This window comes from Haematobia irritans, chromosome 2 (genome assembly GCF_050003625.1).
Source record: "Haematobia irritans isolate KBUSLIRL chromosome 2, ASM5000362v1, whole genome shotgun sequence".
Lineage (NCBI taxonomy): Eukaryota > Metazoa > Arthropoda > Insecta > Diptera > Muscidae > Haematobia > Haematobia irritans.
In genome coordinates, this window is record NC_134398.1 from 215,735,078 (window position 1) to 215,807,166 (window position 72,089).

At 27.8% G+C, this 72,089-nt stretch overlaps 1 protein-coding gene across 1 annotated transcript; it reads right to left on the bottom strand.

Moving 5' to 3' along the window:
* Positions 1-17,148: 17,148 nt before the first annotated feature.
* On the bottom strand, positions 17,149-50,890 carry TwdlE (TweedleE). Its single transcript, XM_075297397.1, has 3 exons — positions 50,721-50,890; positions 50,127-50,350; positions 17,149-17,846 (listed from the first exon to the last, which is right to left on the bottom strand). Exons 1-3 carry the CDS (start codon positions 50,736-50,738, stop codon positions 17,495-17,497), a joined length of 594 nt encoding a protein of 197 aa, XP_075153512.1. The 5' UTR covers positions 50,739-50,890; the 3' UTR covers positions 17,149-17,494.
* Between the last annotated feature and the right edge of the window lie 21,199 nt (positions 50,891-72,089).

A 72,089-nucleotide genomic window follows, 5' to 3' on the forward strand; every position in this document is an offset into this window, starting at 1 on the left:
TGAAAAACATCACGGATCAAAATGAATTGGACGAAAGCATTAAAACTGATCAAAGTGTATACTTGAATAGCGGTTCATAATGGGTACTAAGTTCGAGTTTTGCCGCTAATGTGAAAACTATATCAGTAAAAAAGGCATAAAATTATGCATATTTGCTGCAAATTTTATTAGAACTTGATGGGGAATAGCCAAAAGCAAATTTTCACAAAGTTTGTATTCCTTAAAATGAATTATTAAAGAAAAGTAATTATGAAAAATGGTAATTTTAGCATTTAGCATCTATAATACATCTTCGGAAGTTTTTTTTTTTTTTTTTAGTAGAGCGTTTAATTTTCGATTTTGTGGTGGAAGATGGTATGTTTGAATTTATGATATATTTTTGGTGCTTTTTGGCCTTGGGGAGTTGGCAACACTGGGAGTGTTACATGCTGTGGCATTGGTGTTGACTTGTGTTGGCAACAGGAAATACTACAGCTTAAACACTTTCCTATATAGAAACATCCACCCACACACATACCCATACATATTCCAATAGCATTTCAATTCGTATATAATTAATGTATGCATGAATGTCTGGGCCATGTCTGATGCTGTTGTTGTTTAAAGCATTAAAGTAAAAGCTTTTGTTATAAGGCTTTTTCCAGTTGGCCAGCATACTTAAAGCTTTTATTTTAAACATAATAATTATAACATCGATGAGATTGTTTTGCTTAGAGCTTTTATACAGTTTTTGTATTTCAAAAAAACTACAATATTGAAAACTCCTGAAAGTATGTTTCAAAAATTTATAAATTATTTTAATAAAATAATAGTTGTATGTGCAATGCTATAACATATCTTAAACAAATTTCTTTAAAAAAATAATATAATATCTATAGCGAGAATCTATTTTATTATAATGAACTTCACTAAACCTATAAATGGACAATGGAACACAGAAAAAAATATCACGAACAATTTTACAATTAAAATTTTATTTGAGATTTAAAAATATTCAATTAAAAATTTAATTTTTTAATTGGAACAAAAATCAATCACAAGATGTAGGTGTATCAATTATTTTTTAACGGACTTTGGTAATTGATACTATCATTTCTATGATTGAAGATATTTCAATTAAACTTTAATTGGACCAATTAATTTCGTGATTCAAGACAAAAAATATTTTTTTTGTGAGAATAACCAATAAAACTGAATTACAGATTTTTGTAATTTATTTTTAAATTTTATTTAAGTTATTTTTTAAGGCAGAATGAAGTTAATAACTTTGTTTTTTTTTTATTAATAAACTTATTTAAACCATATTTTTTTATTTCTATTTTCTAAATCATATTTGCATGAAATACATTCCTGTATGAATTTTTCCATAATTATTCTATGGAACAGATGCACTTTTTGTTACAATAAGTTCATTTTTATACCCTCCACCATAGGATGGGGGTATATTAACTTTGTCATTACGTTTGTAACACATCGAAATATTGCTCTAAGACCCCATAAAGTGATATATTCTGGGTCGTGGTGAAATTCTGAGTCGATCTGAGCATGTCCGTCCGTCCGCCTGTTGAAATCACGCTAACTTCCGAACGAAACAAGCTATTGACTTGAAACTTGGCACAAGTAGTTGTTATTGATGTAGATCGGATGGTATTGCAAATGGGCCATATAGGTCCACATTTACATATAGCCCCCATATAAACGGACCCCCAAATTTGGCTTGCGATTGTTCTAAGAGAAGCAAATTTCATCCGATCCGGCTGAAATTTGGTACATGGTGTTAGTATATGGTCTCTAACAACCATGCAAAAATTGGCCCATATCGGTCCACTTTTACATATAGCCCCCATATAAACGGACCCCCAAATTTGGCTTGCGATTGCTCTAAAAGAAGCAAATTTCATCCGATCAGGCTGAAATTTGGTACATGGTGTTAGTATATGGTCTCTAACAACCATGCAAAAATTGGTCCATGTCGGTCCACTTTTACGTTTATCCCCCATATAAACGGACCCCCAAATTTGGCTTGCGATTGCTCTAAGAGAAGCAAATTTCATCCGATCCGGCTGCAATTTGGTACATGGTGTTGGTATATGGTCTCTAACAACCACGCAAAAATTGGTCCACATCGGTCCATAATTATATATAGCCCCCATATAAACCGATCCCCCGATTTGGCTTGCGGAGCCTCTAAGAGAAGCAAATTTCATCCGATCCGGCTGAAATTGGTACATGGTGTTGGTATATGTTCTCTAATGACCATGCGAAAATTGATCCACATAGACCCATAATTATATATAGCCCCCATATAAGCAGATTTGACCTCCGGAGCCTCTTAGAGGAGCAAAATTCATCCGATCCGGTTGAAATTTGTACGTGGTGTTAGTATATGGTCTCTAACAACCATGCAAGAATTGGTTCATATTGGTCCATAATTATATATAGCCCCCATATAAATCGATCCCCAGATTTGTCCTCCGGAGCCTCTTGGAGGAGCAAAATTCATCCGATCCGGTTGAAATTTGGAACATGGTGTTAAAATGTGGTCTCTAACAAACACGCAAGAATTGGTCCATATCGGTCCATAATTATATATAGCCCCCATATAAACCGTTCCCCAGATTTGATCCCCGGAGCCTCTTGGAGGAGCAAAATTCATCCGATCCGGTTGAAATTTGCAACGTGGTGTTAGTATAAGGCCGCTAATAACCATGCCAAAATTGGTCCATATCGGTCTATAGTTATATAAAGCCGATCCCCAATCACACGAAAATTGGTCCATATCGGTTCATAATCATGGTTGCCACTCGAGCCAAAAATAATCTACCAAAATTTTATTTTTATAGAAAACATTGTCAAAATGTTATTTCTATAGAAAATTTTGTCAAAATGTTTTTTCTATAGAAAATTTTGTCAAAATTTTATTACTATAGAAAATTTTTTCCAAATTTTATTTCTATAGAAAATTTTGTCAAAATTTTACTTCTATAGAAAATGTTGTCAAAATTTTACTTCTATAGAAAATGTTGTCAAAATTTTATTTTGTCAAATTTTTTTTCTATAGAAACTTTAAACTTAATTATATACGTATTTAATCGGCCGTTTTTAGTTTAATATATACCACGTATGGACTATGTGGTATATATTACGGTGTTAGGAAGTTTTAAGATACCTTGCCATCGGCTTCAGTAGAAGTTTCTACGCAATCCATGGTGGAGGGTACATAAGCTTCGGCCTGGCCGAACTTACGGCCGTATATACTTGTTTTTTTTTTTTTTGGTTTTCTACGTAACCGAAATTTCTCACTTAATTAATTGCCACTGTATGCGGAATAAATATATTTTAACAAGTAGAGTGTGTCTCACGAAAAATAAACAATCTTTGAACTTTCAAATGAACTTCAAGTTGTATTGCGTGACAATTTTGTGAGACAAAAATCTTCATCGTAGATATTGTTAATCTTATACTTAATTCAGGGATACGAAGCACGGTTGCCACATGTGCCAAAAATAATCTATCAAAATTTAAAGAAAATTTTACGACAATTCTACCAAATTTAGAAAACGTATTAAACGTATTTCCTTTCAATATAGGAAATACGTTTAAAAATTTTAATTTTTATCAAAATTAATTTTTTATAGAAAATTTGGCAAAATTTTATTTCTATAGAAAATTTTGTGAAAATTTCATTTTTGTGAAAGTTTCTATAAAAACTTTTGTCAGAATTTTATTCTTACAGAAAACTTTGTCAAAATTTTATTTTTAAAGGAAAATTTGTCAAAACTTTATTTCTATAGAAAATGTTAACAGTATTTTATTTCTATAGCAAATTCTTCCAAAACTTTATTTTAATAGAAAATTTTGTCAAAAATGTATTGCTATAAATATTTTTGCCGAAAAACCCAGCCATGTGAATTCAAATCGATGATTTGACAGTGGCATAGGAAAAGAGATATGTTTGTTTCGAATTTATTTCGGCATAAGCCGGCTATCAATGTAAAACCTTTTTTCGGAGGGTTCAAGTGTAGTTTTTGTTGGGTTTAATAAACTGCCTGAATTTATTCTGATAATTGGTTGATAGTTTTGCTGCAAGTAGAGGATGCTGATGAGGAATGTGGTAATTCCGAAACGTGCGTCCATCCAACCATCTTGCAGTCTATAGGGCTTTGCCCAAATAAATTTGACAAACATTCTTTTCCTCTGTTGGTTAAGCTACAATTGTGGTTTAGTCAATGTATGGTTTTAAGCTGAAATAAAAAACAACAACAAATTTTATTTCTATAGAAAATTTTGTTAAATTTTCGTTTTGATATAAAATTTTGCCAATATTTTATTTCTATACAAAATGTTGTAAAAACATTAGAAAATTTTGTCAAAATTCTTTTCTATAGAAACTTGTGTTAAAACTTTATTTCTATAAAAAAAATTGTCAAAATTTTATTTCTATAGATAATTTATTTCTGTAGATAATTTTGTCAACATTTTATTTCTATAGAAAATTTTGTGAAAATTTCATTTGTATAGAAAATTTTGTGAATATTTCATTTCTATAGACAATTTTGTCATAATTTTATTTCTATAAAACTTTTGTCATAATTTTATTTTTATAGAAAACTTTGTAAAAATTTTATTTCTAAAGAAAAATTTGTCAAAACTTTATTTCTATAGAAAATGTTAACAATATTTTATTTCTATAGCAAATTCTTGCAAAACTTTATTTCTATAGAAAATTTTGTCAAAAATTTATAGCTATAAAAATTTTTGAAATTTTATTTCCATAGAAAATTTTGTTAAATTTTCGTTTTGATATAAAATTTTGTCAATATTTTATTTCTATACAAAATTTTGTCAAAACATTATTTCCGTAGAAATTTTTGTCAAAATTGTGTTAAAATTTTATTTCTATAAAAAAATTTGTCAAAATTTTATTTCTATAGATAATTTCGTCATAATTTTATTTCTATAGATAATTTTGTCAAGATTTTATTTCTATAGAAAATTTTCGTTTTGATATAAAATTTTGTAAATATTTTATTTCCATAGAAAATTTTGTCAAAATTTTATTTCTATAGAAAATTTTGTCAAAATTTTATTTCTATAGAAAATTTTGTCAAAATTTTATTTCCATAGAAAATGTTGTCAAATTTTATTTCTATAGAAAATTTTATCAAAATCTTATTTTTACACTTTAAGAAAATATTTAAATTTTTCTAATCACCCTCGTATCAATGTCAATAAGATGTTGATCTGATATAATCATTCATGAATTTTTCATCATGTTTCAGTCTTGTAAATATTAAGGCACAAACGATTAGTCTTTTTCTGTGACACTGCAGTTGCATGTTGCACACAATGCCATTTGTAGTGTAGTTGACTCTGTTGATGTCAACTGTCAGACAATCATCCGCGGGAATATTTACTTAAATGTGAGAATATGTGGCGCTATGCAAAATGTCATGATATGTTTATCCAAATTATGGACCCAATCGTAATAATGGTGATAAAGACAAATGAAAATGATGAAGGTGGATTGAGAACGTATTTGGCCCTATCATTGGGGTGAGGAAAAATTTTAAGATACATTTTCTGTTAAATCTACCTAGGGTAAATGTAATAATGAAAACAGAGAAATAATAATAGAGAAAATGTAATATACATTTTCAAAAGTTGAAAACAACTAAAGTAAGTATTAACATTACAATAGGGGAAATGTAATAAAAACTTTGAAGAATTGAAACTAATTAGCAACTAAAGGTCATTCATTAAATTAAATTATGAAATTTATTTTAAATACTTTGAATTTTATTGCATATCTATGAGGTCAATACAACTCATCTGTTTCATTTGTACATTTTTTTTCTCACGCATACATTTATTTTTGCGTTTACACATTTATGTTAACGTGTTTCTTATGTTAAATTGCATTTATCAGAGATTAGTCATGTTAAATGCACATTAGTGTGTTAAGTTGTCATTGCTATGTTAGTGATCATTTTCATCACCAAAAGCATATAATCTTTTGCTCTCTTTAGAATTACGTTTAAACACACACATACACATGATACAAATGATTAATATATGTCACTTACTCTCAAGTGTATTTATTTATCTCTCTTAAATAATCGCCGGATTTATAACTAATCTCTAAGCGAGATACATTGATTGGCAACAAGCATAATGGTAAGAACTATTGAAATCTGATCGAAAGACAAAAACATAACACAATAATCGCTATGAAAATTAGATATATTTCAATGAATAAATTATAATTTTATAAACATATATAGATTTACAAAACCTTTATGGTAAAACCATCTAAGTGGAAAAACCTCATTCTGACCTGAATGAGTATTTCACCCTCTCTATTTTCAAAGGTGAAATAGAGAGTAATAAATTAACTTTAGAGAGCTTAAAAATTCAACTAACAACAACAAGAACAATAAAGAAAGAAGACAAAGACAACGCCAACTATAGCACTTAATATAGCACCAACTTAATATAAAGTATAATATAGTCGATTCCGCTCCGTTTTCAATTTTTTCTCATTCATATCAACGATGACTCTGGAAGTTGCGCCAGTTAATATGTTAAAGTTTATTACCTGTTAGATGTCATGTTTAACATGAGTTCCACGAATCCAATCATCATAATATCCATTTGAGGACCAATTTTAAATAGGGCTCATAATTTTCTTGTAAATTTTTAGTGAATAAATTTTCGTGTGAAAATTACAAGTCATTGTTGTCGGTGCTTGTCAACTGCATTGTTTTGAACTAAAAATAGGCATAGAAATAAATATGATTGCACAAAAGAGGAGATTAACAATTGCAGAGTAAACTGCATTATGTTGCCATCTACATGGAGGCAGAGAACTTCAACAAAATGATGATTATAATCTCATACACGTATTAGGGTAAAGGTTCCCATAATAACCAACAGTAGAGGATGTTCTTGAATAAAGAAGCTAATTTCAAAATATCACGTTATTTCAAGCTAACTTAGAATAATCGTAATATACGTGATATTTCCCAAACTCTTAATTGTGAATCTGTTCTAGGTCTATTAGTCCATGACTGTTTCCTCGACACCTTAGGTTTCCTTATTTCTTTGGTCATGGAGTACTGTGGAATTGAGCTCAACTCAGTTCACCACCACTATAGCCTTAGTTGGTAGAATTCTACCAACACTGGAAGAGTTTTTTACTGTTTGGTAGATTGGTAGAATTCTTCATGTTTTGGTAGAATTTGCAAAATATTCCTCTCCGACTAAGAGGTACTTCACTAATTTTCCATAGAAATACAATTTTGACAAAATTTTCAATAGAAATAATGTTCTGAAAAATAAACTTGTAACTAGAAATAAAATTCTGAAAAACCTTTGATAGAAAAAAAACAAAACTTTCTATTCTGACAAAACTTTCTATTTTGACAACATTTTCTATAGGCATAAAATTTAGAAAAAATTTTCTATAGAAATAAAATTTTGTAAAAACTTTCCACAGACTAAAATTTGTACAAAATTTTTCATAAAAATAAAATTATGACAAAATTTTCAATTGAAATAAAATTTTGACAAACTTTTGCTACAGGAATAAAGTTTTGAAAAAATTATGACAATTTTTTTTAAAGAAATAAAATTTTGACAAAATTTTCTACAGAAATAAAATTTTGACATAATTTTCTATAGAAATAAAATTTTGACACAATTTTCTATAGAAAAAAAAATTGACAAAATTTTCTATAGAAATAAACTTTTGAAAAAAATTTCTATAGAAATAAAATTTTGACAAAATTTTCTATAGAAATAAAATTTTGACCAAATTTTCTATATGAATAAAATTTTAACAAAACTTTCGATTGGAATAATATTTTGACAAATTTTTCTATAGGAATTTTGAAAAAAAAATTTTATAGAAATGAACTATTGGCAAAATTTTCTATAGACTAAAATTTTGACAAAACTTTATATAGAAATAAGATAATGACAAAATTTTCAATAGAAATAAAATTTTGACAAGCTTTTTCTACAGAAATAATATTTTGACAAAATTTTTAATAGAAATAAAATTTTGACAAAATTTTCTATAGAAATAAACTATTGGCAAAATTTTCTATAGAAATCAAATTTTGACACAATTTTCTATAGAAAAAAAAATTGACAAAATTTTCTATAGAAATAAACTTTTGAAAAAATTGTCTATAGAAATAAAATTTAGACAAAATTGTCTATAGAAATAAACTATTGGCAAAATTTTCTTTCTATAGAAAACAGATTATGACAAAATTGTCAATAGAAATACAATTTTGACAACATTTTCTATAGAAACAAAATTTTGACAAAATTTTCTATAGAAGTAAAATTTTGACAAAATTTTCTATATAAATAAAATTTTGACAAAATTTTCTATAGAAATAAACTTTTGACAAAATTTTGTATAGAAATAAAATTTTGACAAAATTTTTTTATAGAAATAAAATTTTGACAAAATGTTTTACAGAAATAAAATTTTGACAAAATTTTCTATAGAAATCAAATTTTGATAAAATTTTCTATAGAAATCAAATTTTGACAAAATTTTCTATAGAAATTAAATTTTTGAAAAAATATTCTATAGAAATAAAATTTTGACAAAATTTTCTATAGAAATAAAATTCTGACAAATTTTTCTATAGAACTAAAATTTTGACAAAATTTTCTATAGAGATAACATTTTGACAAAATTTTCTATAGATATAAAATTTTGACAAAATTTTTTATAGAAATAAAATTTTGACAAAATGTTTTACAGAAATAAAATTTTGACAAAATTTTCTGTAGAAATCAAATTTTGACAAAATTTTCTATAGAAATAAAATTTTGACAAAAGTTTCTATCGAAATAAAATTTTAACAACATTTTCTATGTTGGATTAAGGTCCTATTTATAACCCACGAATCTTCGTCGTAGTATTGATATAAAATCTAACATATGAATTTTAAGCTCTTATCTAGAGGAAGTTTGGAATTTTCAACCAACTTCTCGATTTAAAATATATTTCATCTTTAAACGCATAACATATATTCTATGGGTCTTGTTCACCCAATTTAAAATGCTTTATCACCTTTTAAGGATCTCTTGACTTTACGCGTCAATGATTTAACATGGTTTTCGCTTCCACTTCCTGCTCAAAGATTCCTTCTTTGGTGATTGTATCGAGGACGTCATAGGACGTGCAACAATTCCACAGCTATTAATTGTTGAAATCCATAACTGTATGGTGTCGATGGAGAAGGTGAGTCAAACCATTAGTCGAATCATATCCTGTATGTATGTTACCCGCAGGTTACAAAGAAATAGATGCAGTAAAATCCATTTCTTAAGAAAAGTTCAAATCATCATCTTAGGTTTCTTTGCTCGTTCATTCATGCTTTTATGGTTGGTAATACAAACTCAAGCATTTTGCATTTCAAACACTTTTTCCAGATGCCAGTCAACCAGCTACTATGCCATTAAGGACAATAGAGATTTAAGTGTTCAACTACATTGACAATGTTGGTAGCTTATGCCATGGTAACAAACGTCAAAAGCATAAATGTAGTGGGATTTCCCAACTTTAAGAAGGGCCATAGTGTTGGAGAAGAAATTCCAAAGTATATTTAATGTTGTATTCACTTCGTCTAATATAAATTAATTGAATATAAGTTTATACTAAAGGCCATGACATAGTCTCAGGAAGAATAATATATCTTTTATTTATACATCCACAGTAGGATGGGGAATATATTCAGGGTTGTCGATCCAAAAAAATCTACCAAAATTTGAAGAAAATGTAACCAACAAAACAAAAAAACTACAAAAAAATTATTTTGCAGTTTTTGATAAAATTTTTGTGGTTATTGTGAAAAAATTTGCTTCTTCGAAAGAAAATTTTCATTATTTTGTTTTAAAAGTTTATTTATTTTTTTATAAACACGCCTAATAGCGACAATTATTTGGGTGTATACATATGTCGAAGTTTTAAATATTTTAAGCTTGTACCAACAAGGGAGAATTTACCCACTTCGATAGTATGACCTAAAAGGAAAATGAATATTTTTAAAGATTGACTTTGTAAAATATTTGATCACCATTTTATTTTATGCCCACATTTTATTGCTATATAAAATTTTCTTTTCTAAAAAAAATTTTCAAAATTACATTGCTAAGAAAATTTTGTGAAAATTTTATTTCTATAGAAAATTTGTCAAAATTTTATTTCTGTAGAAAAATTTTGTCCAAATTTTATTTCTACTGAAAAATTTCTCAATAGTTCTTTTCTATTGAAAATTTTGTCAACATTTTATTTTTTAGAAAATGTTGTAAAAATTTTATTTCTACAGAAAATTTTGTCAAAACTTTATTTCTATAGAAAATTTTGTCAATTTTTTTTTATAGAAAATTTTGTATTTTTTTTTTTTTTTTTTGAAAATTTTATTTCTATAGAAAATTTTATCTAATTTTTATCTTTATGGAAAATTTTGTCAAAATTTTATTTCTATTGAAACATTTCTCAATAGTTCTTTGCTATTGAAAATTTTGTCAACATTTTATTTTTTAGACAATGTTGTAAAAATTTTATTTCTACGGAAAATTTTGTCAAAACTTTATTTCTATAGAAAATATGGTAATTTTTTTTATTGAAATTTTGTAAATTTATTTTTTTTTGTGAAAATTTTATTTCTATAGAAAATTTTATCTAATTTTTATCTTTATAGAAAATTTTGTCAAAATTGTATTTCTATTGAAAATTTTTTCAATAGATAATTTTTATTGAAAATTTTCTAAAATTTTTATTTTTTAGAAAATGTTGTCAAAATTTTATTTCTATAGAAAATTTTGTCAACATTTCATTTCTATAGAAAATTGTGTCAAAATTTTATTTCTACAGTAAATTTTTTCAATATTAATTTCTATTGAAAATTTAGTCAAAATTTTATGTTTTAGAAAATATTGTAAACATTTTATGACTATAGAAAGTTATATCAAAATTTTATTTTTTAGAAAAATTTTTCAAAAGTTAATTGCTATAGAAAATTTTGTCAAAATTTTATTTTTTAGAAAATATTGTAAAAATATTATTTCTATAGAAAATTTTGTCAAAATTTTATTTCTGTAGAACATTTTGTCAAAATTTAATTTGTATAGAAAATTTTATCAAAATTTTATTTTTACAGACAATTTTGTGAAAATTTCATTTCTATAGAAAAAAAACTTTATTTCTATAGAAATTATTGTCAAAATTTTATTGCTATGGAACATTTTGTCAAAATATTATTTCTATAAAAAAATTTGTCAAATGTCATTTAAAAAAAAAAAAAGAAAAAAATGTTATTTTAAATTTTAGCAATTGTTTTCTATACAAAATATTGTCAAAATTTTACTTCTATAGAAAATTTTATTTCATTAGAACATATTGATAAAATTTTATTTCTATAGAATATGTTGCAAATTTTGTTTCTTGTCAAAATTTTATTTCTATAGAAAATTTTGTCAAATTTTTATCTTTATAGAAAATTTTGTCAAAATTTTATTTATACTGAAAAATTTTTCAATAGTTCATTTTTATTGAAAATTTTGTCAAATTTTTATTTTTTAGAAAAATGTTGTCAAAATGTTATTTCTATAGAAAATTTTGTCAACATTTTATTTGTATAGAAAATTGTGTCACAAATTTATTTCTATTGAAAATTTTGTTAAAGTTGTATGTTTTAGAAAATATTGTAAAAATTGTATGACTATATATATCTAGAAAGTTTAATAAAAATTTTATTTTTTGGAAAATTTTTTCAAATGTTAATTGCTATAGAAAATTTTGTCAAAATGTTATATTAAAATAAAAATAAAAAATTTTATTTTAAATTTTAGAAATTTTTTTTCTATACAAAATGCTGTCAAATTTTTATTTCTATAGAAAATTTTATCAAAATTTTATTTCTTTAGAACATATTGACAAAATATTATATCTATAGAATATGTTGTAAAATTTTTATCTTTATAGAAAATTTTGTAATTTTTTTTCTTGTCAAAATTTTATTTCTATATAAAATTTTGTCAAATTTTGATCTTTATAGAAAATTTTGTCAAAATTTTATTTCTGCTGAAAGTTTTTTAAATAGTTCATTTTTATTGAAAATTTTGTAAAATTTTTATTCTTTAAAAAATGTAGCCAAAATGTTATTTCTATAGAAATTTTTTTTAAAATTTTATGTTTTAGAAAATATTATAAAAATTGTATGACTATAGAAAGTTTTATCAAAATTTTTTAGAAAAATTTTTCAAAAGTTGATTGCTATAGAAAATTTTGTCCAAATTTAATTTTTAGAAAATATTTAAAAAATATTATTTCTATAGAGATTTTTGTCAAATTTTATTTCTATAGAATATTTTGTCAAAATTTAATTTGTATAGAAAATTTTATCAAAATTTTATTCCTACAGACAATTTTACCAAAATTTTATTTCTTTAGAAAAAAATTTGCCAAAACTTTATTTCTATAGAAATTTTTGTCAACATTTTTTTGCTATGGAAAATTTTTTCAAAATATTATTTCTATAGAAAAAATTGTCAAAATGTTATTTCTGTAGAAAATTTTTTATTTTTTTTTTATTTTTTTTTTTTTTGTATAGAAAATGTTGTCAAAATTTTATTTCTACAGAAAATTTTATCAAAATTTTACTTTTATAGAAAATTCTATTTCATTAGAACATATTGATAAAATTTTATTTCTATAGAATATGTTTTCAAAATTTTATTTCTATATAAAATTTTGTCAAAATTGTATTTCCATACACTCAAAAAAGTGAACTCTCTATTTCACTAAAGCCAATTTAACTTTATTTTAGTTCATGGAATTATTATGCTTGGAGAAAGTTTCCTTTACTCTAATAATTTTTTGCGTAAGTACACAGACAATACAGATTGGTTGTGACAGCCGAATTTATTGCCAACCTCCTTTTGGCAGTTGTAGCAACCATCAGTTGGCAGTTGTGTCACCCGACTGATTCGGTCGACACAACTAATGTCTAATGTGGTATTGGTTGGGTCTGCCGACGACATTGGTTGTAGCTACCTTCATCATTCGGTTGTGTTGCCCAACCTTAATAATACTCATGTCCAAACTAAAAACCAATTCCTTCCCAATTAAATGTTATAATTTATTTTATTTAATTTAAAAATATTAAATGAAAATAAATCTTAATTCATTGTAGTATGTGTAAATTATGAAAATTACAATTTATAATTTTTAGCGATTAAGTTGGTTGTAAATCAGCTCGTATATCCTTCGCCATGAATTTGCGCATCATCCTATGTGGCAAAAAATTTTTACTACAAACAAAATAAAAATTGATTAATAAATTAATTAATATATGTTCGTATCGAAAACAACTAAATACGCAGAAAGATCGAACCGATATGAACTTCTGCGCGGTAATTAGAGAGCTAGAATTGAAATATGGGGTTTGTTTTATATGGGGGCTATATAACTATAGACCGATATGGACTTTGTATGGTTGATAGCGGCTATATACTGGCACAATGTACCAAATTTCAACCGAGTCAAATTAATTATGGGGCTCCGGAGGTCAAATCTGTGGATCGGTTTCTATGGAGGCTATATATAATTATAGACCGATATGGACCAATTTTTCTTGGTTGTTAAAGACCATATACTAACACCACGTACCAAAGTTCAATCGGATCGGATGAATTTTGTTCCTCAAAGAGACTCCCGAGGTCAAATCTGGGGATCGGTTTATATGGTGAGTAAATATAATTACGGACCGATATGGACCTAACACCACGTACCAAATTTCAACCGAATCGGATGAATGTTGCTTCTCTAAGAGGATCCGCAAGCCAAATCTGGGGGTCGGTTTCTATGGGGGCAATATGCATTTGCAATACCATCCGACCTACATCAATAACAACTACTTGTGTCAAGTTTGATGTCGATAGCTTGTTTCGTTCGGAAGTTAACGTGATTTCAATAGACCGACGGACATGGCTAGATCGACTCGGAATTTCAGCACGACAAAGAATATATACTTTATGGGGTCTCAGAGCCATATCTCGATACCCTCCACCCCATCCTATGGTAGAGGGTATAACTAATACCCAACACAATGGAGGACACATAAGAAATTTTCTTGAAGACTCATCTCGTAACATATTGCATGAACATCTGCACCTGTTTAGCTGATATGTACGTAAAATGGTGAAAATCGTTACTATTGTGATTATAGCAGATTACAAATATTTTCTTTTTGCCGACGTCGCCAGCTATCGAGAGAGTTTATATTTGCTTTAGCACGGAATTAAATTGTCAACCTCTCTGGCCAGTATTTTACAAAACTAAAAGACAAAAGTTTTGATTAATTCATCAAATCACAGACTGGATGCTAGGGTTAAATACCTGTTGGAACTGTGAAGATTGGTACATTAAAGTGGTGTCTCGGAGCACTCCTTGACCATTGAGGAAGTGAATTTCTTATCCGATCTATTAGATTCCAAGTTCTTCAGGTAACAAATTATGTTTTGAAGATTAAAAATTAATAAAAATACGTCTTCCTTAGACATGAAATTAATATTTTAATAGAAATGACATTTGTGCAATAATTCAAATGGCATTCGGTTGTGAAAGCCATCCGTAAGTTGTGATAACAAAGTGACAGTTATTACAATTAATTACGGCAGGTTGTGTCATCCGAATACGGGCAAAATTTTTTAAAGTAGTGACATTTAGCTCCTACAACTGTCTGTCTTCCATCACAAACGTAAATCCATTGAAATAATCGAAACATTGTAATAGAGACCCACGTATGATTGCAAATATAGTACATAGATTGGGGCAATTGATATTTAATTATAAATGTAGAATTTTCATTACTTCAACCGATTTCCAACCAATCACTTCTCTGTGTGTATGTTAAATTAACTAAAACCGAGGAAAAAATTATACACAAATGAAGCATAAAGATTAACTAAATTCGTGTCTTCCACAAAATAGTTCAGTATTTCTTTAAATTTGCAAATTTTACTACAAATGCGTTCATCATGAACTTCGTATGTCACTAAAGACATTCTTGCAATTTTGAACTCCAAAATTTTCCTTGAAACTACAATTTTTTTTTAACAAGTGAAAAAACTTTATTATGTGTAATAAATTTTCTTGAATTTGTCGAAAAATGTTTACTTATTTTAATGACATCGGTATGATGCCATCGTTTGTACTGTTCAGTTAAAATTTTCTAAAAATATTCAAATATTCAAACTTAGAGAACAACCGTTAGAACTTCACATTGTTCTCTTGAAACATGTTTGGGTTAATCATATTTCTTCTCTGGGTGTGCAATAGCACAGATTGGGAACTTCTGCCACATATGTACCAATGAGCGATATAAAACTCTTGAAGTGTTTGAGAACATAAAATTACACATTGTTGTACAATGCCTCATAAGTTTGTTTACCCATATTTCTTTTATTGTTTCCCAGTGATGGCTTACTCTCAAAATTCACAATAAGAACTCTCTCAATGAGTAGAAAAGAGTTTCGTAAAAGAATCACTGGATGCTGAATGCACACATATTGAAGACTTTTGAAATTGCAGTAAGAGCTTAACTTTATTTGCCACGATAACACAATAAACAATGTAAGCGGTTAACGATTTGTTGAACACTTTATATAGAACATTTGTAGATTTAAAGGAATAATTTTTATTTTTATATTAGCCTGATATAACAGCAGCCTGGTTTAATGTCAAAATTTTCTATACTACAAATTATTACAATATTTATTCGAGCTTATTTGACAAGAATTTTAAGGGAATTGATACTATTAAGTTATTGAAAAGAAAATCCCAAATACCAATGTACACAACCATTACTATACACATGTTTCATCGCTGGCTAATTCGAATTTACATAGCCTTTTCTTATGAAAATTACATATGAGAATTATTCTTCCCAAATTGAACCATTTTCAGTATCAATTCTCTTAATTTTCTTTTCGAATAAACTTGAATAAATATTGTTATGGGGATGTTTAATGTTAAGAAAATATATATAAAATATATCTCTTCAAATGTTGGCAAAGATTTCTTTTGAGAATTTTTTATCTTTGTTAAGAGGTTTTTTTTTTTTTAATTAAGAAATTGTTTTTAGTTTGAATTAAATTTTTTAATGTGGATTTTAAAGTGAGATCACTTAAAAGCGACATCTCTGGATCCAAATCAATATCAAAATCCTTATGAGAAGGCAAATATTTGGTTCAAGTAATTTTTTTTTGTGAGTGTGCGTCCATTGAACTCTAATTTATTCTCTTACCTATTTCGTGTTAATGACATTCTTACTGCATTAACAGGCGATTTATTATTCATTGTCATTTACTAAATAGCGAGTAAGAACACCGAACTAGTATTGATATTACAAATGTTGACATCTCTCTCTCTCTTTCGCTCTCTGTTATGCTTTGTCCCATAAAAGGGTTATGCTGCAACATAACATGCAGAGCTCTTAATATTTATGAATGGAGAGAGTGATATGTTATATTTGTTGTTATTGTTACTTATGTTGGTTTATCCTCTGTTGCATTTGTTTGCATGAATTTTTAATATTTCTTATAAGAAAACACAATTTTAACATTTAAGTTGTTTTATATAAAAAAAATTTATTAACTTCGCTTTTACAATAGAACATTGTTATTAAATAAACAATAAACAAACAAAAAAACATGAATTTTAAATGATTTACACCACAGTACATAATGCTGGCGATGACAATGGAATTCAAATACAAAATACAAATGAACATAATACAAAACTTCTTTGTTCAAGTTTAATTTTACATATTTTGAAAATAAAATAAAAAAATTTATAAAACGAAAGATTAAAAACAATAAATGTTTATATGGAATATTTATAAATGTATTATGGAGATGCATTATTATAGAGTACTCATTACATTTAAATACATATGAAACAAACAGTCTAACTAAGCCGTAAACTTAGGCCTAGGTGTGGGGGGGGGGGGGGGCTAACAGAAAGATCTCACTTCTTCTGAGAGCAGTTTCCCATCCCTTAGGATATATCCTAAATAGGGAGAAACAACAAAAAATAATAATTCTTAGAATAAAACTTATACGATACTTTGTCACACGTTAAAATTTTAATTTGCATTTTTTTATAAAAAAATAATTATAATTATAATAAATCTCTTATGACTATATTCATAGAAGGCAAATAAAGTTTATAGCAAAGCATGGATAAAAGAATAGGACATAGATTTCAAAAATAGTCTAGTTTCAAAAGTTTAGCTATAGGTTAGAACTTATTTTACTAAACTTGAGATATCATTTCAGCTTTCCTTTATATACCAAGAATCATTTCAATTACAATTTTCGTTTTCATTTTCCTTTCTTGTTATGAGTATTTTTCCTGCTTGTTTTTGATCCTTCGAGCTTCTTTTTGCAATTTCTATACTCTTTAGTGTGATGGTGCTCCATATGATGAACTTGGGGCAGAGGGAGCTGAAGGTGGAGCACCATAATCACCAGAAGGAGCTGGAGCAATACTATTGGGGTAGGGTCCTGTTTCTTCTTTTTGTGTCTTGTAACGAATGAAATATACTTCGGGTTTGCTGGGTTGTGTTGGTGCTGGGGTGGGAATAACAATATCGGGTTGCTCTTCGGGTTTCTTGACCAACACATAGACCAAAGTTTTCTCTTCGGTTTGTGGCAAAGCTGGAATAATGGGTGCTGTTGGCGCTGGTGGTGATGGAGCCTTAATGAACACAATCTTGTAGTGTTTCTGTGGTGGTGGCACCACAATTGGTTTTCTGAAAATTAAAAAAATACAATAAAATATATATTTAATACAGATTGAATTTGTTGTAAAAATGTGGATGTCTAAATACTAATATTAAGATAATTGAATTCATACATCCATCTATAGGGTTACACTGAAAAAAAAGCATACCCGGTTCCAAAGATTTTGTCTTTACTTTAAAAAATTTGGTATTGATTCCGAGCCAAAGAAGCGGAGAATACAAATAAGGATACTTTTAAGACACAATTCTCTTTTAAATTTAGGTTTTGTGTTCTTGCTTCTAGGAAGCAAATTTTAATTTTTCGCTTTCTCAGCTTTTTTTCTTCATATTTTATCAAAGCCCTTTAAAAACGAGTTAACGGCAACTTTATTTTCCAAATTAGGACTCGACTTCCAGTAGAAATTATGCTATGTTTGAAGTAAAAAACTTCTTTAAAATAAAGTTTTGAAAAACATATCCTATATTTGAACGATTTTTTGCTTTGTAGTCAAGATGCAAAAAGACAACAAATTTAAAGACAATTTCATTAAATTTAAAGAATTTTTCTGAATTATTAAAGTCAAGTTGACCTTAGACTATACATTTTTTTCTTTCATGTTAAGATACCCATTTTTAAGTCAAATCACTTAATTATAAGGACAATATGACTTCATTGAAAAGTTTAGCGACTTTTGGATAAGGAAAATAACTTTATTTTAGAGAAATGCGCCTTCTATGCTAAGCAAAATTTGTATTCGTATTTTAAAGACATGAAATCTTTGACCTCACGACAATATTTTTTTCAGTGTATATTAAAAAAATTAGGCTGTTTAATGATCAATGATATTAAATAAATTTTAAATATTTTTTTTTAATATTCAAACATAAAACACAATTTTATTAATTCCGATTACACTGTCCACTCTATTATATATATTTCTACTTTCAAATATGAATTTTATATTTTCAATCTTTTTCTTGTTTATTTCAGGTTAAAGACATTCTTATTGCATTAATAGGTGATTCACTTCATTCTCATTGAGTGAGAACGCAGTGTTAATTTTGATGTTACTAATGGTGCTATCTCTCTTTCTGTTATGCTGTGTCTAATCAAAGATGTAACGATACATGCTTCAATCTTTCTCTTATTTTTTACATGTTAATGACATTCTTAATGCATTAACAGGTGACTCTTCATTATCATCTCATTGAGTGAGAACACTGCGTTAATTTTGATGTCATTAATTGTGATATCTCTCTCTGTTATGCTCTGACTAATCAAAGGTGTAACGACCAGTGCTGCCGCTAGTGACAAATTGAGTGAAGTAGATTTTGGAAAAAAGTGGAGTAGATTGAATAAAATTGAAGTAGCATACATTTTTGAAAACAAACAATAGAATTCATTTTATTATACCCTCCACCATAGGATGGTGGCGGAATGACAATTAAATTTGTCATTCCGTTTGTAACACATCGAAATATTGCTCTAAGACCCCATAAAGTATATATATTCTGGGTCGTGGTGAAATTCTGAGTCGATCTGTCCGTCCATCTGTTGAAAAACGCTAACTTCCGAACGAAAGAAGCTATCGACTTGAAACTTGGCACAAGTAGTTGTTATTGATGTTGGTCGGATGGTATTTCAAATGGGCCATATCGGTCCACTTTTACGTATAGCCCACATATAAACGGACCCCCAAATTTGGCTTGCGGGGACTCTAAGAGAAGCTAATTTCATCCGATCCAGCTGAAATTTGGTACATGGCTTCAGCATATGATCTCTAACAACCACGCAAAAATTGGTCCACATCGGTCCATAATTATATATAGCCCCCATATTAACTGATCCCCCGATTTGGCTTGCGGAGCCTCTAAGAGAACCAAATTTCATCCGATCTGGCTGAAATTTGGTACATGGTGTAAGTATATGGTCTCTAACAACTATGCAAAAATTGGTCCACATCGGTTAATAATTCAATGATTAAAAGCGCCTCAAACACCCATGCAAAAATTGCACCTCCGGAGCCCCTAGGAAGAGTAAAATTCTTCCCATTCGGTTGAAATTTGGTACGTGATGTTAGTATATGGTATCCAACAACCATGCAGGAATTTGTTCCTATCAGTCCATAATTATATATAGCTCCCATATAAACCGATCGCCAGATTTGACCTCCGGTGCCTTTTGGAGAAGCAAAATTCATCCGATCTCTATAAAATTTGGTACGTGGTGGTAGTATATGATATTTAACAACCATGCCAAAAGTGGTCCATATCAGCCCATAATCATTTATAGCCCCCATATAAACCGATCAAGAGATTTGGTTTTGGAGCCTGTTGGAGGAGCAAATTTCATCCGAGTGAGTTGAAATTTGTGGATGACAGTCTTTCGTAGAAGTTTCTACGCAATCCATGGTGGGGGGTACATAAGCTTCGGCCTGGCCGAACTTACGGCCTTGTTCTTGTTTATTTCATGTTAAATGCATTAATAGGTGATTCATTAACTCTTCATTCTCATTGAGTGAGAACGCAGTGTTAATTTTGGTGTTACTAATGGTGATATCTCTCTCTCCCATTCTGTTATGCTCTGTCTAATCAAAAGGGTAACGATACATGCTTCAATCTTTCTCTTATTTATTACATGCTAATGACATTCTTAATGCATTAACAAGTGACTCCTCATTATCATCTCATTGAGTGAGAACACTGTGTTAATTTTGATGTTATTAATTGTGATATCTCTCACTGTTATGCTCTGACTAATCAAAGGTGTAACGACCTTTCTCTTATCTATTTCATGTTAATAACATTCTTACTATATTAACAAACGATTTATTAACTCTTCAAGCTCATTTACTTAGTAGAGATTGAGAACACTTTGTATAGATGTTGCTAATTGTTACATGTCTCTCTATGTTATACTATGTCTATTGAAAGGGTTAATGCTGATAAACCAGTAATAAATTGGCTTTGTATGCTTCAACATAACATACAGAACTCTTCACTTGTATGCATGGAGAGTGATAGTGATTTGCTATTGTTGTTGGTGTTACTAATGTTAGTTTATCCTATGCTGTATTTCTTTGTATGTATTTTTTAATATTTGCAAAATAAAAAAGTTTTTTTTTTTTTAATTTTTTTGAAGTTGTATGGATTGATCAAAAAATTTAATGACAATTGCTAGGTTTTATTTTTAATTTGTCACTCATGTAAACACATAAAATCAGGAAGTTTTACCTCTTTATTTTCCTTAAGCCATTCATTGGAATTTTTCAGCTACCTACAAGTGTTCCAGTTAATTTTTACAAACAAAAAATATTATTTTTCCTAAGAAATTCATTTTGCTTTTATTTTCCAACATTATGCCTATAACACCCCTTTTATAACAAGCGTTTGATATTTAAGCTATATCCATGGCATTATAATACAAAAATATTTATTACAAGTATTTCGAGGCAAAAACAAAATCCCTACAGCTTGAAACTAATGTAATGTTGCTAAGCACAAACGTTAAACAAAAAAAGTATTTAATACTCCATTTCAAAAATTTTAAAGCGGAACAAAGTACAACTAAATCGAGCCAAGTTGGTGGGGGTACTGATGCATAGCAGTCATGTGCATTATCCCATTTTGTCTAGCTTTGGTAATTAAGCCAAAACAAAAAATGTAAATGGAAATAATCATGAATGCTTGCTGTCATAATACCAACATGGGCTAAGGCTTACGAAAGTAAAAGTAATGTTCCGTTAAGAAGAAATTAAGTTTTTTTCTTTTGTTTTTAAATAATTTAATGGTTTAATTAATACAAATATTTTATCAAAACTAAAAAAGGATATTTTAATTTGGTAATTACGAAACAATTGTTTTATTAAGGAGAATTAAAACAATGTTTACAAACGAATAAAAAATATAAAAAAACGAAAATTTAATAAAATTATTTAGAGGGGAGGTAAACAATTTTATATAAATTATTTTATTTTAATTTGTATTTATTATTTTAATCTAATTTAACTTATTTTAAATTATTTTGTAACAAGCTAACATCATTCATCATTTTCCTTTATACATTCCTTATCCCAGGCATTTTTACACATGTACACGCAAAGAAAAAAAACGTTTGGAAAACGTGTACCGAAAACGTTTTTCTTTTGTTAGAGTTTTTTGAATTGCATCGAAAACACTTTCATCACCAAAAATATTTGTTTGTGACAAAATTTTTATTTTTTCAATAAAAAAAGTTATTTTTGAACCACCACCACAGTCCATTGCGTTTATATCAAACACTGTTCTTTTCTGACTTTAGGTCTTTAATAAGACACATTTTACAGTTCATAGTAAAAATTTAATATAGTAGAATGTAATGTTGAACATATTTTCGGAATCTTCCGACCATATCTGGAATATATGTAAAAACAAAAAACAAAAAAAAAACTTTGGTCGCAGCAGGGATCGAACCCACGACCCTTGGCATGCAAGTTGGACGTACACTGCTCCACGGTGCCAAACTAAATGTTTGTTTCTGTTAAATAAACTTTGTTTATTCGGTTCGTGGGCGCCGCAAGCTATGCTACATAAATATAATAGTATTACAGAAAAAGGTGCTAAGAACTAAAAAACTTCGTGGAAGTGAGAAAGATGTGAGGGAAAATGCAATTAGCCAGAAAAAAAAATTTTTTGAGTTAGTCTTTATGAAATTGTTTTTACATCCTGGAAAAGAATAAACGTTTATCACAAAAAGTATATACTTTTCTTCCAAATACACTTCTTTTCAACGAAAAGCAAATGAGAAACGAACTTTGTTTGTCTAAAATTTCGTTTGGGAGGAAAGAATTATTTTTTTGCGTGTATGTTAACTTTTTCCTACATTTACATATTTATTTTAAATGGTTGCTCATATCAAACTTCCATGTTAAAAACCCATTAGAATGTTCAGTAGCCATAGCTGCGTTAGTGATCGCCTACAATAACAGAAATATTAGCTCTCTTGCTCTCATTACCAAATGGCAAGCTTTTGGAAACTCAATTATATTTGAATGGTGCCCGATGTGACCATTTTACCTACTTGACACAATTTCCTATAGAAATGAAATTTTAACATAATTCCCTATAGAAATTAAAATTTGACAAAATTTGCTAAAGAAATGAAATTTTGACAAAATTTCCTAAAGATAAAATGTTGACAAAATTTCCTATAGAAATGAAATTTTGACCAAATTTCTTATAGAAATGAAATTTTGACACAATTTCCTATAGAAATGAAATTTTGACAAAATTTCATATAGAAATGAAGTTTTGACAAAATTTTCTATAGAAATAAAATTTCGACAAAATTTTCTATAGAAATAAAATTTTGACAAAATTTTATATAGAAATAAAATTTGGACAAAATTTTCTACAGAAATAAAATTTTGACAACATTTTCTATAGAAATAAAATTGTGACAAAATTTTCAATAGAAATAAAATTTTGACAAAATTTACGTAGAAATGAAATTTTGAGACATGTTCGTACAAAAATAAAATTTTAACACAATTGTCTATAAAAATGAAATTATGACAAAATTTCCTACAGAAGTGAAGTTTTGGATAAATTTCCTATAGATATAAATTTTTGACAAAATTCCTTATAGAAATGAAATTTTGACAAAATTTCCTATAGAAATTAAATTTTGACAAAATTTCTTATAGAAATGAAATTTTGACAAAATTTCCTATATAAATGAACTTGTGACAATATTTTCTATAGAAATGAATTTCTGACAAAATTTTCTATAGAAATGAAATTTTGACAAAATTTTCTATAGAATTGAAATTGTGACACAATTTCCCATAGAAATTAAATTTTGACAAAATTTTCTATAGAAATAAAATAAAGTTAATTTATTTTAACTTAATTATGTGAAACTAAACTTAAAATTGGAATTAATTTATATTAATTTAAAGAATTTTAATTTCATAAAAATTTATCAAATTAAACTATATAATGAAACTATAGATATGAAATTTTGACAAAATTTTCTATAGAAATTAAATTTTGACAAAATTTTCTACAGAAATTAAATTTTGACAAAATTTACTGTAGAAATTTAATTTTGACAATATTTCCTATAGAAAGGAAATTTGGACAAAATTTCCTATAGAAATGAAATTTTGACAAAATTTGCTTTAAGGTGAGTATTAAGTTCGAGTTTAGCCGCTAAAATCGCTAAAGTGAAAACTAAATCACTAAGAAAAATGCATGAAATTATACATATTTGTTGTAAATTTTATTATAACTTGATGGGGAAAAGCACAAAGCAAATTTTCACAAAGTTTGTATTCCTTAAAATGATTATTAAAGTAAAGTAATCGTGAAAAAATGACGATTTTAGCGGCTAAACTCGAACTTAATACCCACCTTTAGAAATGAAATTTTGACAAAATTTTCTTATAGAAATGAAATTTTTACAAAATTTATTATAGAAATGAAATTTTGACAAAATTTCGTAAAGATCTCAACTTTTGACAAAATTTCCTACAGAAATGAAATTTTGACAAAATTTCGTAAAGATCTCAAATTTTGACAAAATTTCCTACAGAAATGAAATTTTGACAAAATTTCCTACAGAAATGAAATTTTACAAAATTTACTATAGAAATGAAATTTAGACAAAACTTCGGATAGAAATGAAATTATGACAAAATTTGCTATAGAAATGAAATTTTGACAAATTTTCCTATAGAAATGAAATTTTGAAAAAATTTCCTATAAAAATGAAATTTTGACAAAATTTTCTATAGAAATAAAATTTTGACAAAATTTCTTATAGAAATGAAATTTTGACAAAATTTCGTAAAGATCTCAAATTTTGATCAAATTTCCTACAGAAATGAAATTTTGACAAAATTTTCTATAGAAATGAAATTTAGACAAAATTTTCTATAGAAATGAAATTTCCACAAAATGTTCTATAGAAATGCAATTTTCACAAAATTGTCTATAGAAATAAAATAAAGTTAATTTTAGTTTAATTTAGTTATACGAAAGTAAAGTTAATTGAATTAGATATTGGTTTAAAAGTGGATTGATTTAATTTAAATTAATTTATATTAATTTATATTAAATTTATTTTTAAATTAATTTATATTAAATCAAATTAAACTATACTAAACATAAATAAAATTAAATATATTTAAATTAAATCAATTTTGGGAACAAGCAGATATTGTATATTTTATTACATTTTATAAAGTAAAATTAACTAACTCATAATTTCCTATTGGTATATTACCCCATATCCATTTGCAATTCCATAAAAGCAGATCTAAACCATATTGCATCCGTCAAATTTCACACAATTTCCTACTTTCAAAATTTTCATCCATGCCATGTTGTATCATTCGCAGACATTATCCAATACGGAATATTGTTATGGCCCAGAAAATGAAATTTCCTCCAATACACAAAAGCTGTAAAATGGTATTCCCTAGAAACCGATGGCCTACTAACTCCTTTCCCATTTTCGTTTTTTTTGCGCTAACAAAATGTGACACTTTGTTTTCGTTATTACCAATTGCAGTTAGGGCTTGAAGCCAACTGTCACCTAACTGATTTATGACATTTTCTAACCTTTCTCTATTGAATTCATAGGAAAGGATTCGAAATCGAAAAAAAAATTGGAAAGATCCATAACCAATTCAAAGTGATTTTGAATAGAAAACAGAAAATTTTGGATAGAAACTTTATCTATATGGCAGCCATCACTTTCTGTTGGCATTCAGTCCATCAAAATAGTAAACCATGGTCAAAATAGCCATCAGAAAAAAAAAACAACAAACGAAGCCTCTCAATATTGAAAGGCTCTAAAACGGAGCATATGAATGAATGGAAACAGTAGCTGTTGGCATCCAAGTACCAGATTACAACTACCGGACTAAGTCATGTTATTAGCAACAGCAACAACAACAACAACGCTATGATCCATGACTACTGACAGGCCGGCCAGAGCCAACAACGATAAGAGCAGGAAAAAAATATCGGCAACAATGGCTGAACGAGGTGATGGTTGGTAATGGCAAACCGACAACCGCAACAAAAGGCCATAATAATTGCATTTTACCAAACAAAACTCTTCTTTTCCGCTACTACTTGGGAAGACAACATGATTTGTCGATTAGCCATGGTTGGGCTCATGGCTAAGCATCATCATCATCACCATCACCATCGTCTTCATCATCCTCAACATTGACCATCTCGATGATGTAAATCTTCGACAGAAACATCCTCATCAGCAATGGTTGACGTTGTGTATTGGCTATGAATGATGTTGGGGCTATGGTCATAACTAAATTGGAGGCTCTTTGGTCAATTTCCCCCCACTGGCATCTAAAATATTCTTTATATATCTAACGGCGTTATATGTTGTCGCAGGATATAAATTACAGAATACATTCAGAATAAAACGTGTGATGGCCATATGTATATATGAAATGAGGAACTAATTTGGGCTTATAGCCACGGTTGCCACTCGCGCCAAAAGTAAAATTTTGCCAAATACAAATGATCTAATTTTCGAGTTTATCAAAAAAGAAAATTTTGTAAAATTTGTCAATAAAAATGTCAAATAAAAATTTCTATAGAAAATTTCTTTTCAAAATTTTCTTTCTATAGAAAACTTGTCAAAATGTTATTTCTGTAAAACAATTTTGTTAAAATTTTATTTTAATAAACATTCTATTTCTTTTCATTTCTATAGAAAATTTGGTCAAAATTTTATTTCTATAGAAAATATTCTCAAAATTTTATTTCTTGAGCAAATTTTGCCAAATTTTATTTCTATAGAAAATTTTATGAAAATTCTATTTCTATAGAAAATTTTTTCAATATATTAGTTCCATAGAAAATTTTGTGAAAATTTTATTTCTATAGAAAATTTTGTCACAAATTTATTTCTTATAGAAAATTTGATCATTTTTTTTTTAGAAAATTTTGTCAAAATTTTATTTCTATAGAAAATATTGTCAAAATTTTATTTTGTCACCAATTTATTTCAACATTTTATTTCTATAGAACATTTTGTGAAAATTTTATTTTTATAGAACATTTTATCAAAATTTTATTTCTATAGAAAATTTTCTCAAAATTGTACTTCTACAGAAAGTTTTTGTCAAAATTTTATTTCTCTAGAAAATTTTATTTCTATGGAAAATTGTGTAAAATTTTATTTCTATAGAAAGTTTTGTCAACATTTTATTTATTTATTTATCTTTTGAAAATTTTACTTCTATAAAAAATTTTTTCAAAAATTTATTTCCATAGAAAATTTTGTCAAAAATGTTATTTCTATACAACATCTTTACAAAATTTTATTTATATAGAAAATTTTGTCAAAATTTTATTTTTATAGAATATTTTGTCAAAATATTGTCTCTGTAGAAAATTTTATTAAAATTTTATTTCTATAGAAAATTTTGTGAAAATTTTATTTCTTTAGAAAATTGTGTCAAAGTTTTATTTCTATAGAAAATTTTTGTCAACATTTTATTTATTTATTTTTTGAAAATTTTATTTCAATAAAAAATTTTGTCAAAAATTTTATTTCTATAGAAAATTATGTAAAAATTTTATTCCCACAGAAAGTTTTTGTCAAAATGTTATTTCTATAGAAAAGTTTGTCAAATTTTTATTTCTATAGAAAATATTACGAAAATTTTATTTCTATAGAAAATATTATAAAAATTTTATTTCTATAGAAAATTTTATGATTTTTTTTTAGAAAATTTTGTCAAGATTTTAGTTCCATAGAAAATTTTGTCTAAATTTTATTTCTATAGAAGATTTTTTCAAAATTTTATTTCTATAGAAAATTTTGTCAAAATTTTATTTCCATAGAAATTTTGTCAGAATTTTATTTCCATTTATATCTAAAGAAAATTTTGTCAACATTTTATTTATATGGAAAATTGTGTCAACATTTTATTACTATAGAAAATTTTATCGAAATGTTATTTCTATAGAAAGTTGTGTCAAAGTTTTTTGTCACAAAACTATTTCTAAAAAAAATGTTGTCAAAATTTTATTTCCATAGAAATTTTGTCAGAATGTTATTTCCATTTATGTGAAAAGAAAATTTTGTAAAATTTTGATTTATTTTATTTCTATAAAAAATTTGGTCAAAATTTTATTTTTCTAGAAAATTTTGTCAAATTTTTATTTCTATACAAAATTGTGTCAAAATTTAATTCCTGTAGATAATTTTGTTAAAATTTTATTGCTATAAAAAATTTTGTAACAATTTTATTTATATGAAATTTTTTTTTCAAAATTTTATCTCTATAGAAAAGTTTGTCCAAATTTTATTTATATGATTTTTTTTTTCAACATTTTATCTCTATAGAAAATTTTGTTCAAATTTTATTTATATGGAAAATTTTGTCAAAATTTTATTTCTATAAAAATTTTGCAAACTTTTATTTTTTTTGGAAAATTTATGCAAAATTTTATTTTTATAGAAAATTTTGTCAAAATTTTATTTCCATAAAAAGTTTTTGTCAAAAATTTGTTTCTATACAAAATTGTGTCAAAATTTAATTCCTATAGATAATTTTGTTAAAATTTTATTGCTATAAAAAATTTTGTCACAATTTTATTTATATGAATTTTTTTTTTTTAAATTTTATCTGTATAGAAAATTTTGTCCAAATTTTATTTATATGATTTTTTTTCAACATTTTATCTCTATAGAAAATTTTATTTCTATAAAAATTTTGCAAACTTTTATTTTTTTGGAAAATTTATGCAAAATTTTATTTTTATAGAAAATTTTGTCAAAATTTTATTTCCATAAAAAGTTTTTGTCAAAAATTTGTTTCTATACAAAATTGTGTCAAAATTTAATTCCTATAGATAATTTTGTTAAAATTTTATTGCTATAAAAAATTTTGTCACAATTTTATTTATATGATTTTTTTTTTTTAAATTTTATCTGTATAGAAAATTTTGTCCAAATTTTATTTATATGATTTTTTTTTTCAACATTTTATCTCTATAGAAAATTTTGTCCAAATTTTATTTATATGGAAAATTTTGTCAAAATTTTATTTCTATAAAAATTTTGCAAACTTTTATTTTTTTGGAAAATTTATGCAAAATTTTATTTTTATAGAAAATTTTGTCAAAATTTTATTTCCATAAAAAGTTTTTGTCAAAAATTTATTTCTATACAAAATTGTGTCAAAATTTAATTCCTATAGATAATTTTGTTAAATTTTTATTGCTATAAAAATTTTGTCACAATTTTATTTATATCAAATTTTTTTTGTCAAAATTGTATCTCTATAGAATATTTTGTCACAATTTTATTTATATGAAAAAATTTTTTTTCAAAATTTTATCTCTATAGAAAATTTTGTCCAAATTTTATTTATATGGAAAATTTTGTCAAAATTTTACTTCTAGAAAAATTTTGCAAACTTTTATTTTTATAGAAAATTTTGTCAAAATTTTATTTCCATAAAAAGTTTTTGTCAAAAATTTATTTCCATAATAAATTTTGTCAAAATTTTATTTCCATGTTATTTCAATAGAAATTTTTGTCAAAATTTTATTTCCATGTTATTTCAATAGAAATGTTTGTCAAAATTTTATTTCCATGTTATTTCAATAGAAATTTTTGTCAAAATTTTATTTCTATAGAAAATTTGTCAAAATTTTATTTTTAATAGAAAATTTTGTCAAAATTTTATTTTTTAGAATTATTTAAAAGTTTTATTTCTATCTAATTTTTTTTCTATATGTATGTATGTATGACTTCTTTATTTCATCATATATAAATTTTGTGTGTACAATTTCAATATGAGTATTTTTATAATATAAAATAATATAAGATAATATAAAGAAGATGTATTTAATGCATGTGCCATGTTACATTGTAACGCCTGGCAATAATGTTTGCTTTCCATTGAATTCATTTATAAGAAAGTTTCTATATCGTAAACAGTAACTTATGTATTTTACAAGATTTTTCCAGTGATTTATATCTCGGCCGTCTAATACTTCAATTACTTCATTTATGCTTAGATAATTCTTTTTAAATATCGCCAACCTAGTTTCTCGAAATACAGGGTATTGCCCGATGAAATGTTCAATAGTTTCTTCTTCATGTTGATTGCAGAGACTACATTGTCTTCTTTCTTCATTGGCTCTAAATATGTTGCTATTTAGATTTAACACACCTTCTCGAGCTCGAAATATAGTTGATACCATTTCGATTGGGTTTGAGTCCATAATATTGTAAATATTGTGATCTCATGTGATCAAGATATTTGTATATTCGTCTTTACTGCCTGCTTTCGCTGAATGTGTGTTGATAAGTTGTGTATCTTTGTCCTATATAGCAATTCATTACTGAAGCAGTTCCATTGTTCTTGCGATGAAATTATCTGTGGCCAGGTTAAGTTTATTTTATTAGCGTGAGCTTTTAATTCTTTAATCCAAAAACTATTCCTTTCAATTAAAATTCTTGTTAATTGTTTAGGCAAACGGGTTGCATTGTAGCTTCACAAATTTTATAAAAACCTTATTTCTATAGAAAATTTTATGTCTATAGAAAATTTTGCAAAATTTTAGTTCCATAGAAAATTTTGTCTAAATTTTATTTCTGTATAACATTTTTTCAAAATTTTATTTCTATAAAAAATTTTGTCAAAATTGTATTTCTATAGAAAATTTGGGAAGTACCTCTTAGTTGAAGAGTGTGATTTTGCAAAATCTACCAAAACATCACGTATTCTACCAGGCTACCATATAGTAAAAAATTTACCATTTTTGGCAGAATTCTATCAACTGTGGCAACCGTGCTTACCCAGAAACAATATTCACGAAAATTTTTCCAATTACTGACTTAATTGAGTTTTAAAAAATATTCAATTAAACATTCAAATGATTCAACAAATTTTTAATTGAAGCAAAAATCAATCAAAAAATTAACAGTATCGGTTAATTTGTTAATTGGATCAATTAATTTTTTAATTGATACTATTATTTTTGTGATTGAAGACATTTCAATTCAAAAGTTAATTGGGTCAATTCATTTCGTGATTGGATTAGAAAAAAATTTCTTTGTGTGCATAGACCTTTTGGAGGACATTGTAGGAAAATGTTCAAATTCTGGAAATTTATGGCAAAATACGTATATTTCAACGATATTCGAGACCTCCCACGACAGATCAGTCAATTTTACAAACATTGAAAGCAGCGTAGGTTAGCTTAGGAATCTTCAGATACGTAAAACAGTAACATCTCAATTCTGAACCTACCAATTCAATGCCCAGACTGTGGACATTCCTCTTACATTACGCGGCATGTATTTTCGTTTCCTGCAAAACCAACTACCCTGACACCTATTTCACTTTGGGCTCATCGGGCACAGATAGCTCGCTTTCTCGAACTGAACTTTTCTCCAGAACGATATTTGAGAAAAGAAAACTATTCTTCACAAAATAAACCAGGAAATGGGAACCACGTTCATTTTTCATTAAAAAAAAAAAATAAGTTCCTCTAATCACATTTTTCCAAAATATTATTAAATTTAGTTAAAAATTTTTCTCCCTCTGTATCCTCTCTTCATATTATAGCCAACATATTATGGCAACCAAAATATAAAATTTGTATCCATTGTGGCGAAAAGCGAAATAGAAGTTGTGGTAGCAGTAAAAGTTCAATGAAACGGTCTGGGTCATACATTAAGATAAAAATCTAACATTTTGGCTAGTAAACAGTAAATGAACAAAATGAAAAAAACAACATAGCCATCAGAAGAAATAGCAGCATCATTGCCATAACGAAAATGTACCACGGGTGGCTTGAAGGCCAATAGAGGAGGCCTCAGACCAAAAAATTTTGGATTTTTTTTTTTTTTTGGAAAACTCATAAGGCCAGAATGTTTGTATGCAACACCAAGCATTGCGAGGTCATCATCATATGAGCATAATTTCAGAAAGTCCATAGAGGTAATATAATGATTAGGTAAATTTTATTAAAATATAATTTCGAAATAAAAATGCTCATCAAATCTTCCAAAATGAATCCAAAAATCTGTATAACGAATGTGTAGCAAATTTTGCTTATCATTGAGCTAAACATGGAATTGGTCAACTCTCAGTGGGGCATCACTTTTGAGGCATCGCAGACAACCACATTAACTAATGTAATACTGAAAACAATATTGACCAATTGTAAATGATTATGCAAATTAAATTTTACAATTTTCTTTTACAATTTACATAAAATTACATTTCATGTTAGCCTGATACCGAAACTACATGATTTTATTTTACAATTAATTATTAGTACAACATTTATATAAAATAAATAATTTTTTAAGTTTTAAGTTCTTAATCTTCGCTTTAACATTTTTTTCCATTAAATTTAGGGCATTATTCATTGAAATTTTGCGTCTCTCTGTAAAATTCCTATTTCGGTGAATTTAGAAAAATTGTCCTTAAAGAAAAACATTTTTGATTTAAAGAAATTATTTTTAAATTAACTAATTGGGATTAATATTTGGAATAAATATAAAATGTTACAAATATAAGCTAAGATATATTTAATGAATTTTTCAGAGAATTTTAATGCATATATTTAAATAAAAATGTTTTTCCATCCAAATAGGAATTCCAGGGCCTTTGACTTTATTATCTTAGAGTTAAAGGACTTTTAAAACTCCATCTCTGGTATTGATTCTATGTTTGTCTCTCTCTCACTCTCTGTGTTTTTTCCATTTTTTAAATGACCAAAACATAATATATTGTCATCGTTTTATCATTTACCAAAAAAACATCATTTTATCGAATATATCCACAAAAAATAGCCAAAGTAATCCTCAGATATATGTGAGATGAAAAACTTCAATGTTATTTTAAACTCCTCCAAAATTACACACAACACATACACCTTCTTCTTCCTCCACAAATTTAAAATTGTTTAAGCTTCACAAAGGCGATTTAAAACACACAAAAGACCAAAAAACAATCAATGAATTATTTAAAATGAATAATTGATATGTTATTTGTTAGCAATTTTTTTTTAGAGAAATACATGCAATCAATAATCAATAGCGTTGCCATGCATTGCATAGCATCGCATCGCACTGACAGACTGACGACAACAACGACAGTATGAATTTAATTCTTCGCTTCAAGCGAAAAACAAAATAAACATCACTCAGATCAATTCACCAGCCATACATATACACAACAACGGCATCTTGAACACCATATCAATCCATTAAATATTCAAAGGAAAAAAAAACGAACAAAAAAATTTCCAACATGAAGTCTTTACTCAACGATAGAGAAAGAGACCGAAACAAAAAGACTTTCAATTTCCATGAATTATATGGATTTGTAATGTTGGTTTTTTTTTCACAAAGAAGGTATTTATTTTGAAATAAATAAACCACAATAAATTTAGACGATATTTTATTCAATACACTTCTCACTTGGTTGGGTGGTATATTCAGTGATTCAATTAATTTGCAACTATAATAAATAAGAAAGGAATATCTCAGAAGGCTTAAGGAACATATCATTTAATTCTCTCGCAATAATAGAAGACTTCTCTCTTAGAGCCAAGTCTGAGCACGAGTGTATTTAAATTTGGGTTATAGGCAGTGTTGCCAACTCCCCAAGGCCAAAAAGCACCAAAAATATTTTATAAATTCTAACATACCACCTTCCACCACAAAATCGAAAATTAAATGCTCTACTAAAAAAAAAAAAAAAAAAAAAAAGTTCCGAAGATGAATTATGAATTGAATTTTAAGAAGTTAAGGTGGGTATTAAGATCGAGTTTAGCTGCTAAAATAGTCATTTTTCAACAATTTCTTTTCTTTAATAATTCATTTTAAGGAATACAAACTTTGTGGCTATTCCCCATTATAATAAAATTTGCAGCAAATATGCATAATTTTATACCGTTTTTACTGATATAGTTTTCACTTTAGCGGCAAAACTCGAACTTAGTACTCACCATTATGAACCGCTATTCATTTTGATCAGTCATGTTTTTCAACTTTCAAAATATTAATATATGGAAGAAGTCTATTGCTTATTCCAATTCTGCGTGCTTTTGTGAATTTAATACAACGTTTTTAATGACATCTTTACCAAATTAAAAAATTCGGCACTCATCGTTCGACTTTCCTACAGAATACCCTAAATAACAATATTAATTAAAAAATAATCAATACCAACTTCATAACAATCAAATTCTATATTTGGCAATAAATTTGAGTTTCTTCGGCTCTTGAAAGTCTAATCAAAATTTTTGTATCAATTAAACTTAATACTGTTCAAAATAAAAAAGCACCAAAAGCACTAAATGAAAATGCCAGAAAGCACCAAGTTGGTGCTTTTTTTGAAAAGGCACCAAAAAGGCAATTTGGTGCTTTTTAGAAATCAAAAAGCACTAAATTTGGTGCTAAAAGCACCAAATTGGCAACACTGGTTATAGGGTTATTAGTAACGACAACTGCTTGGTGTGAGAGAGTGGTGAGAGAGAGATTGGGTGAGAGAGTGGTGAGAGAGTGGTGAGAGAGAGAGAGTGGGGTAGTGTGTGCAGGGCTGCCAATTTTGCCGATTTATCGGCATTTTGACGATTTTTTACTAAAAAAATAGCAAATGCCGATTTTCCGATTTTTACCCCAAAAATGACGATATTAGCTCCGTTCAAAAATTTTGACTAGAAGCAGTTCGTTTACACGGTTAGAACCAGCAAAAAAGAGAATGCATTTGACAGTTGTCAGATAGGTAAATTGCAAGTTTTTGCAAGTACTTGCGCTAAAAATAATCCACCAAAATTTGGAAAAAAAACCAAAAATCTACCAAATTAAAAAAATATTTTGAACCACTTCAAAATATTTGTAATTTGAAATTGTTCATATATATATGCTAACCACAATTATTTTTTTTAATTTTTGTGTGAATTTAAGAAAATTTTGTTAAAATTGTATTTCTATAGAAATTTTGTCAAAATTTTATTTCTATAGAATTTTGTCAAAATTTAATTTCTATAGAAATTTTGTCAAAGTTTTATTTATATAGAAAATTTTGTCAAAATTTCATTTCTATAGACAATTTCGTCAAAATTATATTTCTATAAAAAATGTTGTCAAAATTGTATTTATATAGAAAATTTTGTCAAAATTTAATTTCTACAGAAAATTTTTAAAAATGTTGGCACATTTTTATTTTTATCGAATTTTTCTATAGCAAATTCTTGCAAAACTTTATTTCTATGAACATTTTTGCAATTTTTTTTTCTAAGAAAATTTTTGCAAAATTTTATTTCTAAGAAAATTTTTGCAAAATTTCATTTCTATAGAAAATTTCGTCAAAATTTTATGGTTGTAGAAGATTTTGGTAAAATGTTATTTCTATAGAAAATTTTGTCAAAATTTTATGTCTATACAAAATTTAGTCAACATTTTATTTCTATAGAAAACTTTGTCAAAATTTTATATCTGTAGAAATTTTTGCAATGTTTATTTCTATAGAAAATTTTTCCAAAATTCTATTTCTATAGAAAATGTTTGCACATTTTTATTTCTATAGAAAATCTTGTCAAAATTTAATTTCTAAGAAAATTTTTGGAAAATTTCATTTCTATAGAAATTTGTACCTCTTAATTTTTTGGTAAATTTTTGGAAAATTGTGCAACACATACGTAAATATTAAAGATCTTTATTTTTATTTTTAAATAAAAATCTTACTGAATTAATAAGTATATATTAAAAAAATAATTTTTATATTATTTTTGGAATTGCATAGCATTGCATAAAATTTTTTATGTTATTTTTATACAAAACCGATGTCTTTATGCTTTTGTTGTTGAATTGCATAGTTATGTATGTTATTTTCTTTTCTTTATATGAAATAAATACTTTTGGTTTTAACCAAAAAATTAGTTTGCACTGAAAAAAAAGCATGCCCGGTTCCAAAGATTTTGTCTTTACTTTAAAAAAATTGGTATTGATTCCGAGCCAAAGAAGCGGAGAATACAAGTAAGGATACTTTTAAGACACAATTCTCTTTTAAATTTGGGTTTTGTGTACTTGCTTCTAGGAAGCAAATTTTAATTTTTCGCTTTTTCAGCTATTTTTCTTCATATGCTATCAAAGTCCTTTAAAAACGATTTAAAGACAACTTTATTTTCCAAATTAAGACTCGACTTCCAGTAGTAATTATGCTATGTTTCAAGTAAAAAACGTCGTTAAAATAAAGTGTTGAAAAACATGTCCTATATTTGAACGATTTTTTGCTTTGTAGTCAAGATGCAAAAAGACAACAAATTTTAAGACAATTTCATTAAATTTAAAGAATTTTTCTGAATTATTAAAGTCAAGTTGACCTTAGCTCAAAAATTTTTTCTTTCATGTTATGATACCCATATTTAAGTGAAATCACTTAATTATAAGGACAATACGACTTCATTGAAAAGTTTATCGACTTTTTGACAAGGAAAAAACTTTATATTAGAGAAATGCGTCTTCTATGCTAAGAAAAATTTGCATTTGTATTTTAAAGACATGAAATCTTTGACCGCACGACAATATTTTTTTCAGTGTGGTTTTAATATAATTCACATTGCAGATTTTTTGACGATTTTTGAAATGGAAGTGACGATTATGACGATTTCTTCGGAAAAAAGTGACGATTTTTCTTGACATTTTAATGGCAGCCCTGAGTGTGTGAATTGTTCAGAAAGCAATAGGAGAATTGTGGTAGGTCAATATGTGAGATTAATTCTCAGTGTATGAGAGATAAAACAAAAAAGTTTAGCAACGCAGAGATAGGGAAAGTTTTGGTAGTAAAAAGCAAAGACTACAAATTTGAGATAATATGAATCTAAGTGGGGCTATTATGCTCACCGTTTGCGATATACCATAGAGAAGAATTGATTAAATTAGCCAAGAATGATACATGGATACCCATAAAAGTACTAATTCACAATAATACATTTTTAGTGTAGTTAATAATTTCAATGAGTTTTTGCAATAACTTTTAAATTATTTCACACAGAAAAAAATACCAACAATTAAAATCTTAAACGAATTTGAAACAAGTATATACGACCAGGCCAAATCTTATGTACCCTCCACCATGGATTGCGTAGAAACTTATACGAAAGACTGTCATCCACAATCGAATTACTTGGGTTGTGGTATCTTAAAACTTCTTAACATCGTTTTCTAAATTGTGAGTTAGTCCATACGTGGTAGAGAGCCAGAATTGAAATATGGGGCTCGCTTATATGGGGGCTATATACAATTATGAACTTGATATGGACCAACCTTGTTTGATATGGGATCGATTTATCTGAGGGCTATATATAACTATAGACTGATATGGACCTAGTTTGGCATGGTTGTTAACGACCAAATTCTAGCACAATGTACCAAATTTCAACTCACTCGGATGAAATTTGCTCCTCCAAGAGGCCCCAAAACCAAATCACGGGATCGGTTTATATGGGGCTATATATGATAATGGACTGATATGGACCACTTTTGGCATGGTTGTTAAATATCATATACGATCACCACGTACCAAATTTCAAGCAGATCGGATGAATTTTGCTTCTCCAAAAGGCACCGGAGGTCAAATCTGGGGATCGGTTTATATGGGAGCTACATGCAAAAAAATAATTCTTTCCTCCCAAACGAAATTTTAGACAAACAAAGTTCGTTTCTCATTTGCTTTTCATTGAAAGGAAGTACATTTGGAAGAAAAGTATATACTTTTTGTGATAAACGTTTATTCTTTTCCAGGATGTAAAAACAATTTCATAAAGACTAACTCAAAAAAATTTTTTCTGGCTAATTGCATTTTCCCTCACATCTTTCTCACTTCCACGAAGTTTTTTAGTTCTTAGCACCTTTTTCTGTAATACCAACAATGTAGAAGAAATTATACGATTTTATAAATTTTTAAAATTTTTTTACCTTTCGCCTGGACGGAGAATCGAACCGCGGACCATGCACTTTGTAAGCCAACACACTAACCACTGAGCTATGTACCTGTTATGGACATCAATAGATAAATATCCATATAAGTTATATTTATATAGCATAGCTTGCGGCGCCCACGAACCGAATAAACAAAGTTTATTTAACAGAAACAAACATTTAGTTTGGCACCGTGGAGCAGTGGTTGCTACGTCCGACTTGCATGCCAAGGGTCGTGGGTTCGATCCCCGCTTCGACCAAAGTTTTTTTTGTTTTTTTTTTTTACATATATTCCAGATATGTTCGGAAGATTCCGAAAAAATGTTCAACATTACATTGTAGTATATTAAATTTTGAACTGTAAACTGTGTCTTATTAAAGACCTAAAGTCGGAAAAGAACAGTGTTTGATATAAACGAAATGGACTGTGTTGTTGTTTCAAAAATAACTTTTTTTATTGAAAAAATAAAAATTTTGTAACAAACGAATTTTTTTGGTGATAAAAGTTTAAAATTTTCGAAGCAATTCAAAAAACTCTAACAAAAGAAAAACGTTTTCGGTACACGTTTTCCAAACGTTTTTTTTCTTTGCGTGTATATATAATTATGGGCTGATAGGAACCAATTCCTGCATGGTTGTTGGATACCATATACTAACATCACGTACCACATTTCAACCGTATCGGATGAATTTTGCTCTTCCAAGGGGCTCTGGAGGTCAAATCTGGGGATCGGTTTATATAGGGTCTATATATAATTATGGACCGATTTCGACCAATTTTTGCATGGGAGTTTGAGGCCATATATTAACACCACATACCAAATTTCACCTGAATCAGATGAAATTTGCTTCTCTTAGAGGCTCCGCAAGCCAAATCGGGGGATCGGTTTATATGGGGGCTATATATAATTATGAACCGATATCGACCAATTTCTGCATGGTTGTTAGAGACCATATACTAACAGCATGTACCAAATTTCAGCCGGATCGGATGAAATTTGCTTCTCTTAGAAGCCTCGCAAGCCAAATCGGGGGATCGGTTTATATGGGGGCTATATATAATTATGGACCTATGTGGACCAATTTTTGCATGGTTGTTAGATATCATATTCTAACACCACTTACCAAATTTCAACAGGATCGGATGAAATTTGCTTCTCTTAGAGGCTCCGCAAGCCAAATCGGGGGATCGGTTTATATGGGGGCTATATATAATTATGGACCGATGTAGACCAACTTTTGCATGGTTATTAGAGACCATATACTAATACCTTGTACCAAATTTCAGCCGGATCGGATGAAATTTGCTTCTCTTATAGGCTCTGCAAGCCAAATATGCGGGTCCGTTTATATGGAGGCTATACGTAAAAGTGGACCGATATGGCCCATTTCCAATACCATCCGACCTACATCAATAGCAACTACTTGTGCCAAGTTTCAAGTCGATAGCTTGTTTCGTTCGGAAGTTAGCGTGATTTCAACAGACGGACGGACGGACATGCTCAGATCAACTCAGAATTTCACCACGACCCAGAATATATATACTTTATGGGGTCTTAGAGCAATATTTCGATGTATTACAAACGGAATGACAAAGTTAATATATCCCCATCCTATAGTGGAGGGTATAAAAACATTAATTTTTTGTTATTTTAACCACACATTATGTCAATTTCAAAAAACAAAATTATAATAATAATTTGTTTCAATCTTCGCGCAAGGTAGTTAATTTTCCCCATAAAATAATTAACTTTACAGTGTAGTTTGCTGCATTTTTAACTTAATATACGTATAAAACACTGCCTTTGTTAATAGGTTCTAATTAACATTAATTATTTTATTTATTTTTTAAAGAAATTTTAATTAAATTGAACTTAAATAATTAAGTTACAATAACCCTTTATTAACCCTAATTAAAATTATTTTTTAATTTTAATTAAAAAAAAATAAACAAAATAAATCGAAATACATCAAAAATTCTTAATTTGTAGTTATTTTAACAAAGATTTATGAGTATTTTAAAAATAGAATAAAATTTCTAAAATTTTTGCAACCACGAAAAAATTAGTCCATTCGGCCCATAAATATATATAGCCCCCATATAAATCGATCCCCAGATTTGTCCTCCGGAGCCTCTTGGAGGAGCAAAATTCATCCGATCCGGTTGAAATTTAGAACATGGTGCTAGAATGTGGTCTCTAACAAACACGCAAGAATTGGTCCATATCGGTCCATAATTATATAAAGCCCCCATATAAACCGTTCCCAGATTTGACCTCTTGGAGGAGCAGAATTCATCCGATCCGGTTGAAATTTGCAACGTGGTGTTAATATAAGGCCGCTAATAACCATGGACAAAATTGGTCCATATCGGTCTATAGTTATATATAGCCGATCCCCAATCACACAAAAATTGGTCCATATCGGTTCATAACCATGGTTGCCACTCGAGCCAAAAATAATCTACCAAAATTTTATTTTTATAGAAAATTTTGTCAAAATGTTATTTCTATAGAAAATTTTGTCAACATTTTATTTCTATAGAAAATTTTCTCAAAATTTTATTTCTATAGAAAATGTTGTCAAAATTTTATTTCTAAAGAAAATTTTGTCAAAATTTTATTCCTATAGAAATTTTTTTCCAAATTTTATTTCTTTAGAAATTTTTTTCCAATTTTTAATTAAGTTTTAAGATACCTTGCCATCGGCAAGTGTTACCGCAACCCAAGTAATTCGATTGTGGATGATACTCTTCAGTAGAAGTTTCTATGCAATCCATGGTGGAGGGTACATAAGCTTCGGCCTGGCCGAACTTACGGCAGTATATACTTGTTTTTTATACCCTCCACCATAGGATGGGGGTATATTAACTTTGTCATTCCGTTTGTAAGACATCGAAATATTGCTCTAAGACCCCATAAAGTATATATATTCTGGGTCGTGGTGAAATTCTGAGTCGATCTAAGCATGTCCGTCCGTCCGTCCGTCTGTCCGGCTGTCCGTCCGTCTGTGGAAATCACGCTAACTTCCGAACGAAACTAGCTATCGACTTGAAACTTGGCACAAGTAGTGTTATTGATGTAGGTCGGATGGTATTGAAAATGGGCCATATCGGCCCACGTTTACGTATAGCCCCCATATAAACCGATCCCCAAATTTGGCTTGCGGAGCCTTCCGGAGCAGCAAAATTCATCCGATCCGGTTGAAATTTGGTACGTGGTCTAAGTATACGGTATCTAACAAGCATGCAAAAATTGGTCCATATCGGTCCATAATTATATATAGCTCCCATATAAACCGATCCCCAGATTTGACCTCCGGAGCCTCTTGGAGGAGCAAATTTCATCCTACCCGATTGAAATTTGGTACGTGGTGTTACTATATGGTCTCTAACAACCATGCAAAAACTGGTCCATATCGGTCCATAATTATATATAGCTCCCATATAAACCGATCCCCAGATTTGACCTCCGGAGCCTCTTGGAGGGGTAAAATTCATCCGATCCGTTTGAAATTGGGTACCTGATGTTAGTATACGGTCTCTAACAACCATGAAAAAATTGGTCCATATCGGTCCATAATTATATATAGCTCCCATATAAACCGATCCCCAGATTTGAACTCTGGAGCCTCTTGGATGAGCAAAATTCATCCGATCCAATTGAAATTTAGTACGTGGTGTTAGTATATGGTCTATAACAACCATGCAAAAATTGGTCCATATCGGTCCATAATTATATATAGCTCCCATATAAACCGATCCCCAGATTTGACCTCCGGAGCCTCTTGGAGGAGCAAAAGTCATCCGATGCGGTTGAAATTTGGTACATTTCGTTAGTATATGCCCTCTAACAGCCATGTAAAAATTTTCAAATTTTATTACTATAGAAAGTTTTGTCAAAATTTCATTTCTATAGAAAGTTTTGTAAAAAGTTTATTTCTATAGCAATGTTTGTCAACATTTTATTTCCATAGAAAATTTTGTCAAAATTTTATTTCTATAGAAAATTTTGTAAAAAATTTATTTCTGTAGAAAATTTTATCAACATTTTATTTCTATAGACAATTTTGTCAACATTTTATTTCTATAGAACATTTTGTCAACATTTTATTTCTATAGAAAATTTTTTCAACATTTTATTTTTATAGAAAATTTTGTCAAAATTTTATTGCTATAGAAAATTTTGTCAACATTTTACTTCCATAGAAAATTTTGTCAACATTTTATTTCAATAGGAAATTTTGTCAAGTTTTTATTTCTATAGAAAATTTTGTCAAAATTTTATTTCTATAGAAAATTTTGTCAAACTGAATTATATACGTATTTAATCGGCCTTTTTTTTGTTTAATATATACCCCTTATGGACTAACTTACAATTTAGAAGACAGTGTTAAAAAGTTTTACGATACCTTGCCATCGGCAAGTGTTATCGCAACCCAAGTAATTCGATTGTGGATGACAGCCTTTAGTTGAAGTTCCTACGCAATCCATGGTGGAGGGTACATAAGATTCGGCCTGGCCGAACTTACGGCCGTATATACTTGTTTTTTTTTTAATATTAACTAGCATTTACGATATTCTTACTTCTCATCAAAGCAAACCTGTACAAAAAGTAATGCCAATGAAATTTATTCCCACGTTTACTTCATAAAATGTTTGAGACATAATTAGAAAATTTTATTTGGGCTGAGGAAAATTTCTTTAAAATTTTTAAAAATAACCTAATAAAAAATTATTTAGTTTTTCGTGTAATTTTAATTAACAAATCCTTAATGCGGATATAACTTACTTTACTGTTGAAAGTAATTTAAACTGTGATGAAAATTTAGAAGAAATAAATTTGAATCCATTTTTGAAATTTCCATATTGGCTTGTTAAAATATATTTTTACCTACCATTTACGGCATTCTTCCTGCTCACAAAAGTAAAATTGAACTAAAAGCAAAGTCAATGAAATTTATTCCCACTTCTAGTCCACAAATATTTTTGAGATATACTTCGAATAAAGAAATTTCCCTTGGTTTGGGGAAAATTATAATTTTTGTTTTTTTTTTCCAATAAACATAAATTAATTTTAAGCTCTGTTTAATAATGGAATGTGTTCTCTGAAATTTGTAATTATGAGGTCCTTGATGAGTATCTTAATCGGCGTACCCGACTGTTGAATTACCCTCAACATATTGCAGAAAAATGTAAATGAACGCAACCAATATCCTTTGTGAAAAATATTTATTTAAATACTTTAAAATGTTTAAAAATTCGTTTCAATCTATCAAATAATCTAATAGTACCCCTGGTTATTCTATAATATTGAAGATCGATTGCCATTGAGAAATTATTTAACTGCTCTAATGATTAATCTTCGGAAAAGCATGTGCCGGTTTGGTCTTTCAAGCACTTGAAGACTGTCTGTCTATCATAACATTTAGTGAAGCAGTAGCTTTAAATGACAAAATAATGGTGTGTAGATAGTCTGCATGTTAACATGAAAATCATTATTGGTGGTTACTGGTTTTTCTTTGTGAGGAGACGATTTTTTTTTTTTTTTGTTTCAAAATTTCTCAAGTAGGGTGGTATGAGCATGCAATATTTTGCTGCAACAAATACTTAATAGTTTTAACGTTTAAACGGAAATTATAAATATAAGCATTTTTATGGTTTCCTTACAATTTTCAGTTATATGTTTGTGATGAGAATTATGAGGGTAAATGTTGCATAGCCTTAGGCATTGAAAGCGATATGACAGCTATGGAATTGGATTTATTGATTTTTAAATGGTTTTCATGAAGCTAAGTGAGGTATTTGGATCAGTGAGTATTGGCAAGCAGGTGATATTTTTTTCTGTTGTTTTTTTTTTTTTTTGCTTTCTGTACAACAAATGCCACAAAACTTCAGTTGACACAGATTTTTTTTAAAGCGATTTGTCTTTATCGCCATCTACATTACACCATCATAATCCATGGATGTATGATGATGTTGCCTGTCACAAATCGCAAATCGCGGCAATCGCTCAGATAGTCTATTGCATATTAATGCTATTTAAAATTACAACATCAATTGATGTTTTTTTTTTATCGTTCAAGATTTACTTGTCCATATAAAAGAATGATTAGTCAACCATATTGGTTAGCCAATTGTTAGTTATTGTTTTTTGTTTATTTCTCTTGGCCAATTTGATTTATTCGTTATGAAAGCCTCATGTGGATGGAAGTCATGTTTTTTTTTTCATCCGTACTATGAAAATTGCATTGACATGTGAATGTTTTATTATCCCCCCCATTCGCATTTTATTCGTGCTAGATATGGGTTAAAAATATGGATTAATTGTTCCGCCAGAAATATGAATAATGTATCCTAAGTGAATAGGGAATTGTTTTATAGAAGTTATATAAAAACAAGTAAGGAAAGTCTAAAGTCGGGCGGGGCCGACTATATTATACCCTGCACCACTCTGTAGATCTAAATTTTCGATACCATATCACATCCGTCAAATGTGTTGCGGGCTTTATATAAAGGTTTGTCCCAAATACATACATTTACGTATCACTCGATCTGGACAGAATTTGATAGACTTCTACAAAATTTATAGACTCAAAATTTAAGTCTGCTAATGCACTAGGATGGAACACAATGTTAGTAAAAAAATATAGGAAACATTTAAATCTGAAGCAATTTTAAGAAAACTTCGCAAAAATTTATTTATGATTTATCACTCAATATATATGTATTAGAAGCTTAGGAAAATTAGAGTAATTTTTACAACTTTTCGACTAAGAAGTGGCGATTTTACAAGGAAAATATTGGTATTTTGACCATTTTTGTCGAAATCAGAAAAACATATATATGGGAGCTATATCTAAATCAGAACCGATTCCAACCAAATTTGGCATGCATAGCAACAATGCTAATTCTACTACCTGTGCAAAATTTCAACAAAATCGGAGTTAAAAATTGGCCTCTGTGATCATATGAGTGTAAATCGGGCGAAAGCTATATATCGGAGCTATATCTAAATCTGAACCGATTTCAACCAAATTTGGCACGCATAGCAACAATGCTAATTCTACTCCCTGTGCAAAATTTCAACTAAATCGGAGTTAAAAATTGGCCTCTGTGGTCATATGAGTGTAAATCGGGCGAAAGCTATATATCGGAGCTATATCTAAATCTGAACCGATTTCAACCAAATTTGGCACGCATAGCAACAATGCTAATTCTACTCCCTGTGCAAATTTTCAACTAAATCGGAGCAAAAAATTGGCCTCTGTGGTCATATGAGTGTAAATCGGGCGAAAGCTATATATGGGAGCTATATCTAAATCTGAACCGATTTCAACTAAATTTGGCACGCATAGCTACAATGCTAATTCTACTCCCTGTGCAAAATTTCAACCAAATTGGAGTAAAACTCTGGCTTCTGGGACCGTGTTAGTCCATATCGGGCGAAAGCTATATATGGGAGCTATATCTAAATCTGAACCGATTTCAACTAAATTTGGCACGCATAGCTACAATACTAATTCTACTCCCTGTGCAAAATTTCAACCAAATTGGAGTAAAACTCTGGCTTCTGGGACCGTATTAGTCCATATCGGGCGAAAGATATATATGGGAGCTATATCTAAATCTGAACCGATTTCAATAAAATTTTGTACATTTGACTATACTACCAATTGTACTCCGAGTGCAAAATTTCAACCAAATTGGGGTAAACTCAGGCTTCTAGGGCCGTATAAGTGCATATCGGGCGAAAGATATATATGGGAGCTATATCTAAATCTGAACCGATTTCTTCCAAAATCAATAGGGTTCTATTTTGACCCAAAACACATACTTGTGCCAAATTCGAAGTCGATTGGGCTTAAATTACTACCTAATCCCTTGGTTACAAAAATGTGTTCACGGACAGACGGACATGGCTATATCGACTCAGGAGCCCACCCTAAGCATTTTTGTCAAAGACACCATGTGTCTATCTCGTCTCCTTCTGGGTGTTGCAAACATATGCACTAACTTATAATACCCTGTTCCACAGTGTGGCGCAGGGTATAACAAGTGAGTAAAACAGAAACTGGGCGGCGTCGACTACATCATAACGTAAGACACCGCTACGGTATTAATAAACCTATTTATTTCAGGGATATAAGAGATAAACATTCTAGATGCTTCGTACCTCAAAGCTTGTGTGACAAATATGTCCGTATTTAAGAAAATTAAGTCCTACATATTTATGAGAACTTTATCTTGTATCTGAAGCGATATACCTGATATTTTGCACATCTAAAAAGTATTGCAAGGAATAACCTTAAAAAACTTTCACATTTTTATAATGATGAAATGATATTAAATTAATTAATATGATTCCCTTCTATTGTATTATTATACCCTCCAACATAGGATGGGGGTACATATTGAGTTTGTCCATCCGTTTATAACACATCGAAATAGTGCTCTAAGACCCCCATAAAGTATATATCTATGTCTCCATTACAAAGTAAGCTAAGTCTAAAAAGTGAATTTTACAGGAAACAAGTTCAAAGTTTTTGTTTTGGAATTTCCCAAAAATCGTACACGCAGAGAAGGAATATGATCACCTCAACCATGTTTGGAGAGCAAAATGTTATTTTTGGACGGTGACCATGGAGCTTTTTTGTCGCAAAAATGTTGTTTTCTCGGCAAACATATAGATGGTTGCCGAAGTCAGACATAGGCTTTTTGAGAAAATAACATGGTTGCCGCAAACATGATGCATGTTCTCCGTCCAAAAATAACATTTTGCTCTCGAAACATGGTTGAGGTGATCATATTCCTTCTCTGCGTGTACGTACAATATTACGAGTAACTATAACTTTTGATAGAAGTGTCCAATAAATTCGAACATTTTACAGGATGCAATTCACATCAAACCGTATGAAAAACAACGAAATCCATCAAACAATGCTAAGTCGACTTAGCGTACTTCGGAATGAGGGCATCGATGTATTCTGTGTCGTGGTGAAATTCTGAGTCGATCTAGCTATGTCTGTCCGGCTGTCCGTCCGTCTGTGGAAATCACGCTAACTTCCGAACGCAAAAAGCTATCCACTTGAAACTTGGCACCAGAAGTTCTTATTGATGTAGGTAATATGGTATTGCAAATGGGCCATATCGGATCAAGTTTACGTATAGCCCCCATATAAACCGACCCCCAGATTTGGCTTGCGGATCATCTTGGAGGAGCAAATTTGATCCGATCCGGATGAAATTTGTTACGTGGTGTTAGTATATGACCTCTAATGTAAAAATTGGTCCATATCGGTTCATAATTATATATAGCCCCCATACAATCCGATCCTCAGATTTTGCTTGCGGATCCTCTTGGATGAGTAAAATTCATCCGATCCGGTTGAAATTTCGTACGTGGTCTTAATATATGATCTCTAACATTCGTGCTAAAATTGGTCCTTATAGGTCCATAATTATATATAGCCCCCTTATAAACCAATCCCCAGATTTGACCTCCGAAGCCGCTTGGAGGAGCAAATTGAGTCCGATTCGGTTAAAATTTTGCACGTTATATAAGGATGTGATCTCCAACAACCATGCACAAATTGGTCCATATCGTCCATAATTATATATAGCCCCCATATAAACCGACCCCATGTTTTGGCTTGAAGAGCCTCTTAGAGAAGCAAATTTCATTCGAACCGATTGAAATTTGGTACGTGGTGTAAGTATATGGTCTTTAATAACCATGCAAAAATTGGTCCATATCGGCTCATAATTATAAAGAGCCCCCATATAAACCGATCCCCAGATTTGGATTGCGGTGCCTTTTGGAGAAGCAAAATTCATCCGATCCCGTTGAAATTTTGTACATGGTGTTAGTATATGGTCTCTAACAATCACGCAACAATTCGTCCATATCGGTCTATAGTTATATACAGCCGATCCCCAATCACACAAAAATTGGTCCATATTGCCAAAAATAATCTACCAAAAATTTATTTCTATACAAAATTTTGCCAAAATTTTATTTCTATAGAAACTTTTGTCAAAATTTTATTTATCAAAATTTTTTGTAAAAGTTTTATTTCTATAGAAAATTTTGTCAAAATTTTATTTATATAGAAAATCTTGTCTAAATTTTATTTTGTCAAAATTTTATTTCTATAGGAAATTTTGTCAAAATTTTATTTCTATGGAAAATTTTGTAAAAATTTTATTTTTATAGAAAATTTTGTCAAAATTTTATTTCTATAGGAAATTTTGTCAAAATTTTATTTCTATTGAAAATTTTGTCAAAATTTTATTTCTAAGGAATATTTTGTCAAAATTTTATTTCTATAGAAAATTTTGTCAAAATTTTATTTATATAGGAAATTTTGTCAAAATTTTATTTCTATAGGAAATTTTGTCAAAATTTTATTTCTATAGGAAATTTTGTCAAAATTTTATTTCTATAGGAAATTTTGTCAAAATTTTATTTCTATAGGAAATTTTGTCAAAATTTTATTTCTATAGGAAATTTTGTCAAAATTTTATTTCTATAGGAAATTTTGTTAAAATTTTATTTCTATAGAAAATTTTGTCAAAATTTTATTTCTATAGAAAATTTTGTCAAAATTTTATTTCCATAGAAAATTTTGTCAAAATTTTATTTCTATAGAAAATTTTGTCAAAATTTTATTTCTATAGAAAATTTTGTCAAAATTTATTTCTATAGGAAATTTTGTCAAAATTTGATTTCTATAGAAAATTTTGTCAAAATTTTATTTCTATAGGAAATTTTGTCAAAATTTTATTTCTATAGAAAATTTTGTCAAAATTTTATTTCAATAGAAAATTTTGTCAAACTGAATTATATACGTACCCAGCAAAGAAAGCGTCTCCAAAAAAGTAATGAAAATGTTCTTTTTGGATCCGGAAGTGGTGCAAAATTGACGCAGAAGTGATGAATTTAACATGGGCTTGTCATAGGACACAAGTCCTCCATTCCAACATCCGTTGCACTGAATTTGCATCACTGAATTCGGATCACAACTAAAGAAGTGATGCAAATTCAGTGCAAAGTGTTAGGTTAGGAGGCAGCCCGATGTATCAGGCTCACTTAGACTATTCAGTCCATTGTGATACCACATTGGTGAACTTCTCTCTTATCACTGAGTACTGCCGAATTCCATGTTAAGCTCAATGACAAGGGGCCTCCTTTTTATAGCCGAGTCCGAACGGCGTTCTACATTGCAGTGAAACCACTTAGAGAAGCTTTGAAACCCTCAGAAATGTCACCAGCATTACTGAGGTGGGATAATCCACCGCTGAAAAACTTGTTGGTGTTCGGTCGAAGCAGGAATCGAACCCACGACCTTGTGTATGCAAGGCGGGCATGCTAACCATTGCACGACGGTGGCTCCCACGACTGTTGAAATGGAGAACTTTCCGTCCTATGACAAGCCCATGTTAAATTCATTGCTTCTTCGTCAATTTTGCACCACTTCCGGATCCAAAAAAACATATTCATTACTTTTTTGGTGACGCTGTTTTTGCTGGGATATACCCCGTGTGGACTAACTTACAATTTAAGTTAAGAAGTTTTAAGATCACTAGCCATAGGCAAGTGTTACGGAACCCAAATAATTCGATTGTGGATGACAGTCTTTAGTAGAAGTTTCTATGCAATCCATGGTGGAGGGTTCATAAGATTCGGCCTGGCCGAACTTACGGCTGTATATACTTGTGAATATTGAATTGTAATCTATTTTTTATTAAATCTAAATATACATTTATCTCCGTTTCATTCAAAAAAACTCTTCTCTTACTTTTACTAAATTAGGTAATTTAAATTTGTCTTGATTTTAAATAGGTTAAAAACAGAGTAAGAATTAATAAAATGGTACAAATTATTGATAATATGTTTAAAAAAAATGCTAAATCCATACTAGAAAAATTGCGAATTTTTGAAAATATGTGAGGTCAAATATTTCAGACAAGCGTTAGAATGCAATCATAAAAAAAAATTAGAAAATAATTTTTTGTAAAAATTTTACAAATTTAATTAATTCACATCGAAAAAAAACTAAATTCGGATTAAATCTTCCGAAAATATGTACAATATTGGCAAACGGAAAAGTCCATATCATCCTGAATTTTTCCTTGAACTGATATTGGTCCACAATGGATGTGATAGAAGCTATATTGAGTTAAAGGGCATTTTTAGAAAATCTACTAAAACGCTAAGAATTCGACCAAATTATCAAAAAGCAAAAGGTCTGATGTTTCGCTATTTATTTTTGAGGATGCAATTAAACCAAAAAGGTCCCAGAGATTTTTCACACTTTTCTAAACTTACCTTGGTGCTTGATACTCTGGCTCTGGTGGTGGAACATGGACATAGACATGTTTATGTATCACAGGCGCTTGTTGAGGTGGTCCATAAACGGGTGCTGGAGCACCATAACCGCCACTTGGCACACTGGGTGAAGAATAACTGCTTGGTGGTGGGGCTGAATAACTATCACGTGGTGGCTCTGGCCGGGCCATACCCATGCCAGCGGCACATAAGACCACTAAAACCTATTTGGATATATAGAGAGAACACAATATAAAAAACGGACTCATGAAATTGACATTTTCCAATTTTTTTTTTAAATCTATATTGGAATCGTTTCCACAACACAAATATCAGGATAAACTGAAGAGAAGTTTATTTTAAGAAACCATATATTTTCATTTTCTTTGTTTTTCCAAAGTATAGCTCAGCTTAGAAGTTTGTTTCTTGCTTGAAAACATTTTTTGTATTCACTGTGCAAATGTTTTGTTTTAATTTTTTTTGTCTTTTTTATTTGTTTACAGCATTTTTTTTTTAATTTATCTGTTTGTAATATTTTTGTTTCTCAAAATAATATCCATTTGTTTGGCATTTTTCTCAATTTCAAACACATACCACACAATAAGGCTTCATTTTATTTAAATTCGTATATATTTGCAGGTGGCAACGATAACGATTCTATTCACAGGATTGTTTTCTAATCTCACTAAGGCACACACACGCACTATTTTCTTTTTCAATTAGTCCTCTTCTTTTGTGCTGTAACGGTATGTTGTACACTTCGATTGTTTCTGTGTCGGATGGTAGTGCCATCAGTTTCTTTTATAGCTGCGCCGTTTAACTCTACCGCTACTCAATGGGGATGGATGGATGGTAGTTGCTCCAAAATATCACGAACTCGAAAATTGCCAAAATGTGACGGTAACAGCTGTAGCTGTAGCAGCAGCAGCAGAGGCGGCAGTAAAAACAATAACAGCAACGGTAACAGAAACCAAACAAAGTCAAAATACCGTAAGTACGACTAAACTAAACAGCTAAAACTCTTAACAATAACAACAAAAAGAAAACAGCTAGAAGACTGCATTCGACGCTTACATACATACATCTCATTTCTTCTCCGGCTTTGTTTGTGTGGATAACTGTGGTGGATCTTTAGGGGAGCTCATCAAACACATGGTGCGTGGTGAATCTCTTGCTTTTATTTTATAGGGTTGCCAAATTCTCATTTATTTTATATGAAACATAATACGATAGAGATTAATTAACATTATCATTGCTGGCAATATATCAAGATATTAGGGATCGAGATCTCTTCATTTTATTCTCTAGGGTTGCCAAATTCTCTTTTTTGTCAAAAAAAAAAAAACGAAAGGCGGAAAGTAGCAAATTGAAAAAAAAAAACGAATATTTAATTTTTGATTCTGATTACAATCACTACTTCATACGTGTCGTGCACTCTCAATTGCTAGCACCACGTGGTTTTCGAAGACTAACTTCACTGTGATAGGAAAAGGAGTTTGTTTGTTGAAGATTATTTTTGTTGATGAGTGAGCAAGGAGAAGGCCTCACCAAGACTAACATCCCGTGTGCCTGACGAAAATGAACTGTATCTGACGGTCATTAACGTGGCATGCTGTATAGAACGTTTGAAATATTCTGGAACCGCCGGACTACTTTCCAAAACCGGTGGATTTCCCAAAAATGTAAAATGTTGACTAACTTTTCTACAGAAATAAAATTTTGACAAAAAATTCTATAGTAATAAAACTGTCACAAAATTTTCTATAGAAATAAAATCTTCACAAATTTTTTGACAAAATTTGCTATAATAAAATTTTTTACAAATTTTTTTTTACAGTAATAAAATTGTGACAAAATTTTCTATAGAAAAAGTTTTGACAAAATTTTCTATAGAAATAAAATGATAACAAAATTTTCTATAGAAAATATCTTGACAAAATTTTCTATAGAAATAAAATTTTGACAAAATATTCTATATTTTATAAAATTTTAACAAAATTACCTATGGAAATAAAATTTTGCCAAAATTTTCTATGGAAATACAATTTGGACAAAAATTTCTATAGAAAGACATTTTTACAACATTTTTTATAGAAATAAAATTTTGATTAATTTTCCATAGAAAAAAACAGTTGACAAAAGTTTTCTTTAGAAATTAATTTTTACAAACTTTTCTCTAGAAATTTCTATAGAAATAAAATTTTTACAAAATTTTCTATAGAAATAAAATTTTCACATAATTTTTTTATAGAAAAACAATTTTGACAATATTTTTTAAAAAAATTTCTATAGACAAATAATGTTGACAAAATTTTCTTAGAAATAAACTTTTGACAAAAATTTCTATAGAAATAAAATTTTGACAAAATTATCTATAGAAAATAAATTTTGGCATATTTTTCCATAGAAATAAAAATAAAAAACAAAATCATCTATAGAAATAAAATTTTGCCAAAATTGTCTATAAAAATAAAATTTTGACAAAATTTTCTATAGAAATAAAATTATGACAAAGTTTTCTATAAAAAAATGTTGACAACATTTTCTATAGAAATAAAATTTTAACATAATATTCTATAGAAATAAAAGTTTATCAAAATTATATATAGAAAAAAAAAATTGCCAAAATTTTCTATAGAAATAAAATTTCGACAAAAATTTCTATAGGAGAACATTTTCACAAATTTTTTTTTATGGGAATAAAATTTTGACAAATTTTCTATAGAAATAAAATGTTTACAAAATTTTCTACACAAATAAAATTTTGACAATATTTACTATAGAAATAAAATTTTGACAAAATATTCTATAGTAATAAGTTTTGAATAAAATTATCTGCAGAAATAAAATTTTGCCAAAATTTTCTATAGAAATAAAATTTTAACGAAATCATCTATAAAATTAAAATTTTGCCAAAATTAACTATAAAAATAAAATTTTGACAAAATTGTCTATAGAAATAAAATTTTGACAAAATATTCTATAGAAATAAAATTTTGCTAAAATTTTCTATAGAAAAACATTGTCATAATTTTTTTTTTTATGGAAATAAAATTTTGACAAAATTTTCTATAGAAATAAAATTTTAACGAAATCATCTATATAATTAAAATTTTGCCACAATTAACTATAAAAATAAAATTTGGACAAAATTTTCTATAGAAATAAAATTATGACAAAATATTCTATAGAAATAAAATATTAACAAAAATATCTATAGAAATACAATTTTGCCAAAAATTTCTATAGAAATAAAATTTGGACAAAAATGTATATAGAAGACAATTTTTACAAAATTTTTTTACAAAATTTTTTATAGAAATAAAATTTTGCCAAAATGTTCTATAGAAAAGCATTGTCATAAAATTTTTTCTATTGAAATAAAATTTTGACAAAATTTTCTATAGAAATAAAATTTTAACGAAATCATCTATAGAATTAAAATTTTGCCAAAATTAACTATAAAAATAACATTTTGACAAAATTTTCTATAGAAATAAAATTATGACAAAATGTTCTATAGAAATAAAATTTTGACAAAATTTTCTATAGAAATAAAATTTTGACAAAATATTCTATAGAAATAAAATTTTGCCAAAATTTTCTATAGAAATAAAATTTGGACAAAATTTTCTATAGAAGAACATTTTCAGAAAATTTTGTTATAGAAATAAAATTTTGACCAAATTTTCTATAGAAATAAAATTATGACAAAATTATCTATAGAAAATAAATTTTGACAAAATTTTCTATAGAAATAAAATTTTAACAAAATCATCTATAGAATTAAAATTTTGCCAAAATTGTCTATAAAAATAAAATATTGACAAAATTTTCTATAGAAATAAAATTATGACAAAAATTTGAAAAAAAATTTTATAGAAATAAAATTTGGACAAAATTTCTACAGAAAAATATTTTCATAAAATTTTTTTATGAAGTTTTGACAAAATTTTCTATGGAAATAAAATTATGGCAAAATTTTCTGTAGAAAAAATTTTGACAAAATTTCCTATAGAAATAAATATTTGACATAATAATCTATAGAAAAAAAATTGAACAAAATTATCTACAGAAATAAAATTTTGCCAACATTTTTATAGAAATAGAATTTTAACAAAATTATCTATAGAATTAAGATTTTGCCAAAATTGTCTATAAAAATAAAATTTTGACAAAATATTCTATAGAAATAAAATTATGACAAAATATTCTATAGAAATAAAATATTAACAAAAATATCTATAGAAATAAAATTTTGCCAAAATTTTCTATAGAAATAAAATTTGGACAAAAATTTATATAGGAGACCATTTTTACAACATTTTTTTATGGAAATAAAATTTTGACGAAATTTTCTATAAAAATAAAATTTTGGGAAAATTTTATATAAAATAAAATTATGACAAATTTTCTATAGAAAAAAATGTTTACAAATTTTTTATAGACATAAAATTTTCACAAAATTTTTTATAGAAATAAAATATTGACAACATTTTCTTTAAAAATTAACTTTTTACAAACTTTTCTATAGAAATAAAATTTTTACAAAATTTTCTATAGAAATAAAATTTTCACAATATTTTTTTATAGAATTAAAATTTTGACTAAAATTTTCTTTAGAAATAAACATTTGACAAAATTTTCTATAGAAATAAAATTTTAACAAAATTATCTATAGAAATTAAATTTTGGCAAAATTTTCCATAGAAATAAAATTTTGGCAAAATTTTCTATTGATATAAAATTTTGACAGAATTTTCTATTGAAATAATAACATTCATTCTTCACAAACATTTATTATTTTTAATAAATATTCTTCAATTTGACACAAAATATTAACGTATATGTATTATGTTGTAAATACCAACAGTTTTAGTTAAAATTTTCTAAAATGAACCTAAACTTTTTTATTTTTCCGGGTGTACACTAAAAAAAAATTGAACTCTCAATTTCACTAAAGCCAATTTAACTTTATTTTAGTTCATGGAATTTGCTTTACTCTAATAATTTTTTGCGGACTATTGTTAAATGAACTAAAAAACGGGAAAAAATTGTATACAAATTAAGCACAAAGATTTACTAAATTTGTATATCGCAAAAAATAGTTCATTATTTCTTTAAATTTGTAATTATTTCTTTAAATTATTTAAAATTTAAATTACTACAAATGCGTCCATCATAAACTTCCTATGTTACTAAAGACATTTTTGCAATTTTGAACTCCGAATTTTTCCTTCAAACTAGAAAATTTCCTTTAACAAGTGAAAATAATTATTTGTCGAAAAATGTGTCATATCGACGTGATGCCAACGTTTGTAATACTGTTTAGTTAAAATTTTCTAAAAATATTCAACATTTTCTAAAATCAACCAAAAGTTTTCGTCCTGGTGGGTTCACTGTTTTTTTTCAGTGTATGTAAACCCGAATACGCGATACAATAGTGAGATTCGTAGTATTTAGTTCGAATTATTTCCTTGGTCTACGGTTATTAATTAAAATATTAAATTCTAAAACCTCATTTTTTGAGTGGTTTGCTTATAGGGATTTTCGAGAAAAATTGCATTGTGGCAACCCTGGCTGTAGGGCAAGATCCTACCTCAACAAAAACACAAACACATACACTCAGATATAAGCTCATCTTTAGCTACTGCACTTCATCACCCCATAACCAAGCCGCTCAAAAACTGTCAGTTCTGCTTGTGCTTTGTTGTAGCCAAATATACAAGCAACTCTGTTGGTGTGTGGATTGTATGTGGAGTGAATGGACGTTTAACGACACTGAAACACGAGCACTTTCGTTTTCATTTGCCCTCTTTATCTCTGACTCTCTTCCGAAGTTCGGCACACATTCGTTACTAGCTTCCCGCTTGTTCGGCAAGAAGCCATTGTCGCATTTTCGCTATTTATATAAACAACTACAAGGTTGACTGGTTATTTAAGAGGAGATAAGTAATCCTTGGAATAGTCGAATAATTATAACACAGATAACTGGTTGCCTGTAAAATCGACGCGGGAGAACTCTCTTATTTGCTGGACAATTTTTACAGCACTCTGAGATAATTATCCGTTATTTTGAAGAACAACAAAAAACAACAAAGCTCATCTCAATACTTTAGAATTTTCAGAAACTCATAATTTAGTTAGTTTTCTGTTGGTTTCGTAGCAAGACGTTTTTTGCAGAGCATTAGAAAACAATTTAATAAAAACGTGTTTGGATATATTGCGGAAGTTTTTTTAGTAAGTACACTAATAATATTATATACATTTTGCATTATTTTGTTAATTATATTCTTTATTTTCAGGTACCACTATCATTCAGATGTACATGCTATGCGGTGCGTTCCCGTAAAGACACCTTTCTATTATGTATTTAAATTAAGTTTTATGTTTTGTATTTTTTAATTTTACCTTTAAATATATTTGTGAAATATATATATATATATATATATATATATATATATATATATATATATATATATATATATATATATATATATATATATATATATATATATATATATATATATATATATATATATATATATATATATATATATATATATATATATATATATATATATATATATATATATATATATATAATTTTTTATAATTCATGTTAATAAATAAATTAAAATAATCAAATTATATTTTAATCGATTTGTGGTATAATTATTACAATACTGAAATGAAGGTATTTATATATGTATCCCACAGTTACTACTTATTTCTTGTGCTAAACGTAATGCTAAGGATATCCAATTGGCTCCCTCCAATGACATCCCCATGTTAAATTCACCAGTTAAATACACGTCGAGTAGATTTGGGAGTAACTAGTGGTACTTATTGGTGATAGGTGAATTTAATAGTCAATAACTAGTTACTTGAACAAGCGGGTTATATTACGTTGAGATCGTTAAGTCTCATGTGTGTGTTTTTTAACTTCATTATGGTCTTCAAGGTGATGTTAAACGTATTTTTTAAAGATTCCAGAAAAGACAACAAACACACACACACACACATACTCAATTGTTTGAATTGTGTGACTGATGTCGTTATTTTTTGTTTAGGCCAAAGAAGAGGGGAAGCTTCACATTTATTGTCTGTTACAGTTTAATTTTTGTTTTACCCAGATGATCTTAAATGTTTTATCGTGTTTTATGTTTGTTTGTTGGTTTGTTGTTCGTTTTTTTGTTGGTTTCGTGTGAGAGCCTTGTGTCTGTTGCACATTCAGACGTAATAATGGTCGTCGATGATTGTCAGTGCGGTCCATCTTCTGTTTAATGCCATCAAATGTTGCATAATAGTCGACCATTGATGTTTGATTGTTCATTAGCCATCAATGTCAGAATTTTGAATGTAAACGTTCAATTTTGATTCAGTTTTGTTATTTTTTTCTTTCGTTTTTCAATGTTTCTTTTGATTGCAATCGATGCACTTTGCAATTAAATTAATTTGTATACCAGTAGCCTTCAAGAATATCTGAAAAACTTTGGTAAAAATTGTAGACCATCAATTTTTTTTCAGTGAACGTCTTACGCTAATTGATGTTGCCAAATCGATAAACATTTAAGGTAACTTGAGAATCTTAGAATATAATAATTTGTAATTTTTGGTAACTTCAAAACGAACACCTGTAAAAACACACTTTGAGAGCGAAAAAAATCAATAGAATTTTATTTTTACGAAACTAGAATAGATGAAATGAAAATTGTTGTTTAATCGATTTAATTCATATAAATTCAGTTGAAATTAAATAGAATTGCAGTTTATCAAATCATCTATATCAAAGATAATTAATTAAATTTATTGAATTGAAAATAAATACTACCTTAATATTATTTTATTATCTCGAAATAAATTAAAATTAATGAACCATGAAACTATTTCTCATGTATTTTAAAAAAATAAATATCAGGCAAAAATGTTTAAAAAATAAATATCAGACAAAAATAAATCACTATTTTTAATTAAAATTAGAAATTTTCCTAAAGTATTAGTTTTACATAATAAATACTAGCGCCGCCTATAGAGAAGGGATGCCCTTCTCGGTCTCGTTTTTATACCCTCCACCATAGGAAGGGGGGGTGTATTAACTTTGTCATTCCGTTTGTAACACATCGAAATATTGCTCTAAGACCCCATAAAGTATATATATATACTGGGTCGTGGTGAAATTCTGAGTCGATCTGAGCATGTCCGCCCGTCCGTCTGTTGAAATCACGCTAAGTACTGAACGAAACAAGCTATCGACTTGAAACTTGGCACAAGTAGTTGTTATCGATATAGGTCGGATGGTATTGCAAATGGGCCATATCGGTCCACTTTTACGTATAGCCCCCATACAAACGGACCCCCAAATTTGGCTTGCCGATGCTCTAAGAGAAGCAAATTTCATTCGATCCGGCTGAAATTTTGTACATGGTGTTAGTATATAGTCTCTTACAACCATGCAAAAATTGGTTTGCATCGGTCCTTAATTATATATTGTCCCCATATAAACCGATCCCCCGATTTGGCTTGCCGAGCCTCTAAGAGAAGCAAATTTCATCCGATCCGGTTGAAATTTGGTACATTGTGTTAGTATATGGTCTTTAACAACCATACAAATATTGGTCCATATCGGTCCATAATTATCTATAGCCCCCATATAAACCGATCCCCAGATTTGGCTTGCGGAGCCTCTAAGAGAAGCAAATTTCATCCTATGCGGCTGAAATTTGGTACATGGTGTTAGCATATGGTCTCTAATGACATGCAAAAAAAAAAAAATTTTGCTTCTCCATAAGGCACCGGAGGTCAAATCTGGTGATCGGTTTATATGGGAGCTATATATAATTATGGACTGATATGAACAAATTCATGCATGGTTGTTGGATACCATATACTAACATCACGTACCAAATTTCAACCGAATTTTCTGATATGAACAAATTCATGCATGGTTGTTGGGTACCATATACTAACATCACGTACCAAATTTCAACCGAATTTTCTCCTTCAAGAGGCTCCGGAGGTCTGGTGATCGGTATATATGGGGGCTATATATAATTATGGACCGATTTACACCAATTTTTGCATGGTTTTTAGAGACCATATAGTAACACCACGTACCAAATTTCAACCGGATCGGATGAAATTTGCTCCTCCAAGAGGCTCCGGATATCAAATCGGGGGATCGGTTAATATGGGGGCTATATATAATTATGGATCGATATGGACCAATTTTCGCATCGTTATTAGAGACCCTATACTAACACCACGTACCAAATTTCAACCGGATCGGATTAATTTTGCTCCTTCAAGAGGCTCCGGAGGTCAATTCGGTTTATAAGGGGGCTATATATAATTATGGACCAATATGGACCAATTTTTGCATCGTTGTTAGAAACCATATACTTACACCACATACCAAATTTCAACTGGCTCGAATGAATTTTGCTCCTACAAGAGGCTCCGAAAATCAAATCTGGGGATCGGTTAATATGGGGGCTATATATAATTATGGATCGATATGGACCAATTTTTGCATCGTTTTTAGAGACCATATACCAACACCACGTACCAAATTTCAACAGGATCGAATGAATTTTTCTCCTACAAGAGGCTCCGGAGATCAAATCTGGGGTCGGTTTATATGGGGCCAATATATAATTATGGACCGATTTACACCAATTTTTGCATGGTTGTTAGAAACCACATTCAAACACCACGTACCAAATTTCAACTAGATCGAATGAATTTTGCTCCTACAAGAGGCTCCGGAGATCAAATCTGGGGATCGGTTTATATAGGGGCTATTTATTATTATGGATCCATATGGACCAATTTTTGCATCGTTTTTAGAGACCATATACCAACACCACGTACCAAATTTCAACCGGATCGGATGAAATGTTCGCCTTCAATATGCTCCGGAGGTCAAATCTGGGGATCGGTTTATATGGGGGCTATATATATTTATGGACCGATTTACACCAATTTTTGCACGGATATTAAAGACCATTTACTAACACCACGTACCAAATTTCAACTAGATCGAATGAATTTTGCCCCTACAAGAGGCTCCGGAGATAAAATCTGGGGATCGGTTTGTATGGGGGCTATATATAATTATGGACAGATATGGACCAATTTTTGCATTGTTGTTAGAGACCATATACTTACACCAAGTACCAAATTTCAACCGGATCGAATGAATTTTGCTCCTCCAAGAGGCTCCGGAGTTCAAATCTGGGGGGTCGGTTTATATGGGGCTATATGTCAAAGTGGTCCGATATGGCCCATTTGCAATACCATATGACCTACATAAATTACAACTACTTGTGTCAAGTTTGAAGTCGATAGCTTGTTTCATTCGGAAGTTAGCGTGATTTCAACAGACGGACGGACGGACGGACATTCTTAGATGTGTTGCAAACGGAATGACGGAAGTTAATATACCCCCCATCCTATGGTGGAGGGTATAAAAACATAGTCGATGAAGTTCCCATAAGGGTCTAACTAAAATTTTCAAAATTTCCTTTTCGAAAATAATCCAAATACTTGTTAGCTAATAAAAAAATCTCCTTCAAACACATCAAACAGGAAGCGCTTCACTTTGGCTCCAGTTACATACTCCACTCTGTATAAGCAAGTATACATAAGTAAGTCAAACAATATTTCATTTAAAATCGATTTCAATTGATAACAAAGTAGAAAGAAAGAGGCTTTCGAATTGCGTGTGACACTTGTCACATGTCACATCTGCAGATACAAATCTTTTAACTAATTGGATTGTGTTTACGCAAAAGCCAATGCAAACCAAAAAAACAATATCATCCAAAAAAGGCAATATAGGTTTTGCGCATGCGCAACCGTCTAAGACTCAGTCTCTCAGTCTCCTAGCGGAAGTATTGCACCAGCTGTGTAGAGAAAACGATGTCCTTTTGCCAAGCCAAATGATAATAAAATTGAAAAATCATAACAGTTTTACAGTCTAGTTTATAGCAAGTTGTAAAATTTTTACTGTCTTTTGCTCTTGAACAAACAAGGAAGACCATAGTATCTGTTTTGTCATCAACCGTTGTGTGGTGGAGGCGCTGGTGTATGTTGTCATTTAGTTTAGTTTGGGGTTCAGTTCACATGGGATGAGGCATTACATTGAAAAAAAGATGAATACCCCATCTAATGTGCATTGCCAATGCATTGCTACATTACAACACGCACTTACAACTTCCATACAAATGACTTTATCATTTGTATAATTTTTTCCATATTTTTGCCAATGCATCTCTCACCCCACAAATGTCAATTGGCCTAGTCCTGTGCGTTTTTACAACGCTCTCGTATCTCTCAATTAGGGATGTCATCCACGGTTTGGCGTAAATTTTATCAAACAAAACAATTTTATTTTGTCAAAATGTTATTTCTATAGACAATTTTGTCAAAATTTTATTTTCATAGAAAATGTTGTCTAGAATTTTATTTCAATAGAAAACTTTGTCAAAATTTTATTTCAATTGAAAACTTTGTCAAAATTTTATATTTATATAAAATGTTGTCAACATTTTATTTCTATAGAAAATGTTTTCTAGAATTTTATTTCTATAGAAAATTTTGTCTAGAATTTTATTTCTATAGAAAATTTTGTCAGAATTTTATTTTAATAGAAAATTTTGTAAAAATTTAAATCATAAAAAATTTTGTCAAAGGTGCATTACTACAGAAAATTTTATCAACGTTTTTTTGTCAAAGATTTATTTCTATACAAAATTTCGTCAAAATTTTATTTCTATAGAAAATTTTGTCAAAGTTTTATTTCTATAGAAAATTTTGTCAAAGTTTTATTTCTATAGAAAATTTTGTCAAAATTTTTATTTCTATAGAAAATTTTGCCAAAATTTTATTTCTATCGAAAATTTTGTCAACATTTTATTTCCATAGAAAATTTTGTCAAAATTTTATTTCAATAGAAAACTTTGTCAAACTTTTTTTTCAATAGAAAACGTTGTCAACATTTTGCATTTATAGAAAATTTTGTCAAAATTTTAATTCTATACAAAATTTTGCTAAAATTTTATTTGCGTAGAAAATTTTATCAAAATTTTATTTCTATAGAAAATTTTGTCTAGAATTTTATTTCTATAGAAAATTTTGTCAACATTTTATTTTAATAGAAAATTTTGTCAAAATTTTATTTCTATATTAAATTTTGTATACAATATTATTTCTATAGAAAATTTTGTCAAAATTCTATTTTAATAGAAAATTTTGTAAAAATTTATATCATAGAAAATTTTGTCAAAGGTGCATTTCTATAGAAAATTTTGTAATTTTTTTTTCTAAACAAAATTTTGTCAATGTTTTATTTCTATACAAAATTTTGTCAAAATTTTATTTCTGTACAAAGTTTTGTCAAAGTTTTATTACTATAGAAAATTTAGTCAAAATGTTTATTTTTTTAGAAAATTTTGCTAAAATTTTATTTCTATATTAAATTATGTCTAAATTTTATATCTATAGAAAATTTTGTCAAAATTTTATTTCTATAGAAAACTTTGTCAAAATTTTCTTTCTATTGAAAATTTTGTACAAATTTTATTTTTATACAAAATTTTGTCAACATTTTATGTCAATAGAAAATTTTGTCAAAATTTTATTTCTGTCGAAAATTTTGTCACAACTTTATTTCTATAAAAAATGTTCTCAATATTTATTTCTATAGAAAATTTTGTCAAAATTTTATTTTAATACAAAATTTTGTAAAAATTTAAATCAAAGAAAATTTTGTCAAAGGTGCATTTCTATAGAAAAATTTCGTCAACATTTTATTTCTATACAAAGTTTTGTCAAAGTTTTATTTCTATAGAAAATTTAGTCAAAATTTTTATTTCTATAGAAAATTTTGGCAAAATTTTATATCAATAGATAATTTTGTTCAAATTTTATTTCTGTTGAAAATTGTATCAAAATTTTATTTCTATAGAAAACTTTGTCAAAATTTTATTTCGATTGAAAATTTTTTCAAAATTTTATTTCTATAAAAAATTTTGTCAAAATTTTATTTCTATGGAAAGTTTTGTCAAAATTTTATTTCTGTCGAAAATTTTGTCAAAACTCTATTTCTATAAAAAATGTTCTCAATATTTTATTTCTATTGAAAAATTTCGTCAAAATTTTATTTCTATAGAAAATTTTGTCAAAATTTTATTTTTATAGAAAATTTTGTAAAAATTTAAATCATAGAAAATTTTGTCTATAGAAAAATTTCGTCAAAATTTTATTTCTATACAAAGTTTTGTCAAAGTTTTATTTCTATAGAAAATTTAGTCAAAATTTTTATTTCTATAGAAAATTTTGGCAAAATTTTATATCAATAGATAATTTTGTTCAAATTTTATTTCTGTAGAAAATTGTATCAAAATTTTATTTCCATAGAAAACTTTGTCAAAATTTTATTTCTATTGAACATTTTGTACAAATTTTATTTCTAAACAAAATTTTGTCAAAATTTTATTTATATAGAAAATTTTGTCAAAATTTTATTTCTGTCGAAAATTTTGTCAATCTTTATTTCTATAAAAAATGTTCTCAATATTTTATTTCTATAGAAAAATTTCGTCAAAATTTTATTTCTATAAAAAGTTTTGTCAAAGTTTTATTTCTATAGAAAATTTAGTCAAAGTTTTATTTCTATAGAAAATTTAGTCAAAATTTTTATTTCTATAGAATATTATGTCAAAATTTTATTTCTGTAGAAAATATTGTCAAAATTTTGTCTACAGAAAATTTTGTCATAATTTAATTTCTACAGAAAATTTTGTCAAAATATTATTTCTATACAAAGTTTTGGCAAAATTTTATTTCTATAGATAATTTTGTTCACATTTTTTTCTATAGAATATTATGTCAAAATTTTATTTCTATAGAAAATATAGTCCAAATTTTTTCTACAGAAAATTTTGTCATAATTTCATTTCTACAGAAAATTTTGTCAAAATATTATTTCTATAAAAAATTTTGCCAAAATTTTATTTCTATAGAAAATTTTGTCAATTCTTTTTTTTTATAGAAAATTTTGTCATAATTTTATTTCTATAGAAAATTTTGTCAAAATATTATTTTTATAGACAATTTTGGCAAGATTTTAATTCTATAGAAATTTTTGGGCAAAATTTTATTTCTATAGATAATTTTGTTCAATTTTTTTTTTTTTCTGTAGAATATTGTGTTAAAATTTTATTTCTATAGAATATTTTGTCAAAATTTTATTTCTATAGTAAATTTCGTCAAAATTTTATTTCTATAGAAAATTTTGTCAATTTTTTTTTACAGAAAATTTTGTCATAATTTTATTTCTATAGAAATGTTGTCAACATTTTATTTCTATAGAACATTTTGTCAAAATTTAGTTATATAGAAAATGTTGTCCACATTTTATTTCTGTAGAAAATTGTATCAAAATTTTATTTCTATAGAAAATTTCAACAAAATTTTATTTATATTGAAAATTTCGTCAAAACTTTATCTCTTTAGAAAATTTTGTCAAAATTTTATTTCTATACAAAGTTTTGTCAAAGTTTTATTTCTATAGAAAATTTAGTCAAAATTTTTATTTCCATAGAAAATTTTGTTAAAATTTTATATCTATATTAAATTATGTCTAAATTTTATTTCTATAGAAAATTTTGTCAAATTTTATTTCTATAGAAAACCTTGTCAAAATTTTGTTTCTATTGAAAATTTTGTACAAATTTTATTTCTACACTAAATTTTTTCAAAATTTTATTTCTATAGAAAATGTTGTCGAAATTTTATTTCTGTCGAAAATTTTGTCAATATTTTATTTCTATAGAAAAATTTCGTCAAAATTTTATTTTTATAGAAAATTTTGTCGAAATTTTACTTCTATAGAACATTTTGTGAGAACTTTATTTCTATAGAAAATTTTATCAACATTTTATTTCTATAGAAAATTTGGTAGATTTTGCATGAATTTGCAAAATCTACAAAAACATGAAGTTTTCTACCAATCTACCAAACAGTAAAAAAACTACCATTTTTTGTAGGATTCTGTCAACTATGACAACCATGCTTAAAGATCATTTTGGCAAAAATTTCAGGAAAATGTTAGAATTCTGGAAATTTAAGGGACACACGTGTGTGCAAAATTTCATTTCTATAGAAAATTTCTCAAAATTTTATATCTAGAGAAAATGTTGTCACAATTTTATTTCTATAGGAAATTTTTCAAAATTTTATTTCTATAGAAAATTTTGTCAAAAATTAATGTCTGTAGAAAATATTATTTCTATACAAAATTTTGTAAAAATGTTATTTCTATAGAAAACTTTGTCAAAATTTTATTTCTATAGAAAATGTTGGCAAAATTTGATTTCTATAGAAAATTTTGTCGAAATTTTATTTCTATAGAAAATCGTGTTAGGTTAGGTTAGGTTAGGTTAGGTTAAGTGGCAGCCCGATGTATCAGGCTCACTTAGACTATTCAGTCCATTGTGATACCAAATTGGTGAACTTCTCTCTTATCACTAAGTGCTGTCCGATTCCATGTTAAGCTCAATGACAAGGGACCTCCTTTTTATAGCCGAGTCCGAACGGCGTTCCACATTGCAGTGAAACCACTTAGAGAAGCTTTGAAACCCTCAGAAATGTCACCAGCATTACTGAGGTGGGATAATCCGCCGCTGAAAAACTTTTTGGTGTTCGGTCGAAGCAGGAATCGAACCCACGACCTTGTATATACAAGTCGGACATGCTAACCATTGCACAACGGTGGCTCACGGTGGAAAATTGTGTTAAAATTTTATTTCTGTAGAAAATTTTGTCAAAATTTTATTTCTGTACAAAATTTTGTGAAAACTTTATTTTTATAGGAAATTTTATCAAAATCGCTACTTTGTAAACATTTGGAGAAGTTTACTGTTCGACATTAAAAAAAACCGAAAGAGAGAAAATTTTGGAAAAAATATCATTTCGAGTTTTTCACTTTTTTAAAATTTGGAAAAAAACGATTCGGCGACCTTCCGACACTTTCAAACTTTGGAGAAGTCAAATTGTAGACCTTTCGACGTTATCACAATTTGGAAACATTGAAATTTAAAGTTTTAAACTTTTTGAAAATTTGAAAAATCTAGTTTTCAAGTTTTTATCGTTTGGAAGAAATTGACTTGACAACCTTCCAGCTTTCTAAAAATTTGGAAAATTCCGTACTTCAAGTTTTTTACGTTTTTCAAATTTTAAAAATCGAGTTCCAGACTTTTTCAATATTTGGAAAATTTTATGTTTCGATTTTTCGATTATTTTAAAATTTGAAAAAGTCTACTATTGGAGTTTCTGAAAATTTAACTCTCTGACTTTTAATGGTCTATGGACATTGCAACCCCTAATACAAATGTGACAAAAATGCAATTTGACTGATTGTCGTTATAAAGTTGTTACGTCCACTTTAGATATGCCACTGGCCATAACAAGCCGGCCGGCAGTGCCTGCAAGCCTCTGGTTAGGCTGAATTCAAGCTTAAGATATTGGCCAATATGCTACTCTGCAACCTACTAAAAAATAAAAAAAGCGACTCATCTTAAAAAACAAATGCAATTGTAAAGATGCTGCAAAAATTACCCATATGCGCAATGTTTCTGCTGTTGCAATTCAGTTCATAGTGGAGGTAGTCTATGCCACAACGTAACTTGACCACTGCCATTCATCTCAAAAAAAGGAGATCGGGAAAATTCCCCAAAACAAAACAAAAAATTGGCTAAATATTGAAATGAAGAAAAATGGGGTAATAAAAACATATTGGAATTACATTTAGAGCGATGTAAATCCACCAACCAACAGCCAAGAGAGATTTATGGTTGCGATTAGGTTCCCCAGTCTGCAATTGTAGGTGAACTGATGATGTTAAAGAAATTAAAATAACATTGGAAGTAAATCCATAAATAAATGTTTATTATTAAACACGATTTTTATGCAATCGCATGAGAAACAGTGGTTATGCGATGTGAGAAAGTACGAAACTTTAGCTTTCTTATAGAGACATTTTTTTCGACAATATAGAGAGTAAACTAGGACCAGTGAAGTTTTCGAGAAATACAATTTTCTATAGAAATAAAATTTTGACAGAATTTTCTATAGAAATAAAATTTTGACAAAATTTTCTATAGAAATAAAATTTTGACAAAATTTTTTATAGAAATAAAATTTTATTTGTTGTTTTGATCTCAGCTTAAAAACCATTGCGTTGACTAACCTAAAAGAGTAGCTTAACCAACAGAGGAAAAGAATGTTTGTCAAATTTATTTGGGCAAAGCCCTTAGACTGCAACATGGTTGGATCGACGTACGTTTCGGAAATTGCCACATTCCTCATCAGCATCCTCTACTTGCAGCAAAACTATCAATCAATTATCAGAACAAATTCTGGTAGTTCACCAAACTCAAAGTAAACCACACTTGAACCTTCCGAAAAAAGGTTTATGATAGTCGGCTTTTGCCGAAATAAATCTTTGTACAAATATTTCTCTTTTCCTTTGCCAATTTCAAATCATCGATTTGAGTGCAGTTGGCTGGGTCTATTTCGGTCGTGCTTCCTCTTACTTCATTCGTTTTGTTTTGTTATTGTTGGTTTTTATTCAATCATATTTGTTGTTTTGATCTCAGCTTTTAAGCTTATGAAAATTTTGTTAAAAATTTTCTATAGAAATAAAATTTTAACAAAATTTTCTATAGAAATAAAATTTTAACAAAATTTTCTATAGAAATAAAATTTTAACAAAATTTTCTATAGAAATAAAATTTTTACCAAATTTCCTATAGAAATAAAATTTTGACAAAATTTTCTACAGAAATAAAATTTTAGAAAAATTTTCTATAGAAATCGAAGTTTGACTAAATTTTCTATAGAAATAAAATTTTGACAATATTTTCTATAAAAATAAAATTTTGACAAAATTTTCGATAGAAATAAAATTTTGAAAAAAATTTCAATAGAAACAAAATTTTGACAACATATTCTAAAGAAATAAAATTTTGACAAAAATTTTCTATAGAAATAAAATTTTGACAAAATTTTCTATAAAAATAAAATTTTGAGAACATTTTCTATAGGAAAAACATTTTGATAAAATTATCTATAGAAATGAAATTTTAACAAAATTTTCTACCGAAATAAAATGTTGACCAAATTTCTTATAAAAATAAAAATTTTAACAAAATTTTATATATATAGAAATCGAATTTTGACTAAATTTTCTAAAGAAATACAATTTCGACTAAGTTTTCTAAAGAAATAAAATTTTGACAATATTTTCTATAAAAATAAAATTTTGACAATATTTTCTATAAAAATAAAATTTTGACAAAAATTTCAATAAAAATACAACTTTGACAAAAATTTCAATAGAAATAAAATTTTGAAAAAACTTTCAATAGAAATAAAATTTTGACAAAATATTCTAAAGAAATAAAATTTTGACAAAAATTTTCTATAGAAATAAAGTTTTGACAAAATTTTCTATAAAAATAAAATTTTGACAAAAATTTTCTATAGAAATAAAGTTTTGACAAAATTTTCTATAAAAATAAAATTTTGAGAACATTTTCTATAGGAATAAAATTATCTAGAGAAAAATTATCTATAGAAATAAAGTTTTAACACAATTTTCTATAGAAATAAAGTTTTGACACAATTTTCTATAGAAATAAAATTTTGACAAAAATTTTCTATAGAAATAAAATTTTGAGAACATATTCTATAGGAATAAAATTTTGATAAAATTATCTATAGAAATAAAATCTTGAATAAATTTCCTATATAAATTAAATATTAACCAATATAGAAATAAAATTTTGACAAAAATTTCTTTAGAAATTAGAAAATTGTGAATAAAATTTCTATATAAATAAAATATAGACAAAATTTTCTCTATAAATAAAATGTTGACAAAATTTTCTATAGAAACAAAATATAGCAACAAAATTTTCTATAGAAATAAAATTTTGACAAAATTTTTTATAGAAATAAAATTTTGACAAAATTTTCTATAGAAATTAAATTTTGACACAATTTTTCTATAGAAATAAAATATTGTTTAAATTTTCTGTAGAAAAATGAGAAAATGTTCTATAGATAAAAAATTTTGTTTAAAATTTTCTCTATAAATAAAATTTTGACAAAATTTCCTATAGAAATAAAATTTTGACAAAAATTTGTATAGATATAGGTTAGATTTAGTGGCAGTCCGATATTTCAGCTTCACTTAGACTACACCCAGAGAAGGAATATGATCACCTCAAACATGTTTTAAGAGCAAAATGTTATTTTTGGGTGGTGACCATGTAACATGGTTTTCGCAATTTTTTTTTCTCAGAAATCATGTATCTGATTTCGGCAAGCAGGTTATTTTTGACGAGAAAATAACATTTTAGTGACAAACATGTTACATGGTCACCATATAAAAATAACATTTTGCTCTAGAAACATGTTTGAGGTGATCACATTCCTTCTCTGCGTGTATTCAGTCCATTGTGATACAACAGTAGTGAACTGCTCTCTTATCACTGAGTGCTGCTCAATTTTACGTTAAGCTCAATGGCAAGGGTCCTCTTTTTTATAGCTAGTCCGAAGGGCGTTCCACATTGCAATGAAACCACTTAGAGAAGGTTTGAAACCCTCAGAAATGTCACCAGCATTACTGAGGTGGGATAATCTTCCGCTGAAAAACTTTTTGTTGTTTGGTCAAAACTGGGTTTAAACCCACCCATCTATCCCTTGTATAGATATAACATTTTGACATTTTCTATAGAAATAAAATTTTGACAAAATATTGTATAGAAATAAAATTTTGACAAAAAATCTATAAACATAAAATTTTGATAAAATTTCCTATAGAAATAAAATTTTTAGAAAATTTTTTATAAAAATAAAATTTTGTGAAAATTTTCTATAGATATAAAAATTTGACAACATTTTCTTTAGACATAAAATTTTGTTAAAACTTTTCTATAGAAATAAAATTTTGTTTACAATTTTTTAAAGAAATAAAATTTTGTTAAATATTTTCTATAGCAATAAAATTATATTAAAAATTTTCTATAGAAATAAAATTTTGTCAAAATTTTCTATAGAAATAAAATTTTGACAAAATTTTCTATAGAAATAAAGGTTTGACAAATTTTTTTTAAAGAAATAAAATGTTGACAAAATTTTCTATAGAAATAAAATTTTGACAAAATTTTCAATAGAAATTAAATTTTGACAAAATTTTTCTATAGAAATAAAATATTTTGACAAAATTTTCTACAGAAATAAAATTTTAACAAAATTTTCTATAGAAATCGAATTTTGACTAAATTTTCTAAAGAAATACAATTTTGACAATATTTTATATAAAAATAAAATTTTGACAAAAATTTTCTATAGAAATAAAATTTTGACAAAAATTTTCTATAGAAATAAAATTTTGACAAACATTTTCTATAGCATTAAAATTTTTACAAAAATTTTCTATAAAAAAATTTTCTATAAAAATAAAATTTTGAGAACATTTTCTATAGGAATAAAATTTTGTTAAAATATCTATAGGAATAAAATTTTGATAAAATTATCTATAGAAATAAAATTTTGAACAATTTTTCTATATAAATCAAATATTAACCAAATTTCTCTATAAATAAAATTTTGACAAAAATTTCTTTAGAAATAAAATTTTGAATAAAATTTCTATCTAAATAAAATATAGACCAAATTTTCTCTATAAATAAAATTTTGACAAAATTTTTTATAGAAGCAAAATGTTCTATAGAAATTAAATTTTGACAACGTTTTTTTTATAGAAATAAAATTTTGACAAAATTTTTCTATGGAAATAAAACATTTAAATTTTCTATAGAAAAATGAGAAAATGTTCTATAGATATAAAATTTTGTTTAAAATTTTCTCTATAAATAAAATTTTGACAAAATTTTCTATAGAAATAAAATTTTGACAAAAATTTTTATAGATATAGGATAGGTTAGGTTTAGTGGCAGCCCGATATTTCAGGCTCACTTAGACTATTCAGTCCATTGTGATCCCACAGTGGTGAACTTCTCTCTTATCACTGAGTGCTGCTCGATTTTACGTTAAGCTCAATGGCAATGGTCCTCCGATTTATAGCTAGTCCGAACGGCGTTCCACATTGCAATGAAACCACTTAGAGAAGGTTTGAAACCCTCAGAAATGTCACCAGCATTACTGAGGTGGGATAATCTACCGCTGAAAAACTTTTTGTTGTTTGGTCAAAACTGTGTTCGAACCCACGACCCTGTGTATGCAAGGCGGGCATTCTATCCCTTATATAGATATAACATTTTGACATTTTTTATAGAAATAAAATTTTGACAAAATATTGTAAGAAATACATTTTTGACAAAAAATCTTTAAACATAAAATTTTGATAAAATTTCCTATAGAAATAAAATTTTTAGAAAATTTTTTATAAAAATAAAATTTTGTGAAAATTTTCTATAGATATAAAAATTTGACAAAATTTTCTTTAGACATAAAATTTTGTTAAAACTTTTCTATAGAAATAAAATTTTGTTTACAATTTTTTAAAGAAATAAAATTTTGTTAAACATTTTCTATAACAATAAAATTATATTAAAAATTTTCTATAGAAATTCAATTTTTCAACAATTTTTTATAGAAATAAAATTTTGACAAACTGTTCTATGGAAGTAAAATTTTGACAAAATTTTCTATTTTCGGAGAAAATCAAATTCAGTGACTGGCCACTTTCGTGCAACGGAGACATCTTCTTGGCACTTTTCAGTATAACCTTTTTGGCACTTTTTGGAACTTCAATGGTTTTTGTCCAAGCTCACTTTTCAATATGAGGTGCATTCATTCTCGCTCAACAGTAAGTTATTGTTAACAGTAACATTTACATTGACAGTAGGCTTAATATTACGATAATTT

Bases quoted from the DNA above. Each gene is read 5' to 3' on its own strand.
- TwdlE (XM_075297397.1), bottom strand. The intron at 17,847-50,126 runs GTAAGTTTAGAA...TTTAATTTTCAG, and splicing joins CCAGAGTATCAAGCACCAAG to AAAACCAATTGTGGTGCCAC.